Source organism: Bos grunniens, chromosome 9 (assembly GCF_055505025.1).
Source record: "Bos grunniens cultivar Pamir isolate PY7600 chromosome 9, Bosgru_T2T1.0, whole genome shotgun sequence".
Taxonomy (NCBI): domain Eukaryota; kingdom Metazoa; phylum Chordata; class Mammalia; order Artiodactyla; family Bovidae; genus Bos; species Bos grunniens.
Window position 1 is genome coordinate 56,166,460 of NC_141173.1, and position 72,089 is coordinate 56,238,548.

The following is a 72,089-nucleotide window of genomic DNA, read 5'->3' on the forward strand; positions in this document are numbered from 1 at the left end:
CCAACTTTTTCACCCTCCTCTTTCACTTTGATCAAAAAGCTTTTTAGTTCCTCTTCAATTTCTGCCATAAGGGTGGTGTCATCTGCATATCTGAAGTTATTGATATTTCTCCCGGAAATCTTGATTCCAGCTTGTGCTTCTTCCAGCCCAGCATTTCTCATGATGTACTCTGCATATAAGTTAAATAATCAGGGTGACAATATACAGCCTTGACCTACTCCTTTTCCTATTTGGAACCAGTCTGTTGTTCCATGTCCAGTTCTAACTGTTGCTTCCTGACCTGCATATAGGTTTCTCAAGAGGCAAGTCAGGCAGTCTGGTATTCCCATCTCTTTCAGAATTTTCCACAGTTTATTGTGATCCACACAGTCAAAGGCTTTGACATAGTCAATAAACATCCTAGGAATCAGCGAACTGAAATGGATTGGAATGGGTGAATTTAACTAAGATGACCATTATGTCTACTACTGTGGGTAGGAATCCCTCAGAAGACATGGAGTAGCCATCATGGTCAACAAAAGAGTCTGAAATGTAGTACTTGGATGCAATCTCAAAAATGATTGAATGATCTCTGTTCATTTTCAAGGCAAATGATTCAATATCACAGTAATCCAAGTCTATGCCCCAACCAGGAACGCTGAAGAAGCTGAAGTTGAACGGTTCTATGAAGATCTACAAGACCTTTTAGAAATAACAGCCAAAAAAGATGTCTTTTTCATTATAGGGGACTGGAATGCAATAATAGGAAGTCAAGAAACACCTGGAATAACAGGCAAATTTGGCCTTGGAATACGGAATGAAGCAGGGCAAAGGCTAATAGAGTTTTCCCAAGAGAATGCATTGGTCATGGCAAACACCATCTTCCAACAATACAAGAGAAGACTCTACACATGAACATCACCAGATGGTCAACACTGAAATCAGATTGATTATATTCTTCGCAGCCAAAGATGGAGAAGCTCTATACAGTCAGCAAAAACAAGACTGGGAGCTGACTGTGGCTCAGATCATGAACTCCTTATTGCCAAATTCAGACTTAAATTGAAGAAAGTAGGGAAAACCACTAGACCATTAAGCTATGACCTAAATCAAATCCCTTTTTATTATACAGTGGAAGTGAGACACAGTCTTTAGATGACTCTTTTTCTGGTCAGTTAAGTGGTCAGAAGTAAAATTCCACAATCTAGAGAGTGAAGAAAGCAGAGAAGGAAAATAAAAGGGAAAAATGACAAAACAGGAAGGAAAAATGAGAGATGAAGTAGTCCACTGAAAGCAGCAGCTGGATAAAAGTGAAAAACAAGCTGGACATTGTACACCCACCCCTTTTAGGGCTCTCTTTTCCTGTCTCACCTTTTGTAAGTAAGGAATGTTTTACTAATATCCTCCCTGAATGTAAATCCTTACTTTGTTTCCTCAAAAAATAAATTGTATAGAGGAGTTTTAATTCAGCTAGATGGTGAAGAGCAGGAAACCGGTAGCCAAGGAAGGGCTTTAGTGACCTTCTCTTTCCCTGACACAGGGTCTTATCTTCTGTTAACTCACACATCTCTATCAGCAACAACACAACTGCTGATGGTTCAAGACACAAAGGATCTACATACACCATCTTTGAAAGATTGACAATAAGTATTTGTGACTATAAATGAATTTTATGGAGAAGGGAATGGCAACCCACTTCAGGGTTCTTGCCTGGAAAATTCTTGGTGGGCTACAATCCATGGGATTGCAAATACTCGGACACGACAGACTGACTAATGCACGCACACACACACACATAGGTAAATTGGATGTACTAAATAAGATAGCACATGGAAAGAGAAGATCAGCAAAATAAAAATATGTAGGTGAAGAAAAACACATACTTTTAATCCTTCTGGTGATAAAAGGTTCTCAGTTCATCCACCTCATTAGAACTGACTCAAGGTGTTCCATTTTATGGCTGAGTAACATTTCATTGTGTATATGTACCACAACTTCTTTATCCATTCATCTGTTGACAGACATCTAGGTTGTTTCAATCTTCTAGCTATTGTAAATAGTGCTGCAATTAACAGTGGGATACATGTGTCTTTTTCAGTTTTGGTTTCCTCAGGTTTTATGCCTAGGAGTGGGATTACTGGGTAATATGGTGGTTTTATTCCTAGCTTTTATTTATTTATTATTATTATTATTATTTATTTTTTATTCCTAGCTTTTAAAGGAATCTCCTTGGTTGCTCTATTAATTTAGATTCCCATCAACAGTGCAAAGAGCATTCCCTTTTATCCATACCCTTTCCAGCATTTATTGCTTGTAGAATTTTTGCTGATGACAATTCTAACTGATGTGAAGTGGTATCTTACTGTATTTTGATTTGCATTTCTCTAATAATGAGCAATGTTAAGCATCTTTTCATGTGTTTGTTAATTATCTGTATGTCTTCTTTGGAGAAATGTCTGTTTAGGTCTTTTTCCCACTTCTTGATTGGGTTGTTTGTTTTTCTCATATCGAGTTGTATGAGCTGCTTATATATTTTAGAAATTAATCCTTTGTCACTTATTTCATTTTCTATTATTTTCTCCCATTCTGAGGGTTGCCCTTTTACATTGCTTATAGTTTCCTTTGCTATGCAAAAGCTTTTAAGTTTAATCAGGCCACACTTGTTTGTGTTTGTTTTTATTTATATTACTGTAGGAGGTGGGTCATAGAGGATTTTGCTTTGATTTATATCATCGAGTATTCTGCCTATGTTTTCCTCTAAGAGTTTTAGAGTTTCTGGTCTGACATTTAGGTCTTTAACCCATTTTGAGTTTATCTTTGTGTATGGTGTTAAGAAGTGTTCTAATTTCATTCTTTTATATGTAGCTGTCCAGTTTCCCAGCACCATTTATTGAAGAGGCTGTCTTTGCGCCATTGTATATTCTTGCCCCCTTTGTCAAATATAAGGCTTACTTCTGGGCTTTCTATCTTGTTCCACTGCTCTATATTTCCGTTTCTGTGCCAGTACCATACTGTCTTGATGACTGTAGCTTTGTAGTATAATCAGAAATCAGGAAGGTTGTTTCCTCCAGCTTCACTCTTCTTTCTCAAGACTACTTTGGCTATTCAGGAATTTTTAGTGTTTCCATATGAATTGTGAAATTCTTTGTTCTAGTATGAAAAAATTCCATTGGTAACTTGATAGGGGTCACATTGAATCTGTAGATTGCATTTGGTAGGATAGTCATTTTCACAATATTGATTCTTCCTACCTAGGAACATGGAATATCTCTCCATCTGTTTATGTCACCTTTGATTTCTTTCATTATTGTCTTATAATTTTCTGTATACAGTTCTTTTGTCTCCTTAGGTAAGTTTATTCCTAGATATTTAGCTATTTTTGTTGCAATGGTGAATGGGATTGATTCTTTACATTCTCTTTCTGATTTTTCATTGTTGGTATATAGAAATGCAAGTGACTTCTGTTTATTGATTTTGTATCCTGCAACTTTGTTAAATTCACTGATTAGCTCTAATAATTTTCTGATACTATCTTTAGGGTTTTCTATGTACAGTATCATGTCATCTGCAAACAGTGAGAGCTTTACTTCTTTTTTTTATGATCTGAATTCCTTTTATTTCTTTTTCTTCTCTGATTGCTGTATCTAGGACTTACAGAACTATGTTGAATAATAGTGGTGAAAGTGGAAACCCTTGTCTTGTTCCTGATCTTAGAGGCAATGCTTTCAGTTTTTCAGCATTGAGAATAGCTGCTGTAAGCTTATCATATATGGTCTTTACTATGTTGAGGTAGGTCTGTCTATGCCCATAAACAGGTGCTGAATTTTGTCATAGGCTTTTCCTGCATCTACTGAGATGATCATAAGGTTTTTATCTTTCAATTTGTTAATGTGATGCATCACACTGATTGATTTGCATATATTGAAGAATCCTTGCGTCCCTGGAATAAACCCAACTTGATTATGTTTTGAACTGTGGTATTGGAGAATATTCTTGGAAGTCCCTTGGACTGCAAGGAGATCCAACCAGTCCATCCTAAAGGAGATTAGTCCTGAATATTGATTGCAAGGACTGATGCTGAAGCTGAAACTCCAGTACTTTGGCCACCTTATGTGAAAAGTTGACTCACTGGAAGACTCTGATGCTGGGAGGGATTGGGGGCAGGAGGAGAAGGGGACGACAGAGGATGAGATGGCTGGATGGCATCACTGACTCGATGGACGTGAGTCTGAGTGAACTCTGGGAGTTGGTCATGGACAGGGAGGCCTGGCATGCTGTGATTCATGGGGTCGCAAAGAGTTGGACACGACTGAGCGACTGAACTGAACTGAACTGATCATGTTGTATGAGCTTTGTGATGTGTTGCTGAGTTCTGTCTGCTAAAATTTTGTTGAGGATTTTTGCATCTATGTTTGACTGTGATATTGGCCTATAGTTTTCTATTTTTGTATTGTCTTTTTCTGGTTTTGGTATCAGGGTGATGGTGGCCTCATAGAATCAGTTTGGAAGTGTTGCTTCCTCTGCAATTTTTTGAAAGAGTTTTAGAAGACTAGGCATTAGCTCTTCTCTAAATGTTTGATAGAATTCTCCTGTGAAGCCATCTGATTCTGAGCTTTTGTTTCAGGGGAGATTTTTTAATCACAGCTTCAATTTCAGTGCTTGTAATTGGGTTGTTCATAGTTTCTATTTCTTCCTGGTTCAAGCTTGAAAGATTGAAGTTTTCTAAGAATCTGTCCATTTCTTAGAGGAGTCCTTACAAATAGCCATGAAAAGAAAGGAAGGAAAAAGCAAGGAGAAAAGAAAAGATATACCCATTTGAATGCAGAGTTCCAAGGAGAGATAAGAAAGCCTTCCTCAGTGATCAATGCAAAGAAATAGAGGAAAACAATAGAATGGAAAAGACTAGACATTTCTTCAAGAAAATTAGAGATACCAAGGGAACATTTCATGCAAAGATGGACTCAATAAATGACAGAAATGGTAGGGACCTAACAGAAGCAGAAGATATTAAGAAGAGATGGCAAGAATACACAGAAGAACTGTACAAAAAAAATCTTCATGACTCAGATAATCACGATGGTGTGATCAGTCATCTAAAGCCAGACATCCTGGAATGTGAAATCAAGTGGGCCTTAGAAAGCATCACTACGAACAAAGCTACTGGAGGTGATGGAATTCCAGTTGAGCTATTTCAAATCCTGAAAGATGATGCTGTGAAAGTGCTGCACTCAATATGCCAGCAAATTTGGAAAACTCAGCAGTGGCCACAGGACTGGAAAAGGTCAGTTTTTATTCCAATCCCAAAGAAAGGCAATGCCAAAGAATACTTAGACTACCGCACAATTGCACTCATCTCACATGCTAGTAAAGTAATGCTCAAAATTCTCCAAGCCTGGCTTCAGCAATATGTGAACCATGAACTTCCTGATGTTCAAGCTGGTTTTAAAAAAGGCAGAGGAGCCAGAGATCAAATTGCCACCATCCACTGGATCATCAAAAAAGCAAGAGAGTTCCAGAAAAATATCTATTTCTGCTTTATTGACTATGCCAAAGCTTTTGACTGTGTGGATCACAATTAACTGTGGAAGATTCTTCAAGAGATGGGAATACCAGACCACCTGACCTGCCTCTTGAGAAACCTGTATGCAGGTAAGGAAGCAACAGTTAGAATGGGACATGGAACAACAGACTGGTTCCAAATAGGAAAAAGAGTACGTCAAGGCTGTATATTGTCACTCTGATTATTTAATTTATATGCAGAGTACATCATGAGAAATGCTTGGCTGGAGGAATCACAAGCTGGAATCAAGATTGCTGGGAGAAAAATCAATAGCCTCAGATATGCAGATGATACCACCCTTATGGCAGAAAGTGAATAAGAACTCAAAAGCCTCTTGATGAAAGTGAAAGAGGAGAGTGAAAAAGGTGGCATAAAACTCAACATTCAGATAATTAAGATCATGGTATTTGTTCCCATCACTTCATGGCAAATAGATGGGGAAACTGGAAATAGTGTCTGACTTTATTTTTCTGGGTTCCAAAACCACTGCAGATGGTGACTGCAGCCATGAAAGTAAAAGATGCTTACTCCTTGGAAGGAAAGTTATGACCAACCTAGATAGCATATTCAAAAGCAGAGACATTACTTTGCCAACAAAGGTCTGTCTAGTCAAAGCTATGGTTTTTCCTGTGGTCATGTATGGATGTGAGAGTTGGACTATTAAGAAAGCTGAGTGCCGAAGAATTGGTGCTTTTTAACTGTGGTGTTGAGAAGACTCTTGAGAGTCCCTTGGATTGCCTGGAGATCCAACCAGTCCATCCTAAAGGAGATCAGTCCTGGGCGTTCATTGGAAGGACTGATGTTGAAGCTGAAGCTCCAATACTTTGACCACCTGATGCGAAGAACCAACTCATCTGAAAAGACCCTGATGCTGAGAAAGATTGAAGGTAGGAGGAGAAGGGGACGACAGAGGATAAGATGATTGGATGACATCACCTACTCAATGGACATGGGTTTGGGTGAACTCCAGAATTGGTGATGGACAGGAATGCCTTTCATGCTGCATTCCATGGAGTTGAAAGAGTCACATACAACTGAGCGACTGAACTGAACTGATATATTTAATTGCCATACAGTAGTTCATATTAGTCTCTTATAATCCTTCATATTTCTGTGTTGTCTGTTGTAACATCTCCTTTTCCATTTCTAATTGTGTTGATTTGATTCTTCTCTTTTTCTCTTGATGAGTCTGGCTAAAGGTGTCAAGTTTTATTAATCTTTACTATTGTTTGTTTCATTTATTTTTCTTTTATTTCTGCTCAGATCTTTATGATTTTTTTTCCCTTCTATTAATTTTGGGGGGTTTTGTTCCTCTTTTTCCAATATTTTTGCATGTAAAGTTAGGTTGTCTATTTGATGTTTTTCTTGTTTTTAGAGTTAGGATTGTATTGCTATAAACTTCCCTCTTAGAACTGCTTTTTCTGCATCCCATAGATTTTGAGTTATATTTTCCTTGTCATTTCTTTCTAGAAATGTTTTGATTTTCCTTTTGATTTCTTCAGTAACCTGTTGGTTATTTAGAAATATATTGTTTAGTCTCCATGTGTTTGTGTTTCTTAAGAGTTTATTTCTTTTAATTGATATCTAGTTTCATAGTGTTGTGGTCAGAGAAGATGCTTGATACAATCTCAATTTTCTTCAATTTACTGAGCTCTGATTTGTGACTCAAGATGTGGTCTATTCTTGAGAATGTTCCATGTGCACTTAAGAAGAAAGTGTATTTTTCTGCATTTGGATGGAATACCCTGAAGATATCCATGAGATCCATCTTATTTAATGTATCATTAAAGACTTGTGTTTCCTTACTAGTTTTACTGCTATGAGTGGGGTGTTAAAGTCTCCAACTATTATAGTGTTTCTGTCAGTTTCTCCTTTTTCATCTGTTAGGGTTTGTTTTATGTATTGAGGTGCTTCTATGTCTGGTGCATAGATATTTGCAATTCTTATGTCTTCCCCTTGGATTGATTCCTTGATCATTATGTAGTGTCCTTCCTTATCTCTTTTAATCTTCTTTAAGATCTATTTTTTCTGATATGAGGATTGCTACTCCAGCTTTCTTTTGCTTCCCTTTTGCATGAAATATATTTTTCCATCCTCTCAGTTTCAGTCTATATGTGTCTTGAAGTCTGAAGTGAGTTTCTTGTAGACAACACATATATGGGTCTTGTTTTTGTATCCATTCAGCCAGTCTGTGTCTTTTGGTTGGAGCATTTAATCTGTTTACATTTAAAGTAATTATTGATATCTATGTTCCTATTGCCATTTTCATAATTGGGGTTGATTTTGTAGATCTTTTCCCTTTTCTTGTGTTTCTTGACTATATATGTCCCTTTATCATTTATTGTAAAGCTGGTTGGTGGTACTGAATTTTCTTAACTTTTGCTTGCCTAAAAAGCTTTGTATTTCTCCATCAGTTACGAATGAGATCCTTGCTGGGTACAGTATTCCTGGTTGTAGATTTCTCCCTTTTAATACTTTAAATATATCCTGTCGTTCCCTTCTGGTCTGCAGAGTTTCTGCTGAAAGATCAGCTGTTAAATGTATGGGCTTTCCTTGTATGTTACTTTTTGCTTTTCCCTTGCTGCTTTTCATATTCTCTCTTCGTGTTTAGTATTTGTTAATTTAACTAGTATGTGTCTTGTATTTCTTTTTTTGATTTATCCTATATTGGACTCCCTGTGCATCTTGGACTTGATTGACTATTTCCTTTTCCATGTTGGAGAAAATTTCAACTATAATCTCTTTAAAAAATTTCTCGTATTCTTTTTTTTTTTTGTCTTCTTCTGGGATCCATACAATTTGAATGTTGGTGCATTTGATATTATCCCAGAGGTCTCTGAGACTATCCTCTATTCTTTCATTCTTTTTTACTTTATTCTGCTCCTCAGAACTTATTTGCAGCATTTTATCTTCCAGCTTACTGATTCATTTTTATGCTTCAAATATTCTGTTATTGATTCCTTCCAGAATATTTTTAATTTCAGTAATGGTGTTGTTTGTGTCTGTGTGTTTATTCTTTAATTCTTTCAGGTCTTTGGTAATTGATTCTTGCATTTTCTCCATTTTGTTTTCAAGGTTTTGATCTTTACTATCATTATTCTAAACCCTTTTACAGGTAGTTTGTCTATTTCCCCTTCATTTATTTGGACTTCTGTTTCTAGTGTTTCTAGTTTGTTCTTTCATTTGTGTAGTGTTTCTCTGCTTTTTCTTTTTAATTCATTGTGTTTGAGGTCATTTTCCCAGGCTTCAAGGGTGAATTCTTTCTTCCTTTTAATTTCTGCCCTCCTAAGGTTGGACTTCCCTGGTGGCTCAGATGGTAAAGCGTCTGTCTATGATGCAGGAGACCCATGTTCGATCCCTGGGTTGGGAAGATCCCTTGGAGAAGGAAATGGCAATCCACTCCAGTACTATTGCCTGGAAAATCCCATGGACAGAGGAGCCTGGTAGGCTACAGTCCATGGGGTTGCAAAGAGTTGGACATGACTGAGCTACTTCACGTTCACGTTCATATTCAAGGTTAGTCTAGTGGTTTGTGTAAGCTTTGTATAGGGTGAGATTTTTGCTGATGTTTTTCTGTTGTTGCTGTGTTTGTTTGTTTTTCCTCTGATGGGCAAGGCTGAGTGAGGTGGTAATCCCATCTGATGATGATTTGGTTTGTATTTTTGTTTTGTCTGTTGTTTAGATGATGTGTCCTGCACAGGATGCTACTGGTGGTTGAATGATGCTGAGTCTTGTATTCAAGTGGTTTCCTTTGTGTGAGTTTTCACTATTTGATACTCTTTGGGGTTAGTTCTCTGGTAGTCTAGGGTCTTGGAGTCAATGCTCCCACTCCAAATGCTCAGGAATTGATCCCTAGTCAGGATTGAAGATTCCAAAAGTGGTTTGTTATGGCATTAAATGAGATGAAAACAAATACCACAAAATGAGAAACCAAAGAAGAACCCCAGACAAATGTCCATCGAGTCAGTGATGCCATCCAGCCATCTCATCCTCTGTCGTCCCCTTCTCCTCCTGCCCCCAATCCCTCCCAGCATCAGAGTCTTTTCCAATGAGTCAACTCTTCGCATGAGGTGACCAAAGTACTGGAGTTTCAGCTTTAGCATCATACACCCATAAGCAAAATCAAAACAATCCAACAAAATTCAAGTACAATACATTGACCCAGCAAACAAAGGAAACCAAAAATTATATCTACCTGTTAAGAAAAAAAAAAAAAAAATAACTAAAGCACAAACTTGAAAACAAAACTAAGGCAAGGTTCCAGGTAGGGAATAAAGCAATGAAAACAAAACTAACAAATATGTTGAGAGGAAAGGAAAGAAAAGAAAAGAAAGAATAGGTATGCAAAGTTAAATAGAGGTAGATAAGATTTATATAAATTAAAGATTAACTGCAAGGGGAAAATAACAGTAGGAAAAGCAAACAAAGGAATAAATGTAGAACATATAATAATAGATTTTAAAAATAAAAATTAAAAAAGAGAAAAAAGAAAACAAAAGAAAAAGTCCATAGAACTGCAAAAGCCCAATGTTGAGGCAGAGGTTTATAACAATAAAAAATGTGACTGAGTTAAAAAAAACGTTCCAAAGCCTAATCAGATTTCATAGTGTCAATAAAATAAAAAAACTACAATGTGGTGGTTGGGGGGGGTGGGGGGAAGGAAAAGAAAAAAATGTCCAATCCAAAAGAATCTACTGAACAAGTCAAAACATAAGAATAATAAATGCTTTGCTTGAGTCACTGCTATCAGACTCCTTTCCTCACTGGGACTCACAGTCCACCTCACCTCCATTAAATGCCCTCCAACGTTGTGCAGATCTCTGGACCTATTGTGGGGGCAGCTCAGATTCTAATCTGATCCTACTCCTGTGTGTTCTTCCCTCCAATGTCCACAGCTATCAGAACTAGTGTGTTTTCTTTTGTGGGAGCTCTCAATGCCCTTTTATATATTCCATAGACACAGAGTCTGACTAGTTGATCATGTAGATTTAATCTGCAAGTTGAACAGCTGGTGAGAAGGTTTTGGGTCTTCTTCCTTAGCCACACTGCCCCTGGGTTTCAATTATGGTTTTATTTCCACCTCTGCATGTAGGTTGTCCACTGGGGTTTGCTCCTAGGCTGCCTTGGAGGACTTGGGTTTGCCCACGTGAGGGCCAGGTGTGGAGGTGGTGCAGCTGTTTGAGTCGCAGGGGTTCTGGGAGTACCAGGTACTCAGCAGAGTTGGAAGCTAGGGCATCAGGAAACATAGTGCTCAAGAAGAGTACAGCAACCAGTATTGGCCAATATGCTCCAGTATTCTTGCCTGGAGAACCCCCCTCCCACCCTCAACAGAGAACTGGCAGGCCACACCGTACAGGGTCACAAAGAGTTGGACACAACCGAAGTGACCCTGTGTGTGTAGAAACAAGGCTTCTTTTTGCCTGTGGCAGCTCTGTTCCAGTGAAAGTTGAGCGTGAATGTGGCACAGCTGCTTGGCTTGCGGGGACCCTGCTGGCACAAAGTGTGCAGGGAGACAGACTGCCTCCACCCCAGGATTTATGGGCCTAACTAAATCTTTTTTTGAGCCTCTCATAGCTTGCGATCAGAAGGCCTGTTTGACCAATCTTTCTCCGTAACTCTGCCCATTCAAGCACTTGAAGGCTCCCTTGCATGGCGTCCTTCTCTGTTGTTCAATACATCAGGTACATATAGGGGCCCCCCAGCTGGGGTCCTACTGTGTAGATCAGCATATCAGGCACTTAAAGGGGTACTCTGGGAGGGGTATTACTCTGTAGTTTAGTGCGTCAGGTGTTTGATGGGCCAGCCTATTGTTCAGCTGCCAATGCTAGCATGTGGGGAGAGAGAGGCTATGGTGATGGCTCCAACCCTATGTGTGACTCAGCAGTATTGCCTTGCTTCCATGGCTGCCTGGCTTTCCTCCGCAGGTATTTCCCACCATAATATCCTCCCTCACATCCCCTCAATCTGTCTCTCCACAGTTAACAGCAGCCCTCACCCTGGGATTGTTCCACAATCCCTAAATTTCAGCTCCCAGCCTCTGTGTCTTCCAGGGGGCCTGCATCCCTGTCTTGACTATGTATGGCTACGGCAAGAACTGTCTGATTCTCATTCTATTTAGGCTGCCACAGATCAATTGTTTCACTCCCATCCTTAAATGTTTATCCTCTGACTCAGACAATTGCCCTGCTGTGGGGATTGGACCTCTAGGGCAGGTCTAGTCCTATTAAAAATACTGTTTTTTCCCCTAGTTCCTTCATCCTGCCGAGTTTTGCGGGGTTCTATATATTATTTTCCATGGTAAGGTACTCCTGTCTGCTCTCAGCTGTTGTTCTGCATGCACTTCTGTGTCTGAAGGTGTATTCCTGATGTATCCGTGGAGAGAGATGTACTCCACATTCACCTACTTCTCCACCATCTTGCTCTCTCCTGGGTTTGGACATTTTGATGTTAACATTTTCATGTTACCTGCTAGAATATTTTCCTACCATTCTTCTCCAAGTTAATATAGCAATATTAAATGAAAATGTAGAAAATACAACTAGATTTATTGATATATTTAAGCTTTAAAACCATAAATCTATCTACTCAATATGTTTTTGTTAAAAATAGTCACAAAATTAGGATAATCTGATAATTAATTGAAACATATACATACATGTGTGTATATTTCACCATTAGTTTTTAAATACCTGCAGGTTTTTTTGTTTGTTTGTTTGTTTATCTTTCACACTCTTCTCTTAGTAAGTATCCACTCCAGCAACTGCCTTCTCTGTGAGTTCTACATACATGAACGACCACTGAAAACTGCTTGTATTAGGCATAATGTTTTCTCAGCTGCAAGCAGGATTTTTAAATAACAAAGGTGCACTGGTGAAATCCTCAGCAATTAATAAATACAATACTAACAATATTTGCACTTGTGACATTTTTACTCCTAGCATACGAAAGCACTTTAAAAATAAACATGTATTATTAACCTAATCTTTTACAGATGGGGGAACACCCACTAGATTAGTTAAGGACATGCAAGTAACTTTGCCAAAGAATGCCCAGGAAATCAGATTCATGTACCTTGAATGGAACCCAAGGCCTCAAATGGTGTCTCAGCTTTGCTTTGTGAAAATCTCGCACCTAGTAGAATTTGAACTTTAAATAAGAACTACTTAATGAATTTTGTACATCATTGTATTTGTAATAATATTTGCCATAAAAACCACTGTGCCAGTTCTGTTTCACTAAAAAAGAAAACTTTAGAGAGTTTTTTTTCGAGATAAAAGCCTGTAATCAAACCATTCAGGCACTGAGTGATGCGTCTTCTCAGGAGTGCTATCAGTGAAACCCACGGGAGCAACAGGGGAAGAGTTGGTGGACGTAAAGGAAACGACGGTCAACCTCCAGATGGCTTTCAGAGGATGCAGGGCAGGAAGAGACTAATGGAAAGACAAAGATGTTTGTTTGTTCAACAGATATGTTTCTAGTCAGCAATTGTAGCTCATAAGCCCTTTTGCTTGTCAATGTAGGGAGATGAGGTATTTGTAGTATTATTCTGCAAGTTCTCAACCAATTCCCAAAGACAAAGTTGTCCATTAGTTAATAAAGCATGCCGCACTTTCAATTTGCCTATGAACACTGCATATACATGAATTTTGTGCTACATGGCTATAGCCTTACTTTTTGTTATTAAAGGCTGCAGAAGTCTTTATGAACATATATATGCCTTCTGGTTTGGACATGTCAATGCTAATACAGATGGTTATCTGCATTCTCCCACAAGACTTCAGTAAGTCAATATGACAATGATAAATGAAAATAAAGGAAATGAAGTCAGATTTGATATTGTTAAAATCATAAACCTATCTACTCATCATTATGGTATTTTAAAGCATTATTTTGATTCAGAACCGTACATGCAAAGACATAAAAATTAGAACTGTCTGATATTTAGCTAAAATATAGTTGTTTCCTATTAAGACTACGCAAAGAACATTCTTTTACTTTTTTTTTTCAAAAACAAATACATTAATTTTTAAGAGTAAAAGAGCAACTGTAGCACAAGTACAGTGATATGTTTCAATAAAAATTTCTCTGGCTATAAATACGTATTCAAAATAAGCTAGAGTTAAGCAATTATAAAAGAAAGAGCATAAATTTACACCACAGATGCATATATTACCGAAGCACACTATCTTATATGTGAACAACCATATGCATAAATGCTGTCCTGTGAGGATCACAAGAAAAACCTCTGTCCACAGAATTCTCCAGGCAAACATACTAGAGTGAGTTGCCATTTCCTACTCCAGGGGTTCTTCCTGACCCAGGGATCAAACCCAGGACCCCCGCATTGTAGGTAGATTCTTTACTGTTAAGTCACCAGAGAAGCCAACTTTTCAATAGGATGTGATAGATTACAAAGCTCTAATCATTCACATCATATTTTTATACTTTGAAATAGGATTTATTACTTTCTTTAAAAATTTTATTTTGCTTTATTCCATCACTGAATGTTTTTTTAATCTATGTAAATAAATCTGCTTAAAAATAAAATATATACACTCAAAAGTATAACATTTCTCCTCGCTTCTTCACAATCTTCCAGTTATACATCCTAGAGTTAAACTAATTAGCATAGAAATATATGTTTTATAAAGGCTATAAACATACTCACCTATGTATCATCTTACTACCACTATATGCATAAATGGAAATATTATTCATATCCTTCAAAAACTTGATTTACTGCATATAAAGTCCAATTAGATAGACCTCATTCTATTTTCAAGGTATGCTTAATGTCTAAACAATCCTCTACTGACACATTTCAACTTTTCAGGTTTATTATTTCAATTTCAAATTGGCAAATACTGCCATCTAAAAGTTTCAACTAACTTCTGATTACTCTAACAGATTATGAGAAGACTGGGACAAATGAATTTTTCTCTATTAAATAAGTAATACATTAAAAATAATATGGCTAGAAACTCACAATATTGTCTATACAAAACTTTCACTAAGATAACCATAGACTCATTGGTGTACTCTTCAAACTAGACTCAGACAATTGAATGCCTGATTTGTGGATCAACACTATTAACACTAGAGGCAGATGGGGCCAGATTTTTTAAAACCACATTTAAGCTTTAACTCTTTGAGTAAAATAACCATTTAAAAATATAATATAGAAAATACATTTAAAATGTTACAAGAATTAAGCAGTCCCTTACACCATCTGTTTTCTGTGTTACAAACTCAGAGCATATAACAATAAAAAAACTGGACAACTCTCAGCATCCTCTTAGGATTTTGTTCTGGTGGCCTCCATGAACCTTCACTACATCTTGGATATCATCTTTTAATATCATTTCAGAGTGAGAAATCACAGGATATATTCATGCATAAAGAGAGGAATAAAGAGGAAGTGCTAAAAATGAATTGGGGGAAACCATTGATTCTATTGTTGGAGAAATAGTCTATCAATTACACCACTAGAGAAAGAGTTGAAGACAAAAGCATGTTATTAATTATGCATTCTGGAAAACTTTGGTTTGCACATTATTTAAAATTATTAGTGAAAGGATAGTGGAGTACAAGGAAGTTTCTAGAGAACACCTATAAATATCTAAAACATGGTATGAAAAATGTATCAACTGACGTTAGCTTCACATATAAGAAAACGATTTTTTTTTATTTGGCAAAAATAATACTTCCAAGACGGTATAAGTTCATAATCATAAAACATAAGCCAAAGCCTCATTATTAAGTAAAAACAAACAAACAAAACCTGAAAATGTTTACACTAAAACTATAGCAGGAGGAAAAGGAAATACCAAAAGTGGCTAGATCTGAAATGAAGACAATTTAGGATTTTAACATTTCAAATTTCAGAAAAGTCTTTGCCACTGTGACAATCATGAAAAAGATATGTTTTTCATAAATTAAGAACACAAGAAAATATCATTAGTAAAAAAAAAAATTAAAAAGTAAAACTGAGAAAGATGAAATGGCAGTAGAATGAAACAGGAATAAGGTTGAAAGAAAAGAAAACATATGAGTGCATATAATAAATCACAATAGTACAATCAAATATTTAAATCCTGAAGTGAGAAGTTAAATTGATAAAGAAAATTAAATCAATGAGGTAAAACAGATTTGAAAACATCCAAAAATGAAATAAATTCAAGAGTTGAAAAAGTCAGTGGGGAAAGTTTACAAGTGCAGCTCAGGAAATGGATATACAATAAACTGTTTATTGGTATTCCTAAAGAATAAGCCAAGGCAAATAAAATAAATGTAACAAAGTAGAAAGATAAAACAGAAAATGCCAAGTGATATTTTAAAAAAGGCACACTCCCATGCATACTGTGATGGTATTATAAAGACAAATCTTATTAAATATATATGTAAAGAAATAAAATTCAGAAATGACCAAAACCAATTCTACAAATTTAAACAGAAATTTTTACAGTGACAACACAGAGTGAACAAATGTGTATCAGAGATATTCTTATACCAAGCTAAGCTATTTTCATCTACAAATATCACAGAAAGAACATCAGATGAATACGATTTCAAAAACATTTGACATATTTACTCCTCTAAAAATGATTTTAAAGTAGTTTCCTCTCAAATCATCCCACCCTCGCCTTCTCCCATAGAGTCCAAAAGTCTGTTCTTTACATCTGTGTCTCTTTTGCTGTCTCATATATAGGGTCATTGTTACCATCTTTGTAAATTCCATATATGTGCATTAATATACTGTATTGGTGTCTTTCTTTCTGACTTACTTCACTCTGTATAATAGGCTCCAGTTTTATCCACCTCACTAGAACTAATTCAAATTCATTCTTTTTAATAACTGAGTAATATTCCATTATGTATGTGTACCACAGCTTTCTAATCCATTCGTCTGCCAGTGGACATCTAGGTTGCTTCCATGTCCTGGCTGTTATAAAACAGTGCTGCGATGAACATTGGGGTACACGTGTCTCTTTCAATTCTGGTCAAGGCTGTATATTGTCACCCTGCTTATTTTGCTTATTTAACTTATATGCAGAGTACATCCAGAGAAACGCTGGGCTGGAGGAAGCACAAGCTGGAATCAAGATTGCCGAGAGAAATATCAATAACCTCAGATATGCAAATGACACCACCCTTATGGCAGAAAGTGAAGAGGAACTAAAAAGCCTCTTGATGAAAGTGAAAGAAGAGAGTGAAACAGTTGGCTTAAAGCTCAACATTCAGAAAATAAAGATCATGGCATCTGGTCCCATCACTTCATGGGAAATAGATGAGGAAACAGTGGAAACAGTGTCAGACTTTATTTTTTTGGCTTCCAAAATCACTGCAGATGGTGATTGCAGTCATGAAATTAAAGGCGCTTACTTCTTGGAAGGAAACTTATGACCAACCTAGTCAGTCAGTCAGTTTAGTCGCTCAGTTGTGTCCGACTCTTTGCGACCCCATGAATCTCAGCACGTCGTGTCTCCATGTCCATCACCAACTCCCGGAGTTTACGCAAACTCATGTCCATTGAGTTAGTGATGCCATCCAGCCATCTCATCCTCTGGTGTCCCCTTCTCCTCCTGCCACCAATCCCTTCCAGCATCAGAGTCTTTTCCAGTGAGTCAACTCTTTGCATGAGGTGGCCAAAGTACTGGAGTTTCAGCTTTAGCATCAGTCCTTCCAGTGAATACCCAGGACTGGTCTCTTTTAGGATGGATTGGTTGGATCTCCTTGCAGTCCAAGGGACTCTCAAGAGTCTTCTCCAACACCACAGTTCAAAAGCATCAATTCTTCGACACTCAGCCTTCTTCACAGTCCAACTCTCACATCCATACATGACCACAGGAAAAACCACAGCCTTGACTAGACAGACCTTTGTTGGCAAAGTAATGTCTCTGCTTTTGAACATGCTATCTAGGTTGGTCGTAACTTTCCTTCCAAGGAGTAAGCGTCTTTTAATTTCATGGCTGCAATCACTATCTGCAGTGATTTTGGAGCCCCAAAAAATAAAGTCTGACACTGTTTCCACTGTTTTCCCATATATTTCCCATGAAGTGATGGGACTGGATGCCATGATCTTCGTTTTCTGAATGTTGAGCTTTAAGCCAACTGTTTCACTCTCCACTTTCACTTTCATCAAGAGGCTTTTTAGTTCCTCTTCACTTTCTGCCATAAGGGTGGTGTCATCTGCATATCTGAGGTTATTGATATTTCTCCCGGCAATCTTGATTCTAGCTTGTGTTTCTTCCAGTCCAGCGTTTCTCATGATGTACCCAACAAACTCTTAGCCTTTGCTAGGCACAATGGTAGGCATGGATGATGCAGTGATGACTAAGACATATAAGTTAAATAAACAGGATGACAATATACAGCCTTGACGTACTCCTTTTCCTATTTGGAGACAGTCTGTTGTTCCACGTCCAGTTCTAACTGTTGCTTCCTGACCTGCATACAGATTTCTCAAGAGGCAGATCAGGTGGTCTGGTATTCCTATCTCTTTCAGAATTTTCCACAGTTTATTGTGATCCACACAGTCAAAGGCTTTGGCATAGTCAATAAAGCAGAAATAGATGTTTTTCTGGAACTCTCTTGCTTTTTCCATGATCCAGCAGATGTTGGCAATTTGATCTCTGGTTCCTCTGCCTTTTCTAAAACCTTACACTTCTGCATAAACTCCTCAGCATGTACACCCATGACAGACACAAACACACACACATACTTCAACACATCATGTAATTAAGCGAAGATAACCAATGTTCTTCATAGCATTATGTAACATAGCCATTAATATGCAAAGATACCCTTAGAGACTGTTTTTGTTTTTTCTTCCAATAATACATATTTAAGTGAAAATAATTAATGTTCTTATCTCTAAATAGTTTGATCATGCATGCTTACATTCTTCCTCTGGCTTATGTGTATTTTCTAATTGCTCTACAATAATGCACTGATAAAAAAATTATATTTTTTAAAAAAGGATTTAACAAAAATAAATTATGAGGGTTTTCTGAAATTTTATGGTGGCAAAACTTTCTATTGACATCAAACTAAAAGAAAAAAAAACTTTTTTTTTTCATTAGGTTAATTCCAAATGTACCCAGAAGAGAAAATATTAAAATGCACCCTCATGTAGCACTGCAGAAATTATCATTTGCTAATCTTATTTTCTTTATTTTGTCTAGCAACACCATTTCCTCATTTTTCGTTCAAATTCAAGGCAAGTAATATATCTATAAAAATTTTGTATATATTTCTAGAGATAAGTTTTACTAGCATAAGTTCAGCATTAATTTTAAGCAAACAAACTTACCAAAATTTTTAAGTTACCCTAAATATCTGTAACTTGAAATTTGTCACTTTTTACAAAAATAATTTTGGCTGATTTGTCAAATAAGCCAGGTTCATATCAATGTACTAGTCGTATTCAATAACATGATAGTAAACTACAATAATCACAGAATTATATATATATGTATTAACCACAATCACAGAAAACTAACCAAACTTATCACACAAATCACAGCCTTGTCTAACTCAATGAAACTGTAAGCCATGTCACGTAGAGCCATCCTAGATGGATGGGTCACAGTGGAGAGTTCTGACAAATTATGTTCCACTGGAGAAGGAAATAGCAAATCACCTCGGTATTCTTGCCTTGAGAACCCCATGAACAGTATGAAAAGGCAAAAAGATAGGACACTGAAAGATGAAATCCCCAGGTTGGTAAGAGCCCAATATGCTACTGGAGAAGAGTGGAGAAAATTCTAGAAGGAATTAAGAGGCTGAGCCAAAGTGAAAACAGTTGTAGATGTGTCTTAGAAGTAAAGTCTGATGCTGTAAAGAACAATATTGCAAAAGAACCAGGACTGTTAGGTGCATGAATCAAGGTAAATTGGAAGTGGCCAACCTGGAGTTTAGCCAAAAAAACCTGAGTGGCCACTCAGGCCAAAGAAGCAAGAGTGAACATCAAAATTTTAGGAATAAGTGAACTAAAATGGACAGGAATGAATGAATTTAATTCAGATGACCATTATATTGATAACTGTGGTTAAGAATCCCTTAGAAAATGGAGTAGCCCTCATAGTCAACAAAAGAGTACAAAATGCAGTACTTCAGTGCAATCTCAAAAACAACAGAATAATCTGTTTCCAGTGCAAATCATCATTATCACAGTAATGCAGGTCTATGCTCTAATCACTAATGCCAAAGAAGCTGAAGTTGAGAGGTTCTATGAAGACCTACAAGACCTTCTAAAAGTAACACCAAAAAAAAAAAAAAGATGTCTTTTTCATCATGGGGGACTGGAATCCAAAAGCAGGAAGAGATACCTGGAGTAGCAGGCAAGTTTGGCCTTGGAGCAGAAATAAAGCAGGGCAAAGGTTAATAGAGTTGTGCAAAGAGAACTCACTGGTTATAGCAAACACCCTCATCCAACAACATGAGATGACTCTACACATGGACATTACTAGATGGTCAATACCGAGATCAGATTGATTATATTCTTTGCAGCCAAAGATGGAGAAGCTCTATACAGCTAGCAAAAACAAGACCGGGAGCTGACTGTGGTTCAGATCATGAACTCCCTATTGCCAAATTCAGACTTAAATTGAAGAAAGTAAGGAAAAGCACTGGGCCATTCAGGTATGACCTAAATCAAATCCCTTATGATTATATAGTGGAAGTGACAATTGATTCAAGGGATTAGATCTGATACACAGAGTGTCTGATGAACTATGGAAGAGGTTCATGACGTTGTACAGGAGGCAGTGATCAAGACCATCACCAAGAAAAAGAACTGCAAAAAGGCAAAATGGTTGTCTGCAGATGCCTTACAAATAGCTGTGAAAAGAAGAGAAGCAAAAGGCAAAGGAGAAAAGGAAAGATATACCCATTTGAATGCAGAGTTCCAAAGAATAGCAAGGAGAGATAAGAAAGTCTTCCTCAGTGATCAATGCAAAGAAATAAAGGAAAACAATAGAATTGGAAGGACTAGAGATCTCTTCAAGAAAATCAGAGATACCAAGAGTCCATTTCATGCAAAGATGGGCTCAATAAAGGACAGAAATGGTATGGATCTAACAGAAGCATAAGATATTAAGAAGAGGTGGCAAAAATACACAGAAGAACTGTATAAAAAAGACCTTCATGACCCTGATAATCACCATGGTGTGATCACTCATCTAGAGCCAGACATCCTGGAATGCAACAAAGTGGGCCTTAGGAAGCATTACTACAAACAAAGCTAGTGGAGATGATGGAATTCCAGTTGAGCTTTTTCAAATCCTAAAAGATGATGCTGTGAAAGTGCTACTTTTGATATGCCAGCAAATTTGGAAAACTAAGCAGTGGCCACAGGACTAATAAATGTCTGTTTTGATTCCAATTTCAAAGAAAGGCAATGCCAAATAATACTCAAACTAGTGCACAATTGCATGCATCTCATATGCTAGCAAAGAAATGCTCAAAATTGTCAAAGCCAGGCTTCTACAGTATGTAAAACATGAACACCCAGATGTTTAAGCTAGATTTAGAAATGGCAGAGGAACCAGAGATCAAATTGCCAACATCTGTTGGATCACCGAAAAAGCAAGAGAGTTCCAGAAAGACATCTACTCCTTCTTTATTGATTACGCCAAAGCCTTTGACTATGTGGATGACAACAAACTGCGAAAAATTCTTCAAGAGATGGGACTACCTGACCTGCTGCCTGAGAAGTCTGTATGCAGGTCAAGAAACAACATTTAGAACTGGACATGAAACAATAGACTGGTTCCAAATTGGGAAAGGAATATGTCAAGGCTGTATATTGTTACCTTGCTTATTTCACTTATATGCAGAGTACATCATGAAAAATGCTGGACTGGATGAAGCATAAGCTGGAATCAACACTGCCGGGAGAAATATCAAAACCTCAAATATGCAGATGACACCACACTTATGGTAGAAAGCAAAGAAGAACTAAAGAGCCTCTTGATGAAAGTGAAAGAGGAGAGTGAAAAAGTTGGCTTAAAACTCAACATTCAGAAAATGAAGATCATGACATCTTGTCCCATCCCTTCATGGTAAATTGATGGGAAAAGAATGGAAACAGTAACAGACTTTATTTTTTTGGACTCCAAAATCACTGCAGATGGTGACGGTAGCCATGAAATTAAAAGATGCTTGCTCCTTGGAAGAAAAGTTATGACAAACCTAGACAGCATATCAAAAGCAGAGACATTGCTTTATTAAATAATGTCCATCTAGTAAAAGCTATGGTTTTTCCAGTATTCATGTATGGGATGTGAGAGTTGGACCATAAAGAAAGCTGAGTGCTGAACAATTGATGCTTTTAAACTGTGGTGCTGGAGAAGTCTCTTGAGAATCCCCTGGACAGCAGGGACATCCAGCTAGTCCATCCTAAAGGAAATCAATCCTGAATATTCATTAGAAGGACTGATGCTGAAGCTGAAACTCCAGTACTTTGGTCACCTGATATGAATGACTGATTCACATATAAAGACCCTAATTTTGGAAAAGATTGAAGGTGGGAGGAGAGGGAGATGAGAGAGGATGAAATGGTTGTATGGCATCACCGACTCAATGGACATGAATTTGAGTAAACTCTGGGAGTTGGTTTTAAATAGGGAGGCCTGGTGTGCGTCAGTCCATGGGGTCACAAAGAGTTGAATGTGATGAGCCACTGAACTGAAGTGAGGAACAAAATATCAAATTGCCAACATCCACTGGATCACAGAAAAAGAAAGAGAATTCCAGAAAAATATCTACTTCTGTTTCATTGACTATGCTAAAGCCATTGATTTTGTGGATCGCTAAAAACTGTGGAAAATTCTTCCAGAGATGGGAATACCAGACCACCTTACCTGCCTCCTGAGCAACCTGTATGCAGGTCAAGAAGCAACAGTTAGAACTGGACAAGAACAACAGATTGGCTGAAAATTGGGAAAGGAGTACATCAAGGCTGTATATTGTCACCCTGCTTATTTAATTCTTATGCAGTGTACATCATGAGAAGTGAAATGCCAGTCTGGATAAAGCAGAAGCTGGGATCAGGACTGCAGGGAGAAATATCTACAACCTCAGATATGCAAATGACACCACCCTTATTTGAGAAAGTGAAGAGGAGCTAAAGAATATTATGATGAAAATGAAAAAGGAGCGTGAAAAACCTCGCTTAAAACTCACATTCAAAAAACTAAGATCATAGCATCCGATCCCATCACTTCATGGCAAATGTATGGGGAAACAATGGGTACAGTGAGAGACTATTTTCTTGGGCTCCAAAATCACTGCAGCTGTTGACTGCAGCCATGAAATTAAAAGATGCTTGCTCCTTGGAAGAAAAGCTATGACCAAACTAGAGAGCATATTAAAAAGCAGAGACATTACTTTGTAAATAAAGGTCTGTCTAGTCAAAGCTATGCTTTTTCCAGTAGTCATGTATGATGTGAGAGTTGGACTCTAAATAAAGCTGATCACCAAAGAATTGATACTTTTGAACTGCGGTGTTGGAGAAAACTCTTGAGAGTCCCTGCGACTGCTAGGAGATCCAAACAGTCCATCCTAAATGCAGTCAGTCCTGAATATTCTTTGAAGAACTGATGCTGAAGCTGAAGCTCCAATACTTTGGCCACCTGATGTGAAAGACTGACTCATTGGAAAAGACCGTGATCCTGGGAAAGATTGAAAATGGGAGAAGGGGATAATAAAGGATGAGATGGTTGGATGGTGTCACCAACTCGATGGACATGAGTTTGAGCAAGCTCCAGGAGTTGGTGATAGACAGGGAAGCCTGCCATGCTGCACTCCATGGGGTCACAAAAACTCGGACGCGACGGAATGACTGAACTGAACACTTGAAACCAACATACTGTTGTATGTCAACTATACTCAAAAAAAGTTTGCTATTTAATTCTATGGTAGAAATTTAGTTATTTTTAGATTATTAATTGAATAGATATTTTAATCATGGAAAATTTGTCATGCAAAATCCCAGAATTGTTTCACTGTGTTTGTTACATAACATAAGTAGACCTCTTCTTCCTAAGAATATGTTTCAGTTTTTATGTAAATTTCTCTAGAAATTCTTAACCATTCACTTGTTCTAGGGTTTATTATCCTCATTGAGAAAATTTGAAGTGAAGTACCACAGCCACTTGAGTTGTAAAGCTGCCATAGCTTTTAACTTGGGAAACGGAATCTCTGTTCCAATACTTTACATCCTCATGTTCAGAGAAAGTTCAATATAACTGGTGTGAATTTGTGGGAAAACATTTGAAATGAATAAGTAGATGAGATATTTTTCTCCTCTAAACCATTGAACATTTATTTCTTAGTGAGAAAAGTAAATTATCACTCCTCTGTGAAGTATATTAGAGGCAAGGGCATTCAGCAGTGAGTAGGAAATGCAGTTCTCTGGTAGAAGGAGATATAAGAACCACTTTTAACTTATTGGGGGAAGAGAAAGTAGCTAATGTGATTTTCTTGCTGTGAATTTTACTCTCTATTATGAATTAACAGGGGAATTTTATGAAGCAGGCAGTTTTACTAGTGCTATATTGAATCAGGAAATATTTGAATTCTGTTAAGTAATTCATTTAGATATTGATTGATTGGTTGATTGATTTGTTTGGTTAATGGAATATTATCTATCTGCCAAGCATTAGAGCTACAATTCTGAATCTATATTTCAGTGAAGAAAATATCTTCTTTGCTTTCTGGGGATTTTTTTCTCTTAAAAATGATCCCTATTTATTCAGAACTGGAGGAGAAGTGAAAATTTTCAACTTGAATATAAGTAAAAGGGAAATTTTAAAATACTTCCTAGACTTAGTGTATACAGTGGGAGTCATGAAAATACTGGGAAATTTTGAATTAGAATCAAATTCTGTAAAAGCCTCCCATTATCATTCTAGGGTAAAAATACAAGTATATGAACAGTTATAAATTATGTTAATTGGTTCTCTACAAAGGATTACCATTTGTGTGCTTAATATTAGATGTATTTATTCTATTGTATGCATTAATTAACCTTAAAAATAATATGAGGCAAAATTTTTATAATCACTATAATCCAGAAATATTTATATTTTAGTATGTAAGTAATACACATAGCAAGGCACTGTTCTTAAGCATCAAGAAATATTTACACATTTAAAACTTATTACAACTCTATAGGTGCTAATATTTTCCTACTTTCTGCTGAGGCAAATTTGAAGAAATAACATTAGAGTCATACAACTATGACTGGGATTTGAATCAGCAAAGTTATACTCTAAGTTTCACATCTGTTTGGTTGTGAGAGATAACAGCATAATAAATCCTCATATACTCATCACCCAGTTTCAACTAGAAATATATGTCTGATTTTGTTTTAACTATGTCCTTTTCTTTTTTTTTTTACTCTTTTTTAATTTTTTAATTTTATATAAAATATGAATATATTGAAAAGGATATAGTTTTTTTTAATTTAAAAAAATAAAAAAAAACTATATCCTTTTCAATATATTCATATTTTAGCATTAGATGTAACTAAGTGGGTAAGGTCAACAAAAACCTTTGACTTTAATGTTGCATTTGAATCATTGCCAAAGAAAATTCCTTTTTAGGGGAAGATGATTTTACTTACTTGGAAGAACTTCTTCTCAAACTGATAGTAGAATGAACAAAAGAGATGTCTCAGAAGAACCCCTTTCTCTTGACTATGAGGAGCTGAGGTATGCTAAGTCACAAATAATCAGTTCTGCTACAGAAATGCAGGTACACACAACCTTGAAATTTAGGGGAACAGACTGCGATGCTGAACTGAGAGGGCGCTAGATTTAGAACCCCGTGAGAATCATGATATAATGCTAGAGGTGAACAAACAATTTGGTTTCCCAGAAAGCTAAGTGGAAAACACACTGAACATAATGAAGATAAAAAGTTAAACTCATTGAATATTGCCTTAAAAAGAACAAAGGACGGTCACAGATATCTGAAAACTTGCAGAAAATAGATTAAATGATGGTAAAGTTATTGAATTAGTGGGAAAGGCATCACCCTTAGCAGTTCTTTTCTAAAGGTGTGTGATCCCTCCCTCAACTGAGGACAATTAAGAGCTAGATAAAACCTGAGTGAAAGACAAAGTCTCTTTCACTGCAACTAGGTTCTTTAACAAAAGAAGATCTGAGTAAGTGTCTCTAGATTGCTTTTTGGTATTTACTCCAGATATCATCTCCAGAGGTGCACATGGATAATAAGTCTGAAATTCAATTATGGCTATTACAGATAAATCAGGTACCATGAAAATATGCTTCCTTCCAAAGAAAAGATTCCACCCATGTTTCTGTACATTAAAGAGGGAAAATCTATGAGAAAATTACTTGCTACTCACACTGCAGCTGTGATCTGGGAGTATGACAAAGGAAGGAAGCAACAGAGTACTGGTTTGTTGTTCCTCTGGAGAGAAGTTGTCAGAAAATTTAAGTCCACCGCGGATCCAGGAAAGCTGGCAGGTTCTTCTTACATGCTACTTCAGACATGCTCACATTCACTGAAGATAAACACATGCTGACACTAAATGCTGCTTGTCTCCACTACAGCTTGCAGAATCACACTCTTCTCTTGAATCAGCTAATTATGACAGTGGTGTGGCTGGGATATTTGCAGGTGTCCAGAACTTGATTATAAAACTTTTGGCTCTTGGGAGGCATTTCGCAGGCCTGCAAGCCTTGTAGTTGCCCAGCCTCAAAACTGAAGAAAGGGTCCTAAGATGGCTCCAGAGACATCATTAATATAATAGAAGAGAAATCTTACTCATGTACAGCAGAGTCCTAGATCAACACCGCACCATGTGCTGCAGACGGCAGACAAGACATGGCAGCCATCTTTGCTACTCAGAGGAGAAGGAGGCTACACTTTATAAGAGAAATTGACATCAGGTTAACTCGTCAACTACTAGGGAAACCAGCAGCTGGGCACATCCCTCACAGCCACTCAGGTTAAGGGTCATTAAGAGGGCAAATGTTTTCCTTAAATCAACTAGTATGTGGAGCCAATCTGGCTTAAGGGGCCGGGGCAGGCAGGTTTGTGTGAGTAGCTATAGATGAAGCAGGGCTAGTGGAGCAGGAGACATACAAAAGCAAGAGAAAAGCCATCATGAGTGTCCTTACCATACACTGGCATACCCAGATTTTTCCTACTCTTACTCTTGGCGCTCTTTTAAACATCACAACAGTGGATAATTCTACGTTATTTAATTGTCTAGTACAAGACTTATCAAACTTGGCACTAATGATATTTTGAACTACATAGTTCTTTGAGGGATGGCCTGTGCATTTTAGGATATTTATCAGCATTCCTAGCTCCTACCCATCTGATGCCAATAGTAACTCCCCAGTTGTGACAACCAGAAATGTCTCCAGACATTGCCAAGTGTTGTCTGAAGAATAAAATTGCTTCACATGGAAAACCACTGGTCAACTACTGGACCATTAGACCAGGCTGACCCACATTTTGAAAGTGGTTATGAGTCACTATAACCATAAAATTTAGGCATTTGACTACTTAAAACTTTGTACATGATTATATTCACAGCATATACTTTGTTTTCTTTACTAAACCTAAATTTTTCAAAGAATTTCATTAAAATTTTAACAACACAAAATGCCCCAAAATATCCTCTCATGTGTTAATACTTGGTTGTATTTCTAACATAACTTTTTTTTCATGTGCAACCTTAATTGAGTAACCCAATCAGCACAATTGATAATAATTCTTTGATCTTATTCAATAGAAAGCTGATATTTAATGTCACCATTTCAAAAATGTATTTCATTATTGATTCTACACAATAATATAAAAAAGATATATATATATATATTGCATTTGATTGATTTGTTTCTTATTCTAAGGCATCATCTATCCTTGTTCATTGTTTGGCCAGGCTATTTATTATTTGAATAAATGGGTTAATTTGTCCTGTAGAATTTCACATTGGTAAGGTGTGCCATGTGGAGGGGCTTCCCAGGAGGTGCCATTGGTAAAGAACCCTCCCGCCAGTGGAGGAAACATAAGAGATGGGGATTTGATTTCTGGGTGGGGAAGATCCCCTGGAGGAGGGCAAGGGCAATCCACTTCAGTATTCTTGCCTGGAGAATCCCATGGAAATAGGAGCCTGACAGGCTACAACCCATAGGATCGTAAAGAGTCAGCCATGACTGAGGTGACTTCAACTTGGCATGCACAAACACGTGCCATATGAAGTGGGTTGTGTTACAGGAAATTAAATCTGAGTTTAGGAAATTTTGGTTTGTATAATAGTCAATAATTATACTTACTCATTGCTCTGTAGGGAATTATAACCTTTATTGTGCTGCTGCTGCTGCTGCTGCTGCTAAGTCCCTTCAGTCGTGTCTGACTCTGTGCGACCCCATAGATGGCAGCCCACCAGGCTTCCCGTCCCTGGGATTCTCCAGGCAAGAACACTGAAGTGGGTTGCCATTTCCTTCTCCAATGCATGAAAGTGAAAAGTGAAAGTAAAGTCGCTGAGCCGTGTCTGACTCTAGCGACCCCATGGACTGCAGCCTACCAGGCTCCTCCGCCCATGGGATTTTCCAGGCAAAAGTACTGGAGTGGGGTACCATTGCCTTCTCCGAACCTTTATTGTATTGGACACTAAACATGTCTGCACTTTGATTTTGAGGGTGATACTATTTCTGTCTGCCAAAGAAATGCTCTGTGTGAATGTCATTGGAAAGAGCCATCAGTGCCTCACTCACAAAGCATGCAGAAACATGAGAGATTTGTGGAGTATTGACTCCCCCAAATTTTCATCCCTCATTTCTACATTGTCTTGAATTCCGAAGAACTTTCAAGTAAATATGATGCCAATCTGATTAATCTGATCTAGAGAGGTTAGTAAAAAAAAAAAATCAATTCAACTGTTTTATACAATATTTTATAAAGACTCAATAAAATTCCAAGGAGCCTAATGAAATCAACCTGAGCTGTTTGACTAAAATATGCTGTCCAAGGTAGCAGACACTGCTGAACAAGTCAGGTTTTAACTCAGAAAGCCTTGTGTCTTACTCTGTAAGTTTTAGCACTGACCTTTCCACTTGGCTTGAGGCATTAGTCCAGGCACAGCAGATGCATTAGTGATTGTACAGATTCTGCCTTGGTCTGTAAGGAACAAGATTCAAGCAATCATCCATAACTACTATGACCAGTGAGTCCAGGCTAAATGCCTTCCAGGACCATTGTAATGTAATTGATCACTTCAGTTAAAGTCAGGGATAAATTTTATACCATGATTTCTAATTTGTTGACACATTGTACAGATAAATGCCTCCAAGGAGCATATAAATAATGAATCAGTTAGTCCTCTGGGAAGCAGCTCCAAGCAACCAAGAGTTGCCTCATTTTGAAAAGATATCCACAGTTAAATGTAAGCTGCATGACCTACTGTTAGTGTTTCATAAAATAACTGAAGGTTTCATATGTCTACTCCTAACTATGTCTCTCTGATTTGGGGAAAAGGGTGAATTATTGCACTGTTTCCATATAAGAAGCACAAAGCCAGAGGCAGATTAATGTGCCTAAAAAGAAATTATTTGCAAAAATGTGGGGTCCTGCAAGATTGAGAATGCCTGCAATGTAATCTTCCTAAAAACTAATAAACTTTGTTTCCAAGTTCAATTTGAATAATTGATATAATTCTTGTTTCAAAAGGAATTGCAACAAAATGGCATCTGCCCCACAGAATAAGTGAGTGAAAGTTCTAGCATGCAGGTGAGCAAAACATCCAAAGACCTCTAGAAGTGTTTTGTGTTGGAGATGGAGTTGCTGGGTTACTTTCCTCTGTTCCAATATATGTATGAGTGAAAATTAAGAAAATTTCAGTAAAATCTTGGTTGGTATTTTCTGTCTGTGACTAGTAGTAAGTTTTTACTATGGATATTAATAAAAACCTTTTATTTAAAATTTTTCACACTGCACTTTACCACTAAAAGTATTTGCAACAGTTCAAGAGAGTCACATGGGAAGTGTCTCTTGTGAAGAAGGTTCTAGGAGTGACTCTAAAAAACAAACTTACCATACCTCCCTCCCAGTGTCTGGAGTGTTACCTTCTCAGATGATGAGATTATTACTGTTCTCCATTACAACACGTGTGTCTTACTGTATTAGTTATGTATGTTTAGTTACTCAGTTGTATCTGACCCTTTGTGACTCCATGGACTGTAACCCACCAGGGTCCTTTCTCCATGTGGATTCTCCAGGCAAGAATACTGGAGCGGGTTGTCATGCCCTACTCCAGGGGATCTTCCCAATCCAGTGATTAAACACAAGTCTCCTGCACTGCAGGAGGATTATTTACCATCTTAGCCACCAGGGAAGCCCTATTTTCCAATTACACTCAATACACAATCAAACTGAAATACAAGGAGAAAAAAATGAAAAATGTATAAAAGAGCATCCAAGATTTGGGGCAATATCAAACTAATGTTTGCATGACTGACATTTTGGAAAAAGGAGAGAGAAAAAGGACAGAATAAATACTCAAGAAATAATGGCAAGGACATCCCTAATGTTAATGAACTGACATCAAGCACAGAACTAAGAACCTCAGAGAAAACCAATAAGATAAATAGGGGAAAATAATGAAATAACAATAAAAAGTACATACAAAAGGATATGCTTCAAACTACTGAAAACTAAACACTTAATAGAGAAACATAACTAGAGAAAAAAATAGAGATTGCCTGAATAGAAATGAGGAAAATAAAGAAGCCATTTGTTGAAATTATGTGAGAAGACAAGAAAATGTATATTTAAAATGTGAAAAGAAAAATTTCAACCCATAATTTTATACCCAGCTTTCAGAAAAATGATAATGACATCTTCAAAAATTGTGGAGTAAGGGCTAGTGAATTTGTTGTTTCTAAGAGTAATGAATAAATTAACAAAACATATCAGATTCTTTTTTTTCAGAGTTCTGTATATCCGAAGGTCTGTGGCCACCTAAGGAATATTTATTTTAAAAAAATGAATGATCTCAGTAAGAACAGAAAATTGTGTGGGAATTTTATTTGGCCCTGTGCCATCCTTGTTCCCCTGCATCTACTTGATAGTCACTATTTTACCTATCTTATGGATCTATTGAAGACTCTCACTTGCAGAGGTTGTATATATTTGACCTGAATTCACTCATTGAATTCTCTCAGAATCCATTCAGTGTAGCCCTTTCTCAGAGTGTTTGTGAGAATTTGCAGAAACTGCTCAACATCTCAGCTGCCTAACATTGTGAGGCTGCGATAACATTGTGATGCTGCTGCTGCTGCTGCTAAGTCACTTCAGTCGTGTCCGACTCTGTGCGACCGCATAGACAGCAGCCCACTAGCCTCCTCTGTCCCTGGGATTCTTAAATATGTGCAAAAAACGTAAAAAGAAATATGTCCAAAACACTTAAGAAATCTAGTAAATGGTTTTCATAGAGAACTTTGAGGAGCTTTGATGTTCCCTTGAGAATTTAGAAGACTGCACTCATGCACAGAATGATAGGCATACTCAAAGAGTTTTTGCATGCTCAAGTGTGGCTAATCTTAAGGTCGGCACAAACAAAAAGTGAAGAATAATAGATGTTGTAAACTATTTTCTTGAAAATATACACCAGAACACATACAGAACACCTCAGCAAAGCCTGGAGGAGATCTCAAAAGAAGGCATTTAAAGAAGTCTCTGTTCAATCATCAGCTGACCTCTACGTTATCTCAGCAGAGATTTCAGAAAGTACATACACATGACAGTGAAGACAGAATTTACAGAATTAGTTTAGAAAAGTTATTAAGCAAACAAAGAACAACTGTACTAACTAGTAACAACAATGAACTATGGGGAGGGAAAGAATCTAATTAACACAGTTGCCACATTACTTGATTTGAAACATATATCATCAACAAAAATATTTAAAGACAAACAAAAAGTAGAAAATATGGCCAATACATGAGAACATAAGCAATTGAAAGAAACAGCCCATGAGGAAACACAGACACTGGATTAAGAGACAAAGATTTTAGATCAGCTTTTTAAAATATCTTCAGAAACTAAAACAAACAAACAAATGATGTCCAGATAATTATACAATGTATGGAAAACAGAAATGACCATCAAACAGACTGTCAATAAAGATATAGGAGAAGAATAGTATGATAACTGAAAGGAAAATTCACTGAAAGGCCTCAAGCCAGAGACAGAAAGAATCAGCATACTTGGAGCCCAGAAAATTGATATTTTCTGGAGTAATAGTAAGAAAAATTAATGAAAAAAAAAAAAGAGTGCATCTTCAGGATAAATCATATGTCAGGTTCTAAAATGAGCCTAAAAAAAGTTAAAAGTACTCATCATCAAAATTTGTTCTTCGACTTCAGTGGAAGGCAATTCCATAACAATACAAAAAGAAATTTGGGGGATTCAGAAGGAACAAACAACAGGAGGAAATATGTGCAAATTAAACAGCATTCCTAACATGACCTGAAGATTAAAACAAGAAATCATAAGCAAAATTTTAAAAATAGCTTGAGATGAATGAATATAAAAACATAGCACACTCACACTTTTGTAATGTAGCTAAAATGGTGTTTAAAAGAAAATTAATAAACAATGCTATATTAAAAATGAATATTTCAAATTACTAAACTACAGTAGAAGAGTAAACTAAGCTCAAAGCAAGCAGAAAGAAAAGAACAAAATTAGAGCAGATAAATAAAATAAGCAGTAGAAAAATAGAGAAAATTATTGAAATCAGTCTGTTGTTTTATAAGATCCACAAAATTAAAGAAAAAAAATTTTTTTCTAGATTTTACAAGAAAACCAAATTACTAAAATAAGGAATATAAAAGGGGCTATTAATTCTGATCTTACAGACATTTTAAAAAAATAATTATAAGAAAATTTTATGAACAATTGTACGTCAATAAATTAGATAACCTAGATGAAATGGACAAATGCCTAGAAAGATGCAGGCTACAGAAAGGATTCAAGGAGAAATAGAAATCTGAATGGATTTATAACAAGTAAGGTAATTGAGTTATTGGTCAAAAAACTTCAAAATACAATTCCTGATCATAATAATTCATTTTTTAATTCTAAGAAACATTTAAAGATTCAACACCAATACACAGATTCTTTCAAAAGGTAAAAGAGGGAGAAATATTTCCAAACTCATTCCAGAATTATGCTGATATTAAAACCAGGTTTAGTATCACAAGAAGTGAAAAACGCAAAATAATATTCCTTTTGAATATAGACACAAAATTTCCCTAAAAATACCACCAGACTTTGTTCAGCAATATGACCTGTGTAGATTTAGCTCAAGATGACAAAGTTGGTTTAACATATCAAAATTAATTAATGTAATATCCCACAGTGATAAAAAAATAACAAAACTTTATTATTATTTCAATGGCACAGTGAAAAAAAATTTTTTTGTACAAAATAAGCACATTTTTTAATGATGAAAACACTCAACAAACTAAAAATAGAAGAGAACTTGCTGAAGCAGATAAAAGACTTATACTTGAAAAACCCAAAGCTAACTTCAAACTGAATGGGTAAAGAAGAAAGATTTCATCCAACAGCATAACCAACAAAAGAAAGTCCACACTACCATTTTATTGAACATTAAAATGAAGGATATAGTCATTGTATGCTTTACTGCGGGCAATAAAAATTTTAAGAGTATCTAGATTAAAAAAAAAAGAAATTAAACTATCTCTATATATATATTACATGACATTTTATTTAGAGAAACAAGGAATAAACAAAATTGTATCAGATCTAATCAATAAGTTTATCAAATTGGTACGACATAAGCTCTTTATTTAAAAAATCATGTTTTAACAATTTAGCAATGAACAATTCCAAAATTAACAGTTTCATTTCCAATAAGATCACAAAGAATAGATACTTAAGAATACATGTAATAAGAAATGCAAGACTTGTACACTGTAAACTATAAAACATTGTTAAGTGAAGCTAAATAAGATGTAAACAAAACATCTCACCTGGAAGACCAATATTATTATTGTTATGACTCTCCAAATTGTTTATATTAAATTCATGAAATTACTAAAAAATTTTTTTAAATATCTTGATTGCATCTCATCTACATTAATAGTCTAATAATAACATAGTTAAGGGAAGTTAGCAATATGCACATCTCCCCAATAAATCAAATAGTGGGAACATTAATAGTTGTGAATTTATAAACTGTATTGGCCAAAACACTTTCCTTATATTTATGTTCTGAAAGAAAAGTTTTCTATAACTGAATTACAAAGAAAAAGTCTACAAGCCAAAATGAATATCATATTCCTGTAATAGATGGCAGTATGAAAGTATGAATTGTTCTCTAGAAATATGTAAGCATTTTGTTCCTGCTGAATAATTGGATTATTCTCCATTGTTTCCCTTCTAATTCATCAAGATACAAAGATGTCACAAATATGCTGATATCATTAGGGGTTACTTTAAACACATATTTTTTTTTAACACATATTTTTATAAAATTAATTTAAAAAATTTTTTATAAATTTGGGCCTGATAAGGGGTCTGGTTATTAATTAAAATCTCTATATCAGTTTTGAATATTTTGAACAACTTAGATATGATCCTGTCAAGATGAATACTGGAAGTAAGTTTTTATTTTTATAAGAATTACATAAGATTAGAGGCCTTTTCCCTAATTGCATAGAAGAAAAAAAAAATGTTAACTTTTCCTATTTAGGCAACACAAATAGGACTCTCTGAATCTGACAAACCTTTAAAACATGAGAAAAGGACAACTATTGTATTCAAAATTTATTTTGATTAAGCTGTTTCAAAACAGAAGGAATAACACCAGAAGCAGCTTCAGAATGTGTTATTTAAGTGGGGCTTAGGACAGAAATCTGGCTGGAATGAGATGGTAGGGTACTACTATTGAAGGTAACTTCTGAATAGCAAACACAGTGTATTTCAATATTGTATTTATGTGGGAAGACCTAGAAGAGCTGATGAAGATGGAAAAAGCTATCAATACACTAAATATCTTATCACTGCCAGGTAACAGTGTTCTGTATAAATAGTCCTGTGGAAATAGAACTTCTCTTTAGAGACTCATGAATGTTCTCTAGGAGCTGGTTTGCAATGCAGAGAATAGACTGTTTTCATTAAGAACTCATCTGCTGTGCTGGGATGTACCAAGTTAACTAGTCTCAGTTTTATTCAGATATCAAAGTTTTATTTCTATGTCTTGGAATTTGTATCCTGACTCTAGTATTAATGGAGGAAATAATCACAATGGTAAAAAAAAATATCCCTATACTGGGAAAAATAAATATGCATTCTCCTAGAACTGAGTTCAGAGAAGGCAATGGCAACGCACTCCAGTACTCTTGCCTGGAAAATCCCATGGATGGAGGACCCTGGTGGGCTGCAGTCCATCGGGTCGTGAAGAGTCGGACACGACTGAGCAACTTCACTTTCATTTTTCACTTTCATGTATTGGAGAAGGAAATGGCAACCCACTCCAGTGTTCTTGCCTGGAGAATCCCAGGGACGGGGGAGCCTGGTGGGCTGCCATCTATGGGGTCGCACAGAGTCGGACACGACTGAAACGACTTAGCAGCAGCAGCAGCAGAACTGAGTTACTCCTCATAGGACATGTTTTTCCTATATCATAACAATTATCATGGAAAATATCTTTTTTTTTTTTGGAAGCTATCAATATTTGAGAAAAAACTGGATGGCAGTTTTTAGATGAACTCTACCTGTTTAGCTTAGCTTATCTATAGGGAACTCAACAAAATAAACACATGCAGTATTATGAGTAAACTGTGGAGTGAATTTTCTTTAAATATTATTTTTAATTATAACAGGCCTTGTGAACTTAATACTAGAGGCAGCTGAAAAGTGGTATAATTGTTAGGTATAGCAATGTGAGTCTCAAGTATAAGTGACTGGCTACAGGTTTAATGATCTAAAAAGGCCACATATATAAACCAAATGTTTAATTTCAAACACTGAACATCAAAGCATTTTCTTTTTCTTCTGACAGTTAAACTACTTTTAACATAGTCTGGAAATTGGTTTACAGACTTTTCTTATGGCCAAAGACGTGAGAACAGAGATTCTGGCCATGTGGCTGCCTCGAGCTATAGGCCTTGGCCTGCCATAGATGATTAAAAAGGTTCTGTGGCGAAAGAGTCAAGACTTTTTTGGGCTATGATTTTAAATGAGTGTAGTTTGGAACAATTTAAATGGGGAGAGAACTACATTCTTGAAAACCTTGACTCTTTTTTACTTTTTCCTTCTTTCCAGCTGGCTGGAGCCTCTACTTTGTCCAAATCAGGTGTTTGTCCAGTTGGAAGCCAAATGTTTTTAGAATTAAATGGAAATAACACTTGTTATTTCATATTTTTAAATGTCAAGTCTCTGCATAAAGGCAAGGGCAATTGAAGCAAAAAAAAAAAAAAAATACATAACTTGGCTTGAAGTTGATAGGAGGAGTTAAAGGAACAGATATATTGTTGTAAATCATATGGCAGAAGTGCCACCCCTACCCAAGTCACATGTGGTTTTCTTTAAAATAAAGGACCTTCCTATTATGTAGAGAGTATTTCCATGCAGCTATTCATATACATTTACTGCTCAACTACTTGCAGAAATGAGGGTCTTTGAAGGCTTAAGTATATTCATACATTCATAAAAATGACATACTCATTAGCAGTTATTGAACCAAAGGTAACTCTGCATTAAAAAAAAAAAAAAGAACCTCATGAATAGAAACTGAAGTGTTTGTATTGTTTTTGAATCTAATCTTTATTGACTGTGTATTATATGCTGAGCACCAAAGAATTTATGCTTTTGAATTGTGGTGTTGGAGAAGACTCTTGAGAGTCCCTTGGACAGCAAGGAAATCCAACCAGTCCATCCTAAAGGAAATCAGTCCTGAATATTCTTTGGAAGGACTGATGCTGAAGTTGAAACTCCAATATTTTGAACACCTGATGTGAAGAACTGACTCATTGGAAAAGACCCTGATGCTGAGAAAGATTGAAGGCGGAAGGAGAAGGGGTCAACAGAGGATGAGATAGTTGGATGGCATCATTGACTCAATGGGCATGAGTTTGAGCAAGCTCCGGGAGTTGGTGATGGACAGGGAAGCCTGGCATACTGCGATCCATGGGGTTGCAAAGAGTCAGACATGACTGAGCGACTGTACTGAACTGAACTGATGATTTGCAAACCCTTTACATAGCACAAGGTCCTGGAATCAAATCACCTGGATTCTCAGTTCAGTTTCTGTTTGATCATGAGCAAGTTATTTAAACTCCATTTGTCTTTTTTCTCAATCTGTAAAATTGAGGTAGTGATACTTAATTTATGGAGTTGGTGAGGATTAAATAAAACAATTTATCTAAAATTTTTCTGAGAGAATTGGGCATACCATACCAAGGACCAATCTTGCTACATAGTAGGCACTTAACAAAATTACTCAGTAAAGATTACCTATTACTAGTATCATTACAAATGACCTTTGTGACAATCCTGTGAGTAGATGATCTTATTGACAATTTGAATATGACATATTAAGAATCTTTAATGCCAAGTTATAATATTTTCTCAAGTTTACTCAGAGACCTAAAGTGGTAGACCAAGTGAGCTGGTACACAAGACAGGTCTCTCCTAGCATCAAGTCTGCAACTTCATTTAACATAAATATATTAAGAATCGGTATGTGTTGGGTCCTGTGGTTGGATCCAGTCAGTCAAAGATAAAAAAGGCATGATCCATAATCTAAAGAGATTATATTCTTCATAGATAGTCATATGTGAAAATCAGCCATTTAAATAAAATACATTAAGGGCGTTAGAGAAAGAACAGAGTAAGCTGCTGCCTCACTGTAGCAGTATGGACTACTGTCTGTGAGAACTGGTAAAATACTCAAGCCTTCTCAAGCATGCTTGCATAAACAGATTTTATTTCTTCAATCAGGTACACTTAAAAAAAAAAAAAACTGATATCACTAATGCAAAATCCAGTAAAGCATATGATAGGTATTTTTATTAGAAATATTTGATATCCAAACCTATGATTTCGGATATATGTCAACATGTCATCTGTGCTCACTCCATTCTTTAAATATGTGATTAAACATTAAATAGATATCACAACTTTCAACAATATCTCAGAAATACCTTAAATCCAATTATTTACAAGGGAAATAGGTAAGGTACCATGCAGAGTTAGGTGTTTTAATTTTAATTGCTTTAAGATTTGCAAGGAAAATCAAGATATAGAAAAAATTGAGATTATTAAAATAATTGTGGGTTGCTTTATCCAGATAAAATTAGAGGTTTGCAGCAAATGCTTAGTAGACACGAATATAAGTAAGTTTTGTTACTTTTCTCTACATTTTATTCTTGCTATGTTATACTTTCATTAATTGCATTTTAAAACATTTCTAACTGTCTTCATTTAAACTTCTTCCAAACAACAAGGATTTATCTACCTGAATCTGAGCTATTGTGTAATCAGCTATTTGAGGCTATTTAGAATCCTGGCACTTGGCATATTTCTTCCTATATCCATTTTATATATATTACACTATCATCTCCCAATAGAGTAACAAATAATTAAAAATGACAACAAACACTTGGCCAGTCATTTTTCAAAAGCAGTACAGTGGATGGTTTAAAATAGCCCCAAATACTCTTAGGAAACTCTGTTGATTTTTTTTTTTTATGAAAAATATTTTGTTTTCAAGAAGATCTATACTACAGAATACCAAATTAAAATGGAATGTGACTACTGCAAAGAGTTAGACTTGGGTTTCAAAGAAGCAGTAAGTTGATTATTGCTGCTCACAAAAGTACTGTCCATAATTCATGATTTCCTTTTGTTTAATTTTTTAAATCCTTTACTTATTTATTATCTAACAAAGTTTGTATCAATAGCCCACAGGATGATTTTCAATGAGATTTATTAGGCAAGAGTGAACTAAATGCAAAACAGAAGTAACTCTCTTTAAGCCCCAGGAAAAAGAACCTTTGCTTCAACTTGATGAAACGAAGTTTATGTGTAAAATTTCAACATTAAAATGGTCTTGGCAGTTTTATAAATTAGAGAAGAGTATAACAAATTTAGAAGTGCTCAAAGGAGAATGGAGACCAATCTAGTAAATATGTAATTAATATTCTTTTGATAATGTTAGACCTTCTTTGAGATTTAGACTTTTTGTGTTTCAAATTGAAGGCATCATTTAAACAATGTTGTAAATTCTGATTTACTAGCCCAAGGACAATATGCATATTAAGGTAGAAAATTACATAGTATCAAAATCCTACTTTGCTATTCTAAAAATATTCTGGTTCAATTTCAGCTTATTATATTGAAAAATATGAATATTTAGAAAAATGACTGAATCTTTACCAAACACTAATGTACCATATTCATTATTAAGATTAAAAATTATCTTACATTTTGTCTTATTGATTTATCTATCAAAATTTGTTTATACATATTTTTTGAACTTGATTATTACACACTAATTATGCCTATAAATATGTGCAAATATATATATGTGTATATATATATATATAAATCAGCATGTATTGCTTAAACAGGAGATACTCTAATACAACCACAATACCTGTACCTTACCTAAAAAGAGTAGTATTTTTCTAATACCTTAACATTCAGTCCATATTCAAAATGCCCAAGTGCCTGCCAGTGTATCTTTCATAGCTATTTTATTTTCAACCATGATCCAAAATGTTCCACACATTATATTTGTGCTTATGTATTTTATTCTTTTTAAAATCTATTTTAAACCCACACTTTTTATTCTCTAATAATGTACTTTTTAAAGACAATCTGTTTTTTTTTTAGAATTTAACCTTTACCTCAAACTCCATATTACCTCTAAACCAGAAATTCAATACAAAGACTTAATATGGTTCAGATGAACTATTTTATTGTTAGCAATATGGTAATTCCAGTAATGCCATGCACTATAAGTTGTACCCCATTGGTTAGCACACAGTATCAGGTAGTCCTAAAACAAATGATGCTAACTTTCTTCTTTTTTCGAATATAACAGATCATGTTTCTCTATTGTAAAGATGTCTTCTATTTTAATTAGCAAGAAATCTGTGAGATACTTTTGACACTAAAAATATCTTATCTGCAATAATCCTTCACTCACAGTTTTCGCATGCACTAATGATCATTTACTAAACCATCAATCTGCTGCTGCTGCTGCTGCTAAGTCGCTTCAGTTGTGTCCGCCTCTGTGCGACCCCATAGATGGCAGCCCACCAGGCACCCTCATCCCTGGGATTCTCCAGGCAAGAACACTGGAGTGGGTTGCCATTTCCTTCTCCAATCATCAATCTAGTAAGAAGCAATTTTCTAATTATATTATTCTTTTTATACTTTTAGCTTATCTCCAATAGCATATTGGGCACCTACCAACCTGGGGAGTTCATCTTTCAGTGTCTTATCTTTTTTGTCTTTTCATACTATTCATGGGGTTCTCAAGGCAAGAATAATTAAGTGGTTTGCCATTCCCTTCTTCAGTGGACTACATTTTGTTGGAACTCTCCACCATGACGCTTCCATCTTGCTCGGACCTACATGGCATGGCTCATAGTTTCATTGAGTTAGACAAGGCTGTGGTCCATGTGATTATATTGGTTAGTTTTCTGTGATTGTGGTTTTCAGACTGTCTGCCCTCTGAGGGAGAAGGATAAGAGGCCAATGGAAGCTTCCTGATGGGATAGACTGACTCAGGGGGAAACTGGGTCTCCTTCTGATGGGCAGGGCCATCAGTAAATCTTTAATCCAATTTTCTGTTGATGGGTGGAGTTGTGTTCCCTCTCTGATATTTACCTGGGGCCAAACTATGGTGGAGGCCCTTAAACCCCTCATGGCTCAGATGGTAAAGTGTCTGTCTGCAATGCAGGAGACCCGGGTTCGATCCCTGGGTTGGGAAGATCTCCTGGAGAAGGAAATGGCAGCCAACTCCAGTGTTCTTGCCTGGAAAATCCCATGGACTGCGGAGCCTGGTAGGTTACGGTCCATGGGGTCGCAAAGAGTCGGACACGACTGAGCGACTTCACTTTCACTTTCAAACTATGGTAGAGATAATGAAGATAATGGTGACTCCCTCAAAAGATCCTGTTCATGTACTGTTACTCTCAGTGCCCCCAACCCTGTATCAAGACACCACCTACCCATGCCTCTTGAGAGTCCCTTGGACTGCAAGGAGATCCAACCAGTCCATCCTAAAGGAGATCAGTCCTGAATGTTCATTGGAAGGACTGATGTTGAAGCTGAAACTCCAATACTTTGGCCATCTGATGCAAAGAGCTGACTTATTGAAAAAGACCCTGATGCTGGGAAAGGTTGAAGGTGGGAGGAGAAAGGGATGACAGAGGATGAGATGGTCGGATGGAATCACCAACTCAGTGGACATGACTTTGGGTAAACTCTGGGAGTTGGTGATGGACAGGTAGGCCTGGCATGGTGCAGTCCATGGGGTCACAAAGAGTCTGACATGACTGAGTGACTGACCTGAACTGAACTGAACTGTACCTCTCTTGTGCTATATAAATATTTACTTTGCTTTCTTTTCTTATACAAATATGTTGATATTTTCTGTGATAAATTCCAAAATGGGTATCAATTGATGTTTTAGTTTTGGGTCATTTTATAAGTTTCCTGTCTTTTTAAAAAGCAATGATAGATCACCTAATCACTTTGAAGCACCTTTATATTTGAGTCCAGAAAATGGAACACCTTTTGCATTTAAACTTTCAATATATAAAAGCATCTCTATGAAATCCTAAAAAAAAAAAAAAAAAAAACTCAAAAATTCTTCACAGACTTGAATTTGCATTATTATTTAGTGTGGTACATTAAATACATGGTTATATATGTCAGCTTTACACCATTATTTTAATAACACATCATTTTAATTAGTTTAACTAAATCCTGTTCATTGAAAAATGTAAGAGATTATCTGGTGGCAGTTGTTTTTTCTGATTATATTTTTAATAATATTTTATTGATTTCATGGAATACAGTTTTATCTCTGTGATAACAGACCTCACAGAAATAAATCTTTCATAAATACAATGAAAATATTACTTTTGCTAGCTTTTTAAAATCAATATTCTGAGTTTGTTTTAAGGTTTTTAAAAAATTTACCAGTAGTGCAAAAATATTTTTATCCATACTGGGTGGTCAAAAAATATTAAAATTAGCAGGAGTGGCATGGCTGTCAAGATTTTGAGTAATTGAGTTTATCTCTTTTTAGAGTTTACTTTAATATCTTGAGCAATCAGGACTTAGAAATATGTTCAAGCCTCCAAATGGAATATGCCCTAAAAAACAGAGCTAGTTTTCCCTTTGTCAAATTTAGTTATCTCAGTAATGACTCAACTTGAAAGTATCTCTCATTTGAGTTCTGCTTCTCAAAGAGCCAGTTTTGGATTGATAGAATGATTGTCTTTGACAATGCAAAATCTTAAAATAATTATGTTAATTATATAATGTTTTACTATGTCTTCTCTGAATTATAATAATATTAATTAGTTGAATTCTTTCTTAAGATTATGGTATTGGATATTATTTATTGACGTTTGGTGTTTTCTCTCTCTCTCATTAGCATACCCCTTCTGTATTATATTTTCTGTCCTCTCAAATTTGGACAATTTTATCTTTAATGGTTATTGCACTGACATTTTAAACTGAGTAGCCAAAATGTGTAGTGGGACATAATTTTGCCTCTGGGGGCACATGGCATGGGTCCTATGAATAATTTCTAATATTTTTGTTTTTAGTTATTATTTTTGTCAGACAAGAATAATTATATCTCTGAAAATATGGTCTCTCAGCTTTCTCTATGTTCAGGCTCAACAATCAGTATGGACCATGGTCAAATCATATTCAGGTTCTAAAAATATTAAATAAATTTATTCCAAGTTATTTTATTAATTCTGTCACAATGATATGATTACTCACCATCTGGCTCTAAGGAGCCAGACATCCTGGAATGTGAAGTCAAGTGGGCCTTAGGAAGCATAACTATGAACAAAGCTAGTGGAGGTGATGGAATTTCAGTTGAGTTGTTTCAAACTCTGAAAGATGATGCTGTGAAAGTGCTGCACTCAATATGCCAGCAAATTTGGAAAACTCAGCAGTGGCCACAGGACTGGAAAAGGTCAGTTTTCATTCCAATCCCAAAGAAAGGCAATGCCAAAGAATGCTCAAGCTACTGCATAATTACACTCATCTCACACACTAGTAAAGTAACGCTCAAAATTCTCCAACCAGGCTTCAGCAATATGTGAACCGTGAACTTCCAGATGTTCAAGCTGGTTTTAGAAAAGGCAGAGGAACCACAGATCAAATTGCCAACATCTGCTGGATCATGGAAAAAGCAAGAGAGTTCCAGAAAAACATCTATTTCTGCTTTATTGACTATGCCAAAGCCTTTGATTGTGTGGATCACAATAAACTGTGGAAAATTCTGAAAGAGATGGGAATACCAGACCACCTGACATGGTCTTGAGAAGCCTGTATGCAGGTAAGGAAGCAACAGTTAGAACTGGACATGGAACAACAGACTGGTTCCGAATAGGAAAAGGAGTATGTCAAGGCTGTATATTGTCTCCCTGCTTATTTAACTTATATGCAGAGTACATCATGAAAAACGCTGGACTGGAAGAAGCACAAGCTGGAATCAAGATTGCTGGAAGAAGTATCAATAATCTCAGATATGCAGATGACACCACCCTTATGGGAGACAGTGAAGAAGAACTAAAGAGCCTCTTGATAAAAGTGAAAGAGGAGAGTGAAAAAGTTGGCTTAAAGCTCAATATTCAGAAGACTAAGATCATGGCATCTGGTCCAATCACTTCATGGGAAATAGATGGGGAAACAATGGAAACAGTGTCAGACTTTATTTTTTTGGGCTCCAAAATCACTGCAGATGGTGATTGCAGCCATGAAATTAAAAGACGCTTGCTCCTTGGAAGAAAAGTTATGACCAACCTAGATAGTATGTTAAAAAGCAGAGACATTACTTTGTCAATAAAGGTGCATCTAGTCAAAGCTATGGTTTTTCTAGTGGTCATGTATGGGTGTGAGAGTTGGACTATAAAGAAAGCTGAGCACTGAAGAATTGATGCTTTTGTACTGTTGTGTAGGAGGAGAGTCTTGAGAGTCCCTTGGACTGCAAGGAGATCCAACCAGTCCATCCTAAAGGAGATCGGTCCTGGGTGTTCATTGGAGGGACTGATGTTGAAGCTGAAACTCCAATACTTGGACCACCTGATGCGAAGAGCTAACTCATTTGAAAAGACCCTGATGCTGGGAAAGATTGAGGGTAGGAGGAGAAGGGGACGACAGAGGATGAGATGATTGGATGGCATCACGGACTCAATGGACATGGGTTTGGGTGGACTCCGGGAATTGGTGATGGATATGGAGGCCTGGCGTGCTGCGGTTCATGGGGTCGCAAAGAGTCAGACAAGACTGAGCGACTGACCTGAACTGATTTTATTAATTTGTTTGTTGCTTTCAATTTCTAGTAGACAATTGTATCATATACAACATCTTATGTTTATTATCTGCTCCTCTGTCATTAAAAAGAAAAATCATTCTGTGACGTATAAGTACAAAATGTTATTTGAGTTCTTTTTGTAGGCAAAACTCTTTATGTGCGGTCTCCAAATTAAAAACATAATAATAATTATCCTTTGATTTTCTATAAATGTTCTTTCACTTGACTTTTATCCCCACAATTAGAAAGATATTTCAATTCTTAAAATCTTTTTAATAGAAGATTCATGTTGCCTCATTCACTAACAGTTCTTAATTCTTATCAGTCACCAGGATTTAACCCAGATATTTATTCTTTTTTCAGAAACAAACTACCTAATCCCTACATTCCAGCTATCCCAGCTCCTCAGTCAGTTTTGCTGCTTTCTCTTCATCTTCCCAATCACTGTGTTTAGCACAACTGAGGTCTCTATCTCTGACATTTTTTGTTCTCTATATACTCTATCATCTTAAAGGATTTCATCAAGTGCCTTGCTTTTAAATAATGCTTCTTCACTGATGTCTTGAGAATTTAATTGCGAATCTGATGGTTTGTTTAAACATCCAATTATATAGCCAACTCCCTAACCCATTTATCTTACTACATTGAAAAAGCATTTCAAAATAATATGTCCAAGATCAAACATTTTTTCACCCTCATCATACCTGCTTCTACTGATTTTTTCCCATATTAGTAAATCACAATAATATTCTACCACTTGCTCAGGACAACAACCCAAGAACACATCATTACTTACCATCATTCATTCGTTGCTATTCAGTGGCTAAGTTATGTCTGACTCTTTGTGACCTCATGGACTGCAGCATGCCAGACTCCCTGTCTTCCACTATTTCCCAGAGTTTGCTCAAATGCAAGTCCATTGATATATCCCTTTCCTGGTACACTGCCTTGTGGAGGTGAAGGGGCTTGCATAATTCAATGAAGTCATGCCATACAGGACCACCCAAGAAAGACAGGTCATAATGAAGAATTCTGACAAAACATGGTCCACTGCAAGAGGAAATGGCAACCTACTCCAGTATTCTTGCCTGGATAATCCCATACACTACAAAAAGGCAAAAAAGATATGTCACGAGAAGATGTGCTCCCCAGATTGGAAGGTGTTCAATGTACTACTGGAGAAGAGTGGAAGGCAGTTCCTAACAGTGTCAGAAAATATGAAGTCTCTGAGTCAAAGAGGAAATGACAGTTGAGGATATATCTGGTGGTGAAATTAAAGACCAATGCTGTAGAGAACAATATTGCATAGCAACCTGGAATGTTAGGTCCATGAATCAGGGAAAATTGGATGTAGTCAAGCAGGAGATGGCAAGATTGAACATCCACATCTTAGAAATCAATAAACTAAAATGTATGTGGATAGGCAAATTTAATTCTGATGATTTAAGTCTTCTACTGTGGACAAGAATCCCTTATAATGAATGGAATAGCCCTCAGAGTCAGCAAAAGTCAGAAATGCAATACTTGGGTACAATCTCAAAAATGACAGAATGATCTTGGTTCATTTTCAAGACAAACCATTCAATATCACCAGTAACCCAAGTCTATGCCCCAACCACTAGGGCAGAAGAAGCTGAAGTTGAACATCTGTGAAGACCTAGAGACCTACTAGAACTAATTAAAAAAAAAAAAGATGTCCTTTTCATCATAGGAGACCAGAATGCAAAAGTAGGAAGTTGAGAGATATCTGGAGTAACAGGCAAGTTTGGCCTTGGAGTACAAAATGAAGCAGGGTGAAGGCTAGTAGATTTTTGTCAAGAGAACACACTGGTTATAGTAAACACCCTTTTCCAACAACCAAAGAGATGATTCTACATATGGATATGACCTAATGGTCAATACAGAAACCAAATATACAGTCAGCAGAAACAAGACCTGAAGATGACTGTGGCTTAGATCATGAGCTTTTACTGCAAAATGCAAGCTTAAATTGAAGAAAGTAGGAAAAACCACTATGTTATTCTGGTATAACCTAAGTCAAATCCCTTATGATTTTAAGGTAGAAGTTGTGAATAGATTTAAGGGATTGGATCTCTAGACAGAGTGCCTAAGTAACTACGGACAGAATTTCATAACATTGTACAGGAGGCAGTGACCAAAACCATCATTCTTTCATAAACCACACTTAATCTATCTGCAAAAGCTATCATGGCTTCATTCATTACACGCTTGAAATCAACCACTATTTACAGCTCCATAGGTTCAGTTCAATTCACTCAGTTTGGTTCGACTCTGCATCCCCATGGACTTCAGCACGCCAGGCTTCTCTGTCCATCACCAACTCCCGAAGCTTGCTCAAACTTATGTCCATCGAATCAGTGATGGCATCTGGCCATCTCGTCCTCTGGCGTCCCCTTCTCTTCCCACCTTCAATCTTTCCCAGCATCAGGGTCTTTTCCAATGAATCAGTTCTTTGAATCAGGTGGCCAAAGTATTAGAGTTTAAATTCAGCATCAGTCCTCCATCGAATATCCAGGACTGATTTCCTTGATGGACTGGTTGGATCTCCTTGCAGTCCAAGGAACTCTCAAGAGTCTTCTCCAACACCACAGTTCAAAAGCATCAATTCTTCAGTGCTCAGCTTTCTTTATAGCCCAACTCTCACATCCATACATGACTACTGGAAAAGCCATAGCTTTGACTAGATGGATCTTTGTTGACAAAGTAATGTCTCTGCTTTTTAATATGCTGTCTAGGTTGATCATAATTTTTCTTCCAAGGAGCAAGCGTCTTTTAATTTCATGGATGCAGTCACCATCTGCAATGATTTTGGAGCCCTCCAAAATAAAGTCTGTCACTGTTTCCATTGTTTTCCCATCTATTTGCATCCAAATACTAACTTGTTATATATTTCTTGAATCATTGCAAAAGCCTTACACTGGTATTTCTGCTTCCATCTTTAACTTATACATCTTTAGTTGACATTGAAAGCAATAATATACAAATATGTCAGATTAAGTCACTCCTCCATTGCATATCCTATAATTGCCTTCCATCTTATTCAAAAGCGAATGTGAAGGTGTTAGGTGCTCAGTTGTGTCTGACTTATTGTGACCCCATGGACTATAGCCCACCAGGCTCCAGAGTCCATGGAATTCTCCAGGCAAGAATACTGGAATGGGTTGCCATACCCCTCTCCAGGGGATCTTCCTGATCCACAGATCTAACCCAGGTCTCCTGAATTACAGGCAGATTCTTTACCATCTGAGCCACCAGGGTAAAAGCCTGAAATCTACCACCTTTAATATGGCCTAAAATGAGCTACATAATCTGGCCTATATTTCCCCTCTGTAATACCCTATTCTTCTACTTCAACCACATTGGACTTCTTGACCACATATGCTTGAAATGATATTCTTCCAGATGATTATCTTGTCCATACTCTTGTTTAATTCATTTATTTCAAAAATCATGTGAGGCTTCCCCTATACACTGTGTGTAAAAGAGGAAATGCCTCCAAGGTGTGACTATTTATCATTCCCTGCCTTCTTTCTGTTTTTTCCCCTACAGACCTATTAAATTAGCTAAAAATGGTACTGAGAGTTATTTCAAATTGGAATATTTTCTTTTTTCTACCAAAGTTTTCTTTGAGGGGCAATAGAACTACAGAGTGAGAATAGAGTTTATTTTATTACAAAGGTGAACAGTCCAGGAAACTTCTCGTAATGTCATGTGAATAGAACAGAGTTCCCAGGGGTGAAGGCCAATTTAACTTCTTTCTTTACTCTGAGACAATTGACATAAGGCACATTCTGAGAGAAGGCATTGAGCAAATATTGTATTGCTCTCTTGGGTAGCCCAAACCTATGGTCCTGCTAAAATCATAGTTTGTGCTATGAAATAACTTTTCAGAATACCAGTGTTCTTTATAAAATTCAAAATATGAGTTGCATTGTTGACATTCTTTGTGGTTCAATGTTTACCTTTATTAGACTAGTCTAAAAATAGTAATATAGCATGTTACATCTTACATATATGAAATGGAAGTTAATGCCTATATTTCAAAATTCAAGGCCTACAGAGAATAAGAACATGGAGGAAGAGAGAAAGAAGGGTCATATTAAGCTCATTTAACAGTATTCCATTCAAGCATGTTCCACTTCCCCTCAGGGCATGGTTATAAAGATAGTCCCTGCTGAGTTTAGGACTACACATCACTTGTAATATCTAGCGGGAGCGACAGTTAATGGTTTTACATACCCCTTGCTGTGCTCAGAATCATATGTCTTCTCAATCAAATGATACAGATAATTAGTAATTCTAATAAAGACTCAAGCTTGACATATTTTATAGAATGATTTTAATTTGTTTGCTGCATGTTTAAGATTCCCAAAGTTTTAAGGCAAACTTTATCAATATGTAGTCCAATGGAGAGCAGGCATGCTTTGCTGCTGTATACAGATCTTAACAAGTATATACAAGTTTAACTCTCATCTTTGAAATCAGATTCTAAACCATTAACAGAGTTTAATGTACTGTTTTAGTTCTTCTCACCTATGAAAGGAAGAATTTTATTAATAAAGGTTAGCAATCAATAGACAAAACTACCAAAAAAAAAAAAAAAAGGATGAGTTTCATAGCTGTTCTCTTAAATCTCTCCAAATTTATTGTTTTGTATTGTAAAATTAGATAAATGTCAATTGTGTAACACTGAGTTTAATTATATTGTATTACTGTATGTCTTTGGACAAACTATGGATACATTATCTAAGATAATCCTTAAGTCACTTAGAATAAATGATACCTTTTTAAGAAGAGATAGCATGCAATTTAAAATTTATTAGATTAACATCCTGATGTTTCAAGAAATAGAATTTTTTTCAATGTTTGATGGAAGAATTTGTGATCAATTAAAGTGCATAAAAATAAGGCATTGCCTTGGATAATTCTTGCCAATAAAAATTTTAAGCACCCAAGAATTTCTACAGTAAATGAGTTAACTTTTGTTTATATCAGAACTTCCAAAAATTATTTTATAATAGCATATATTCAGAGAACATCTATTTATGTTCTATATAACACCTTTTTAGCAGGACATACGAACATGACTGAGTGACTTCATTTTCACTTTTCACTTTCATGCATTGGAGAAGGAAATGGCAACCCACTCCAGTGTTCTTGCCTGGAGAATCCCGGGGACAGAGGAGCCTGGTAGGAGGCCGTCTACGGGGTCGCACGGAGTCGGACATGACTGAAGCGACTTAGCAGCAGCAGCAGAAGTTTGTAGACAAAGGTAAAACTGATTGTTTCTTTAATTACTTCTAAATATAATACTATGGTAATAATCATTGAAAACATTTGCTTCCTTTTATCGTGAGAGGAGAGAATGGAAACATAATCATTCAGGATATTTTATCATTTTTAGTAGGAAAAAAATGATGGTTTCATTATGTTTCTTGTATACTATATTTTCAATTCTTACTTCTATTGAGTTTTTCCTTTTAACTATGATTTTTGCAATACAACATGATACAAATTAGAAGAAAATAATAAAACAATTAACCATCCAAACCACTAAATTTATATGAATAATTTAAGGTCACTTTTAGTGACTAAAAAATAGTCATATATTTGGGCTAATTTTTAATGATTTTGTATTTATAAAAACAAACAGGATGAATAGTTGAAGCAAGCTATGAATAAATATATTTGTTTCAACTGACTCTATTTTCATATTATCCTGATAATTCTGGTTATTCAACATCTCTTATTATTTTACATTTTCTAATTAATTATAGCATCATATTTTTAGTTTTCAAATTGTGTTTTGTTTGATTGTTCTTTCTTTCTTTCTTTTTCCCATTGCTTCATTGTTGATATGATGTGAAAGAAATGTCCAAACAAATCTAGAGGAAGAAAAATGGATCATGAAAAAATAAAAACATATATCATTTCTTTAAAGGAAGTACATACAGGATATTTTTAAGTGCATACTAAATATGTTTGAGATGCTAAACTTTGGAGTTCTGTTCTAAGATCATTAGCTCTTTTAGTTATAAAGCAAAGAATGTTGCTCACCTCTCAGTTCTACAAGATTAAGATTAAGTCATTAGCAACTAAAGTTACTGACCAGCAGTGCCTTAAAAGGAATTCATGACAAAAACAAGAATGAAGCATTCTGTGCTTTGGCAAAACTAGCCCCTTAGTTACATAAAAATATCTCTGCACAAAAAAAATATGAATGCAGATTCTTGCATCTTCATTTTCCCAAACATAGAGAAGCTCTAAAATCACTTAGATACCTGTTCCTCATAACTATCAAGTAACCCTCTACCAAGATAAACTCTGATTGCATATGTTCCTTAGCCAAAAGCATATATAAATACTGAACTTTCCCCCTACCTCTTCAGATCAGTGCCCTTAGAGCTACTGAGAGACTGTTTCCCAGGCTATAATCCTCAATAAGGTCCTCAAATAAAACTAAAACTCACAGCTCTCATACTTTGATTTTTTAAAATTCAGTTTACATGACTATATGATCATTATACATGATTTAAAAAAAAATTAGATGTATACCTTTTGATTATAAGGGGTAGTGAAAATGTGAACAGTAATCAAACGTAAAAGTGGTTGAAAGTAGAGGATGACACTAGATCTAGGACTTTGCATTTTGGGTGAGGTCTCTTAGGAGTTTGGTGGTTTAGGGAAGATCAATGTACCAAGGAAAGAACACATGACATGATATTCTGCAAATTGAATATAATCATGAAGAGCTTTAGTATAATAACCTTCTTTATAACTTTAAAAATAATGGAACCATTGGTCAGCTTGCAGATCTTGCACCTAGACCTCTAGAGTACTACAGGATATTTCTATCATTGAAAATCTAGGAGAGAAACCTGTATCTCTAATTTGATGCCATCAGTTAGTTCAGTTCAGACGCTTAATCATGTCCGACTCTTTGCAACCCCATGAACCACAGCACCCCAGGCCTCCCTGTCCATCACCAACTCCCAGAATCCACCCAAACCCATGTCCATTGAGTTGGTGATGCCATCCAACCATCTTATCCTCTGCCGTCCCCTTATCCTCCTGCCCTCAGTCTTTCACATCATCAGGGTCTTTTCCAACGAGTCAGCTCTTCCCTTCAGGTGGCCAAAGTATTGCAGTTTCAGATTCAACATCAGTCCTTCCATGAACACCCAGGACTGATCTCCTTTAGGATGGACTGGTTGGATGTCCCTGCATCCAAGGGACTCTCAAGAGTTTTCTCCAACACCAGTTCAAAAGCATCAATTCTTTGGTGCTCAACTTTCTTTATAGTCCATCTCTCACATCCATACATGACCACTGGAAAAACCATAGCCTTGACTAGAGGGACTTTTGTTGACAAAGTAATATCTCTGCTTTTTAATATGCTATCTAGGTTGGTCATAACTTTCCTTCCAAGGAGTAAGTATCTTTCAATTTCATGGCTTCAATCACCATCTGCAGTGATTTTGGAGCCCAAAAAATAAAGGATGGCCTTTAGTAGCCCCCTAAATAATTTTATAATTATTTTATAAAAGTCATTAAAAATCATTTTATAAGTCATATTATAATCATTTTATAAAATGATTTTTATAATATTTTTATAATATAAGACACCCCTGCCCAGGAGGAAGTGAGGCCTCTCACAGACTTGCATCTGAGAATGGACCAGGAGTGAAGCAACCAGCCCAAAGAGAAATAGATAGTACAAATACAACTATATCAGACTATCAATCTCCCAATACTTCAGTTCTGAAGTTTAAGTTCAGTATAAATACAGAGTTGTCAGAATTCACCAGATATATTGGTGAAAATAGACCCATGGGAGCATGAAGTTTAAACACATACTCTTGCGTTTTAACAAAATGGGTGACCATTTAAACACTTTTCTAAATTTCCTGGCTAAATAAAATTGGTTTTGAGATAAAATGTGAGAAAGGAATGAGAACTAAGGGAAAATTTATGCAATGTCTTTAACAGAAAAGAAATGACAAAAGGGTGGTTTTGGTAAGAACTTGAAATGCAAATTAGCTTGAGAGGCAAACAGGAAGTAATGGGAAAGGGTGAGAAATAGCATATTGTACTGGAAAGGAAAAAAAACAAACAAACAGAGAACAGTATATGGTGGTGGCAATCACAAAATGACAAAGCAATTACACACCAAGGTATACTGAAAAGGACGAAATTGTCATAAAAAATTGTCATAAAAGTGAAGAAATAATTTTTTCTTTAAATATTTTTATTACTTTAAAAGTCTAAACTGATGCTTATTCCTCCAGAACTTTCTTCTTTCCTTGCATTTCCCTAAATTAGTCATAGTCTCTCTCATAATATCTTTATCATAAAAATTTTTTTTTTGAAATTTTTTGCTATCCAAGTAAACCTTTAATTAAAAATTTCCAAAATACATAAAGATAAAAATAAAAATTTATTTTTATGATACCATCCAGAGAAAATTGATTTTAGCATTCAAACTATATCTACTAATTTTTCTAATTATTTTCAATCTGCGTATATATGTATTTTTGTATAAAAAATATTTTAAATCTACATTTAAAATAGAGGTAATATGTGCTTGATCATATATTTTCATGTGAAATTTGCCTTATCTAGTTTTACTTGAATTAATCTGTGGCAATTTTGCATTTTATGGATATATATGTATTTAATCATTTTTGGGTTGTGTTAGGTCGTTAGAATAGGAAAAACGAATCTAGAATGGCAGCGGCTAAAAGACAAGTAAGGGAAAAGCCTGCAAAAATAGAACAAAGGAAGATCCGAGGACCAGTGTGAGGACCTCAGGTAAAACAAGCAGCACTCCTGGCTAGTTTTCATTGGACAGGCCTGAGGGGAGGAAAAAAAACAAAAACAAAAACACGTACAAAGAGGAGCCAAAGGGCCAGGGCTCTCTGTCTTTTCTCCGCGTCTTTTGGGTCTTCATGCCATCATGCCTCAAGGATGTATTTTCCTTTATTTTCTAAATAAAACTGAACTATAACACAGAGCTGGAACACTGGTCCAGGACTGTAACACTGATATGTCGCTTCAAATTTTTGTTGTGACAAGACAGAGCCAAGGAAATTACACACTCCTCAGACAGTTGTATTAAAATTTTCTGCCAATATTAACAATATTGCAATTAATATATGAATGTATCATATAGTTATTAAAGTTTTCCTTTGGAATTGATTCTCAGAAATAGAATTTCTGGGTCAATAGTTATATATTTTTTCCATAACTTTATACATATTTACTAATTCCCTTCCAGACATTTTATACCAGATTCCTTTCTTACAGTCTGTTAGATAATCTATTTCCTACCTTCCTGGACAATGGAAGTTTTCATATTTATATTTTAAATTTCTTATCTTTCATAATATTTTTTAAAGTTTTGTAAAAGAATTTTGTATATTCTTTTACAAAGAATACAAAATATACAAAGGGTTGGACACAAACCTTCTACCATATATATTATGAATATTTTTTCTTCATTTTTAAAATTTGTCTTTTATTTTATTTTAATTCTTTATCCTGTTGAGACGCTCTTTAATTTTTACATTATTAAATTATCAAGCAACTCTTTTTTACCACTAGCACCACTTGGGAAGCCCCAAGCAATTCTTTTTTGATAATTGCTTTGGTATTATGGTTAGGATGTCTTTCCTGCATTTCTAATTTAGACACATAATCAGAAACCATAAAGATTGACATTAAACAAAATAATCATTTATATAAAAGAAGATACCAGTAAAAAAAAAAATGTTGTAAGAAAAGTAGAAATCTTTATGTATGACAAATTATTAACTCTAATATAGCTCTAAAATGTTTGAGAAAGTTAATACAAATTTATTCTAAACATTCTAATGTTATTGCTGGATAAATTTTACAAAAACAAATGGTATATATATGTGTGTGTGTGTGTGTATGTGTGTGTGTGTGTTAGTTGCTCAGTTTTGTCTGAGTCTTTGACCCGCCATGGGCTGTAGCCTGCCAAGTGTCTCTGTCCATGGCACTCTCCAGACAAGAATCCTGGAGTGGGTTGCCATGCCCTACTTCAGATACACATACATACACACACACACACATGCATATTTATATTTTATAGATTGCACTATTAACTAATATGTCATTATTCATCCATCAGATTACTCAAAATATAAAATATTGGTAACAGTGTTGGGAAAGAAGCACCTGATAATAAATGTGTGCCTTATTTCATTAAAGTTTAAATTGAAAACTTTTGCACAGTAAAAGAAACCATGAACAAGGAAAAAGGACAACCTTTAGAGTGGGAGAAAGAATTCACAAATGAAGAAACTGACAAAAGATTAATCTCCAAAGTATACAAACAGCTCATGTACCTCAGTATCAATAAAACAAAGAGCAAAATTAAAAAAAAAAGGGGGGGCAGAAGACCTAAATAGACATTTCTCCAAGAAAACACATAGATGGCCAATAAACACATAAAAAGATGCTCAACATCACTAATTATTAGAGATGTGCAAATCAAAACCTCAATGAAGTATCACTTCACACCTGTCAGAATGGCCATCATTAAAAGTATCTACAAACAATAAATGTGGGAGAGGGTGTGGAGAAAAGAATGCTTTGCACTCTTGGTGGGAATGTAAACTGATACAGTCTCTATGAAGAGCAGGATCGAATTTCTTAAAAAAAACATAAACTATTAAAAATAGAACTACCATATGACCCTATAATCCTCACTCCTGAGCATATACTCAGAGAAAAACATGGTCTGAAAGGATACATGCACTCCAATGTTCATTGCATCACTATTTATAATAGCCAGGACAGGGACGCAATCTAAATGTCCATCAACAGAGGAATGGACAAAGAAGATGTGGTACATATATACAGTGCAGTATTACTCAGCCATAAAAAAGGATGAAATTGGGTCATTCGTAGAGATGTGCATAGACCTAAAGATAGTCATACAGAGTTAAGTAAGTCAGAGAAGAGCAAATATCATATATTAATGCATATATATGGAATCTAGAAAAATGGTACAGATGATCTGATTTGTGAAACAGAAGTAGCGAGCAAATGTGTGGACACCAAGAGGGAAAAGATGGGATGGGGTGAATTGGGATATTGAGATTGACACATATACACTACTGACTATGTATAAAATAGATAACTAATGAGAACTTACTGTATGGCACTGGGAACTCTACTCAATGCTCTGTGTTGACCTAAATGGGAAGAAAATCCAAAAATGAGGTGATATATATCACCTATAGCTGATTCTGGGGCTTCCCAGGTGTCTCAGTGGTAAAAGAATTTGCTTGTCAATGCGGGAGATGCAGTTTTGATCCTGGGGTTGGGAAGATCCCCTGGAGAATGAAATGGTAATCTACTTCAGTATTCTTGCCTGGGAAATCCCATGGACAGAGGGACCTGACAGGCTATAGTCCATGGGGTCGCAAAGAGTTAACACAACTGAGCAACTAAACAATAATAACAACAATAGATGAATGCACAGTCAGCACTCCCTATTCCTGGGATCTGCTTCTATGAAATCAACCAACAGCAGGTCAAAAATATAGATTAAAAAATTCAGGTGCTGAAAAGCAAAACTGGAATTCACCATGTTCCAATAACTTTTTACAAGACATTGATATGGCAATTACAACCGTTTTCATAGTATTTGCATTGTGTTAGGTATTATAAGTAATCTAGACATGATTTAAAGTCTGCAGGAGAATGTGCACTGGTTATATGTAAATACCTCAGCATTTTGCATAGAGGATCTGAGTCTCCAAGGATTTTGGTGTCTGAAGGGATGTGGTACTAATCCTCCTCAGATACAGAGGGACATTTATATTTGTTTCAGCACTACTGTGATAATTAAAACTAGACAGAAAAAGAGGGAGAGAGTTTGACATATTTATTAATTTTGGTTGCAAATGACAGAACCTAACTCAAACAAAATTAAGGAAAAAGAAATGCATTCTACATGCAATGGAAATATTCAGAGATAGCTCCGGTTTTAGTCAGGGGTTCCAGCAGTATATTCAAATCATACCATCTCTTTCTTTCTTTCTGCTGCCAACTCGCTTCAGTCATGTCCGACTCTGTGCGACCCCATAGACGGCAGCCCACCAGGCTTCTCCGTCCCTGGGATTCTCCAGGCAAGAACACTGGAGTGGGTTGCCATTTCCTTCTCCAATGCATGAAAGTGGAAAGTGAAAGTGAAGTCGCTCAGTCGTGTCTGACTCTTAGCGACCCCATGGACTGCAGGCTACCAGGCTCCTCCACCCATGGGACTTTCTGGGCAAAAGTACTGGAGTGGGGTGCCATTGCCTTCTCCCTTCTTTCTTTTTAATACTTCATTATTTGCATTGGTTCTAAGGTGATTCTTACTAGTTAGTGGCAACATTGCTGCCACTTACTTGAGGCTCAGGTTTTGCATCCAGCAGAAGTATAAATGTTTTTACTTTTTGTTGTACTTTTGTACAGTGTTACACTATGCAAATAATATCATTTGTCCATCCCTAAATAAGACATTGTTCCTAGGAAGATTCCATAACCTATTTAGCCAGGCTCAAGTCAGGTGACCATATTTGCAGTCAGGGATGGAGTTGGCATATCCAATCCACTTGGACTGAGGTGATGGCTCAAAATACGGTTATGTTAAAAGGTTAGGAAGAATGCATGATGGAAGCCCAATGATATACCAAAATGAACTAAATTGTTAGGTAAGAACAATATGATTCACAGAATGATATAAATTATATATCTTTCCATAAAAAGTTAAAAAGAAGATTATCTTAAAATATTCATGTATCAAAACAGATATAAAAAGTATTTAACAGTACACCAACTGTCAGAATTCCTTACCTATGAAGAAGGGCTGGGATCTGAATAAGATCCGTTTTATTACTCAATATATTTCTGAATGTACAATCTTTTATGTCCTTGCTCAGTTGCTTCAGTTGCATTTGACTCTTTGTGACTCAAAGGACCTTAGCCTGACAGGTCCCTATGTCCATGGGATTTTCCAGGTAAGAATACTGCAGTAGGTTGCCATGCCCTCCTCCAGGGGATCTTTCTGACTCAGGGATTGAACTGTTGACTCAAGAGTCTCCTGCAACTGCTAGAGGAGTCTTTACTGCTGAGCCACTGGAGAATGCCTCAATCTTTTATACAATTAACAGGTTACATTTACTAAAATTTTACTACATTTTATACAATGTTACAGAGAAGACAATGGCAACCCACTCCAGTATTTTTCCTGGAAAATCCCACAGATGGAGGAGGCTGGTGGGCTGCAGTCCATGGGGTCACTAAGAGTCAGACACTGTTGAGGTCCTTTAATGAACCTGGTGGTCTGGAGTCGACGATAAGAAAGTAAAGGAGAAGGAGGCTGATATTCCTTGGTTTACGCGGAAAACCAATAAAGTTCCTGACACGGGGCTTGCTCTGTTCATGAAGGCCTCAGGTGCCCTCTCAATGGGGTGAAGGTGCAGAGCACCTTCTCGAGAGGGTTTTAGAAGCCCAGGCAGGAAAGTGAACCTGTGCAGAGGGCTCTGCACACCAGAGAATTAGCCTGAAAAAGAGATAGTGAGAGAGGGAGAGAGAGAGAAGACATGGGGACCAAAGCTCTGATGGAGCAAAGGTGTTTTAATTAACAGGTGTGGGCATATATACTGTCTTACAAGGTAGTTATTCTCAGCAAAGATAAAGATTAAAATTCCAGGCTTACAAAACATAGGCGATCCATATTAAAGAGAGAGAGAGTTGTAAACAATCACTTTTACCGTATGGTTCATAAGAAGGAAGAGCTTACTTATCACTGTATTGAAAAGCTAACGAAGGAAATGCCTGGATTCCTCAGCCCTGGGAGAGGCTTGCCTCTCCTCTTAATTCCTGAATATTCAAGAATTAATAAGGAACAGAGGATTCCTGACAGATACAAAACAGCACACAGGAAGCCTCCTGTTAAATGCTTCCTGACAAGACAAGACTGAGCGACTTCACTTTCACTTTTCACTTTTCACTTTTATGCATTGGAGAAGGAAATGGCAACCCAATCCAGTGTGCTTGCCTGGAGAACAGCGGGGACAGCGGAGCCTAATGGGCTGCTGTCTATGGGGTCGCACAGAGTCAGACACGACTGAAGTGACTTAGTGGCAGCAGCAGCATACAATGTTAACTTATGTTGCATGTATAATTTCATTTAATTATGGTAAATATTTCAAGAGGTAAATGCTATTTTTATAATTATTTTCAGATGAGAAAAGTTTGGTAACAGAGACTGTAACTGGTCAAAATGCCACTCAAGAACCTTTTTTATATTATAAGGCTACATGGATAGATAGATAGATGGACATAAATATAGTGTATATATACACTAATATATAACTAATACTAATATACTATATAATCATATATTAATAGATCTGTATATATAAAGTCAATGAACTATTTTTTAATTGTATTATTGTATATCACATTATATTACCCTGTTGGCTCAAACGGTAAAGAATCTGCCTGCAGAGACATGCAGCGGTTGTGAATTTGATCCCTCGGTTGGATAGATCCCATGGAGAAGAGAATGGCTACCCACTCCAGAAATATTGCCTGAAGAATTCCATGGACAGAGGAGCCTGCTGGGCTACAGTCCATGAGGTCACAAAGAGTCGAACATGACTGAACGACTAACACACATGTCACACTATATTATGATATATATACACACACACACACACAAATTATAAACTATGCTTGTGTTCATAATTTAATTTGGTATTAAAAATATTGTCTTTTCTATATTCATTCTGTAAAGTAATGACCTAAGTCATTTCTAAAGTACTTCTAAAATTTGCAGTGTTTTATTTAAATTTTAATTCATATAGAAATGAGGTATAAGACAATAAATACAGCCTTATTATTTTCTAAATTGTTAGTATCTTGTCCCAAGAAAGTTTATTTTCCACTAAATATAATGGCTACTTTATTATTACAATAAATAACTTTAAAATGATAATAGTTATGCCTCACTGGTCCATCTAATTTGATCCCAGAACTATTTTAATTTTTGAAAAGCTCTTGCTGGTCTCAAAATTATATAAATTGACAGTACCTTTAGAAAAATTGTAAAGCCCAAGCCTTCCCAAACTCATCAGTATTCTATTCTGATAAAATCATATTTATGCTTCATTTTAAGAAAATCGATTTCTTTGTAATATTGACACTATAACTATGACAATGGACTTTCCCTTTTTAAAATAACTCCTTTTATGACCCTTAATTAGCTTCATAATTTTCTTCACATGGTATTTCTCATTATGGTATTAATATCCCAGGACATTTTAGATTATTTAAAGTTATTATAAATGCAGCAATATTTTTCACTACCATACCACTGAAATATAGGATAGCTAATGATATTCTTATTTTCCTTGCAATATTAATTTACTGTTTGTATGTCACATTGTAAAAACATTAAAGAAATATATGTCACTTATCATAAGTTCATCAACCTAAGTTGTTTTTTTAGTATATTCACATGTTATACAAATATTGCTACTATCTAATTACATGTGCCTGATTTCTTTCACTTAGCAAATATTTCCAAGATTCCTCTATGTTTTAGGATTGCTGCTTCATTATTTTTATTGCTGAATAATGTTTCATTGTATAATATATGGACTTTTGTTTATCCATTCATCAGGTGATGGCTATTTGGATTGTTTTCACCTTTGGGCTATTAAGAAATGAGAGGAGGCTATTGTTAGGTGTTGTTTTAACAATGTCTTATTTTCTGTATCCTGATGCTTGAACAACTGGGGTCTTGTTGACCCTCCAGAGACTTCACGTCCCAGGATTTGAGCCACTACCTAGGGATAGTAAACACCTGGCATAAGACCATGCTTTTCAAATTCAAGGCAATCAGTCAAGAGCTACCCTTCAACCACCTTCTTTTTCAGGCTGTTACACTCCAGGCCACTTAAGAACCTGCTCTAGGAAGAAGCTTTATGTCCCAGAGCCCACTGAAATTGCTCAAGCTAGCCTGCTTACCCTGCCTGGCCCCTCCTTTCCATGAAAGCTACAGTTAAGGCTCCTGTCCAAAGTTGCTCTATTTCCCCTTAGCTGCCTGTTTGACTTGCTGCTTCTCCATGTGAACCCACGTGTCAAGGTGTGCTCCCTCTACTTGGAAATCGTTAAGTAACAAACTATTTTTAAGGCAATCATCTCCTCTTCTGCTGGCCTTAATATAACTCAAACTTTCCATTAACGTGCCAGTTTAACTCAGATATTTTCTTTCCCCAGGTCAGTTGCTGCTGCTGCTGCTGCTAAGTCGCTTCAGTCATGTCTGATCTGTGCAACCCCATAGTTAGGCTTTTGTAAAACCTCGATCTATTAGGCTCTAGTAAAATAGTTTCCATTGATGGCAAATCCTGTTAAGGAAAAAGCTTCCATAAAAAACTAAACTAAACACTACCGTGTGCATGTTTAGTTGCTAAATCATGTCTGCCACTTTTCCAACCCCATGGACTGAAGTCCGTCAAGCTCCTCTGTCCATGGGATTTCTGAGGCAAGAGTACTAGAGTGGGTTGTCATTTCCTTCTGCAGGGGATCTTTTCCAACCAGGAATCAAACCCACATCTCTTGTATTGCCTGTATTGACAGTCAGATTCTTTACCACTGAATTCGCCTGTATTGACAATCAGATTCTGTACCACTGGGAAGCCATGACCCAGCAATGCCACTACTGGCCATATACACAGAGAAAATTATAATTCAAAAAATATATGCATCTCAATGTTCATTACAGCACTATTTACAAGAGCCAGGACATGAAAGCAACCTAAATAGCCATTAACACAGGAATGTATAAAAAAGATATGGTACACGTAAACAATGGAATATTACTCAGCCATAAAAAATGAAATTGTGCATTTGCATAGACATGGATGGACCTAGAGATTGTCTTACAGAGTGAAGTAAATCACAAAGAGAAGAAAAAATATTGTATTATATATTAATGCATATATGTGGAATCTAAAAAAATGGTAAAGATCTTATTTTCAAAACAGAAAGAGAGACACAGATGTAGAGAACAGAAACTATGAATACCAAGGAAGAAGAGGTGGGATGAATCATGAAATTGGGATTGACATATATACACTGCTGCTGCTGCTGCTGCTAAGTCACTTCAGTCGTGTCCGACTCTGTGTGACCCCATAGATGACAGCCCACCAGGTTCCCCTGTCCCTGGGATTCTCCAGGCAAGAACACTGGAGTGGGTTGCTGCCTCCTTCTCCAATGCATGAAAGTGAAAAGTCAAAGTGAAGTCGCTCAGTCATGTCCGACTGCCAGCGACTTCATGGACTGCAGCCTACCAGGCTCCTCCATCCATGGGATTTTCCAGGCAAGAGTACTGGAGTGGGGTGCCATTGCCTTCTCCTACTATATATGAAATAGATAACTAATGAGAACCTACTGTGTAGCCCAGAGACCTCTACTTGGTACTTTGTGGTGACCTAAATGGGAAAGATATCTGAAAAGAGATATATATACACACACATATGGCTGATTCACTTTGCAGTACAGCATAAACTGACACAGCAGTTTAAAGTAACTATAGTTAAAAAAAAAATTGCTCTGAGAGTTTTTTTTTTTTAATAGATACTTTTCCCCTTCTCTTGCTGGAATATGATTTTTCTTCATTCTTTAGTATAAGTAGAACCTGGCAGGGCTCCTGATAGAAAAACTCATGAAAGTTTGGGGGCCACAATATGACCTGTCCTTCTGGCATTTTTAACTCTCAAATTTGCCCACACTGAGCCTCTAGCAATTCATCAGTTGCAGGATAAGTTGTCCCCAGCATAGGTTTCTGCTCTGGTGCTTATGCCAAATAAGCTATTAGTTTTATGTGTCTGATTATTTCTCACATTTGGAGGGCAGAGGTTTGCCTTGTGATCTCAGTTCTCAGTTCTCTAATAATTTTTAATTTTCAGTTTGTTCAATATTTTACGTATACTGCAGTGAAGAGTGATGACTTCCAAGCTTCTTTCATGCTTGGAAGGAAACTGGAAGTGCAATGTTTTAATTTATATTCTTTTTCAAAAATATTATTTAACTCAATTTTCTTTCCAAATTTTGTGTCAGATTGTATTGTCGTGTTTTGTTATTAAGAACGAATTAATAGAATCCCATATAGTCCTTTGCTATGCAACAGTTAATTTTAAAAATGGCACTAAAGTTTATGGTTTGTATGAAAAATATGATACACTAAAATGACCATAAATTTGCAGTAAACTTGTATAGGTATATAATGATGTATAAAAACAAAACCGAATTTAAAAATTATCATCAATGATATTTGTTTTACCAATACCTTGAGAAAAATATCATTATTATATCATAAATTTTTATACTATTTTATTTCTTATGTTCATAGATTTTTTTTTGGTAAAAATTGTGTGATATGTTTATGCAGATTGTACTCCCAATAATCAGCTATGCCCCTGCATGAACATATCATTTGAGTAGGCAAAATTTTACCCGGTGCTCAGATTATAGTGAGGTAAATTACTAGTATTTGACATCAGTTTATGGCAATAAAATTTTATCATGTGCAAGAGAAACTTCCCAGTGTCCCTAGCAGGGATAGTATTAGATATAAACAGCTGAGAGTCTGGACTGAGAACATAGAATTCATCTTTCACCCTGTACATTTATAGCTATGTTCATTGAGCAAGTTATTAGCCTCTCTGTTCCTCAGTTTCTTCATTTACAAAAGTACTCATAACAGTGCTTCCTTCTTCTGACTGTCATGAGAATTAGTGATGTCAGTATGTACTGTGCTTTGAGTATTGCCTGACACATAGTAAGCAATCTGAAATATACTATAAAACTTATTTTAATATATTCCTTTACATAGAACATTCATTGTATTAAATCTTTATATCTTGTAGCTTTGTATCAAGTATATAACCTAAGGAGTCTCTGAGCATTTGCTTTAAGTGTTCTTTATTTTTATTTCTACAATGGTACGCTATTCATAAATCGAGTATTTATTATTGAGCCCAAATCCAAAAGGGCATCACTAAGTAATACATAAAGATCATTAGGTCACATAACTGTGAAATTTATCTGAAGAACTGTCTTAAGACAAGCTGTATGTTAGTACTAAAAAAATGTCATCTGAGTCCTTACTTTTCTTTCTCTATTTCCTAGTCCAGTCTTTCCTTTCTCTCTGCATCCTGGTCTCATTCTTTTTTATGCAAGTTGGCCCTTACAAAATTATGTAAGATATGACACCTCCTAGTCACATATTGGAGAAGGCAATGGCACCCCATTCCAGTACTTTTGCCTAGAAACTCCCATGGATGGAGGGGCCTGGTAGGCTGCAGTCCATGGGGTCACTAGAGTCAGACACGACTGAGCGACTTCACTTTCACTTTTCACTTTCATGCATTGGAGAAGGAAATGGCAACCCACTCCAGTATTCTTGCCTGGAGAATCCCAGGGACAGGGAAGCCTGGTGGGCTGCCATCTATGGGGTCGCATACAGTCGGACACACCTGAAGCGACTTAGCAGCAGCAGCAGCAGCAGTCCCATATTACATTGTCTACTTAACAATGAACCAAAAGAATCGAGAATATCTGTTTTTCAATTCAAAGAGGGAAATCAAGATGTTTCTTTCTTCTCGTCTTCATAGAAAACACCAAGAGATGGTATCTGATTGGTCAAATTGGCTCATTTGCCTCTCTATGTGTTGGGAGGGTATGATGGACTCTCAGTCCCCTCACAGCAAAATGGACATGCAGAGATAGCTCCTAAACGAGACAGTGCTGTGTAGGCCATAGCACATATATCTTCTAAAAGGAATGTGGAAGATTGTAAAATTATTTTCAGTAAATGATCCTCAATACACCATTGCTATTTTTAAGGCCAATTTGATTTATTACCTGAGAAGATTAATATATTTCAAAAAAAAAATACTACCATAAATAATAAACAGATAAACTGTACGGAAAACAAAAAGACATGCATATTCCCTTATACATTGGGTTGGCCAAAGAGTTTGTTTTTTTTCTGTAAAATGTTACAGAACATTTGGGCCAACCCAATAGATCCTCAACAAATACATTTTCATGTTTGAAAATTTAATAATAGTTACCATGGAAGAACTTTTTTAGATTATTTAAGCTAATTTCTCTCTTGACCTTAGTTTTAGAAAGAAAAAAAAATCAAGTTAGAGTTTCAGTGATTTGCTTCTGTTCAAATAATTTTGATAAACTTGTGGGCAAAGAGGTGAACTTTAAATTTTTTGTAAATAATGTTTGGATAACTAAATTCTAGAGCTAGACAGGTCATAAATATAACTGAGTTTCTCTTCTTCCTAAAACGGTTCTATGAATAATGATATTGGTATTTGTGTTTCCCTCATGGTCAAAGGGTTATAAAAATGGGCCATAGTTAATCAGAATGATTTAATCTTTTGACCATGCTCAATTATGAGTATGAATACACACATATGCATATGTTCAATGTTAGAAGTTACTGACATTCTTATGACTTAGTGTGGTGTCTACCCATTAACATGATAGCGATAATAAGATATTTAAAACACCCAGTGAACTTTCATTTAGTCTGATTGAAACTGAGATTATAGTTAAGATCTGCTGACTTGTTTTCAGTACATGACTTAATTCAGTGATTCCTCTTAAAATATTAAAGCACAATCTTAGTGTAATTCTTATGTAATAAAGAATTTGGCTGGTCTTTGTATCCAGTTCCTGGGATGAAGCCTCCAAATTCTGGATATTTCCTCATCTGTGGAGAGGGTTTTTATCCATGGTGAGACTCTCAGATCACACTTGAGTCTATGCTAATGAGGTGACTTATGTGGATCCAAAGATTGTTTTAGGAAGGGACTGGGCATACCAGAGAGGCCAGCCATGTGGGATTAGATAGAATTTTGAGTCACATGGCATCAGTTCAACCTACAAGGAAGAAATGAGGGCTGAAATCCAGTTTAAACACATGACCAATAATTCAATCAGTCATGCCCACATAATAAAATCCAATAAAAACTAAGAACATCCAAGGCTCAGGTATGCTTCCTGATGGGTGATATATATTGATATGCCAGAGGATGACTCATCCTGACTCCCTGGGGAAATGACATGAAGGCTCTGGATTGGAACCCTCTCAGACCCAACACCATGTGTCTCTTATGTTGGTGTGTTCTGGCTTTTGTACTTTATAATAAAACTATAATCATAAGTATAGTCTTTTACTGACTACTGTGAGTCATTTTAGTTAATTATCAAATCTGAGGAGGAACCCCAAACTTAGCAATGATCAGGAGTGTGTGTGTGGCCTGGGAGTTTCCAAATTTGCAGTTGTCTGATTTGAGACAAGTGGTGTAGAAGACTGTGCCCTTAACCTCTGAAATTTGTCCAAACTTCTGATAGTCAGCAATCAGAATTTCATTGCAGTAATATAAAATTTATTTTAATTAAAATATGAAGTGCTTACTAATAACAAACTTAAGGATTCTGTAGCTGTAAGCACAGAATACTGAATAATTTATAATAAGATGATTTATTCTTTAGAATAGAGTAGCTTTGTCAAAGGGCATTATGAACAATACGTTGTCTCAAACTGAGTAGCATTTTGAATGAATCAATTAAATATTAAGATGTCATATTTAAAACAGGTATAAAGATTATTTCAAGCATCATATAATTTCCACATGCAATGCAGTGCAGTGCTTAGTAGCTTCAGTTGTATCCTGACTTCTCTGTCCATGGAATTCTCCAGGGGAGAATACAGGTTGGGTTGCCATGCCCTTTTCTAGGGTATCTTTCTAGCCCAGGGATCAGACCAGCATCTTCTGCATCTCCTGCATTGCAGGTGGATTCTTTACTGCTAAGCCACTGGGGAAGTCAAATTTCCACATAAAATTAGGCAAAATAAGAACATGTAATGAAAATCTTTCATAGAAATGAAGAAAAAAGAGATGTGGCAACAAAGCTATTTCTGAAGAGTATTAGTAAAATACTCAACAATCTACTGGGGTCATGGTGTTTGACATCTTATTCTATACAGGTAAATAAGGGCTTCCCTGGTGGCTCAGAGGTTAAAGCGTCTGCCTGCAATGCGAGAGACCTGGGTTTGATCCCTGGGTCAGGAAGATCCCCTGAAGAAGGAAAATAGCAACCCACTCCAGTATTCTTGCCTGGAGAATCCCATGGACAGAGGAGCCTGGTGGGCTACAGTCCATGAGGTCGCAAAGAGTCGGACACGACTGAGCAACTTAACTAATTAACTTAACTAATAGATTTTGCAGTGTCTGTGTATGTGTGTGTTGCATTAACCACATGAAATATTAAATATATATTAATAGACAGAAATGGAAATTATAGTAATCAAAGCAGGAAGAATTACTCAAGTCCATGTTAGATCTCAATTTATTACCAGGGTCTGAGTTACCTCAGTGTCTACTATCTTTTCTTTTTTTTTTTAAATTATTTTGTATTGGGGTTTAGTCAATTAACAATGTTCTGACAGTTTTAGGTGAACAGCAAAGGGGCTCAACAAGACATATACATGTACCCATTCTCCCCCAAACGCCCCTCCCATCCAGCTGCCACATAACATTGAGCAGAGTTCCATGTGTTATATTTAAGTCCTTGCTGGTTATCCATTTTACATATAGCAGCCACTATCTTTGCTTCATACCAGCAGTGGTGGCCAGGAACCATCACTTAGGGTCACTGGTAAGTGAGATTTAGGAAAGTCTAGCCTATCAATCCAAAATTACCTATTGCCCTGGTGTTAAAAGGGTAAAACTCAAAAGCAGATTAGTGTTGGTAATGGTATTCTGCTATCTATCTTGTAAGTTCTCCTTTGGCCTTATTATTGGCAATATAAGATATAGTTCCAAGAATATAAGTAAAACTGAAACCTTTCCCAGCCTAGTGTAGTCTAATGCATTATATCTTCAAGGGCATATTGGATTCTGCTGGTCACTTTGAAAAACACCAGCTTGCCTCTGCATTGGGAAGTACATTTTTGCTGCCTTTTTCTCATTCATGTATAATGGTCCACTGCTGCTGCTGCTAAGTCTCTTCAGTCGTGTCCGACTCTGTGCGACCCCATAGACGGCAGCCCACCAGGCTCCCCCGTCCCTGGGATTCTCCAGGCAAGAACACTGGAGTGGGTTCCCATTTCCTTCTCCAATGCATGAAAGTGAAAAGTGAAAGTGAAGTCGCTCAGTTGTGTCCGACTCTTAGCGACCCCATGGACTGCAGCCCACCAGGCTCCTCTGTCCATGGGATTTTCCAGGCAAGAGTACTGGAGTGGGGTGCCTTTGCCTTCTCCAATAATGGTCCACAGGAATAGACAAATATTTCTATTTTAGGAAGAAAAGATTGGTAATGGATGAAAGCATATCTGATAACTTTTTCAATGTATTTTTTTCAATGAAACTTTTTGGGCATTATGTTTGAAGAGCTGTGTAAAAGGTCAGAAGTACAAAAATACCTTCAAGGAACTGTTTAATCAGGGCTAGATACTGTAGTATAAAGAATAAAGGCAACTGGCAAGAGCTATAATTGAGATAGGCTGACATACAGGAGAGAAGCTGTACTTTAGTTTCAAACAAATATTTGTGTCAGTTTTTACTAAATGTGAGAAAATAAATTACTCAAGATTAAATTAACTACTATGCCCTTATTTTTGAATGTATATAAAAAGACACAGATTTGCCAGGCTTTTTATATTTGAAAAACTGCATATTAATTATGCAGCTCAGGTTTTAAAATAAATTTTAGCTATTATTTTTTGCTCTGAATTTCTCTAGAAATACATATCAGAGCATGTTCAGAAAGTACACATGGGAAATTATAGAGAGATAGTAATGTTTAGTTTGAGTATTAGTGATTAGCAAGTTTCTTTTTGGATAATGTGTGGATGGTATTTAAAATAGAGCAAAGGTAATGATGATATTTAAGACATAGGTAAAGATGAAACAGTGTGGTTTGGGCAATGAAATTGTTCACTGTGTTCAGAGAATAATATAGTTAAAGCATAGTATACATGAAAGACTGCTTGGATATGAGTTTCAGGACAAGAATAACATCTTTTCTAGGGTCCTCATAGATAGTAGACTTTAATAACTTCAGTCTTCACACGATTTTGTAAGAATAAATTCACTGATCATTCTTCTATTCCTTGAAGAAGACTGTGTCCCTTTATCTTAGCAAAGCCCTAAGTGCTCAGCTAGCTGTGTCTGACTCGTTGCTGCCCCATAAACTGAAGCCCACTAGGCTCCTTGGTCCATAGAATCTTCCAGGCAAGAATACTGGAGCAGGTCGCCATTTCCTACTCCAGGGGATCTTTCCAAGCTAGGGTTTGAACCTGTGGTTCTTTTGTCTCATGCACTGGCAGTCAGATTCTTTACCATTAGCGCCACCTGGGAATCAGTTCAGTTCAGTTCAGTTGCTCAGTGGTGTCCGACTTTTTTTTTTTTTTTTAACTTTTATTTTATTTTTAAACTTCACAATATTGTATTAGTTTTGCCAAATATCAAAATGAATCCGCCACAGGTATACCCGCGTTCCCCATCCTGAACCCTCCTCCCTCCTCCCTCCCCTACCCTTCCTCTGGGTCGTCCCAGTGCACCAGCCCCAAGCATCCAGTACCGTGCATCGAACCTGGACTGGCAACTCGTTTCTTACATGATATTCTACATGTTTCAATGCTATTCTCCCAAATCTCCCCACCCTCTCCCTCTCCCACAGAGTCCATAAGGTGTCCGACTTTTTGCGACCCCATGAATCGCAGCAGGCCAGGCCTCCCTATCTATCACCAACTCCTGGAGCTCACTGAGACTCACGTCCATCTAGTCAGTGATACCATCCAGCCATCTCATCCTCTGTCGTCCCCTTCTCCTCCTGCTGCCCTCAATCCCTCCCAGCATCAGAGTCTTTTCCTTTTTTTTTTTTTTTTCTGAGTCTTTTCCAATGAGTCAACTCTGCACATAAGGTGGCCAAAGTACTGGAATTTTAGCATAGTCATTTTAATAAATGTGTGTTCTAAAATGTGGGCTGACAATTCATAGCCTTTGAACCATATCTAATTCACTGACTGTTTTTATAAAAAAGTTTTATTAGAACAAATATAATTTATTTCCATTGCCTACAAAACTTTCTTCCTTATAAAAGCAGAATTGAGTGTTTGAACAGACTCCTTATTACTCACAAAGCTGAAAATATTTACTAACTTGCCATTGCTTTTTTCACTTTTTTTCCACCACCAAGTGAATGGGAAAGAATTCCAATAACATTAAAGAATTCCAATAAACAAACTAATTTTTCACTTAGATAATGAAACAAATGTTACTTCCTTTGATAATGACAGGGCTTCTTTCCCCATGAAAATCTAGAGAGTAAATGCAACTTTTCACTCTACTTAGGGTTTCAGTTCAGTTCAGTTCAGTAGCTCAGTCATGTCCGACTCTGCGATCCCATGAATCGCAGCACGCCAGGCCTCCCTGTCCATCACCAACTCCTGGAGTTCACTCAGACTCACGTCCATTGAGTTGGTGATGCCATCCAGCCATCTCATCTGCCGTCGTACCCTTCTCCTCCTGCCCCCAATCCCTCCCAGCATCAGAGTCTTTTCCAATGAGTCAACTCTTCTCATGAGGTGGCCAAAGTACTGGAGTTTCAGCTTTAGCATCACTCCTTCCAAAGAACACCCAGGACTGATCTTTAAAATGAACTGGTTGGATCTCCTTGCAGTCCAAGGGACTCCCAAGAGTCTTCTCCAACACCACAGTTCAAAAGCATCAATTCTTCGGCACTCAGCTTTCTTCACAGTCCAACTCTCACATCCATACAAGACTACTGGAAAAACCATAGCCTTGACTAGAGGGACTTCTGTTGACAAAGTAATGTCTCTGTTTTGAATATGCTATCTAGGTTGGTCATAACTTTCCTTCCAAGGAGTAAGAGTCTTTTAATTTCATGGCTGCAGTCACCATCTGCAGTGATTTTGGAGCCCAGAAAAATAAAGCCTGACACTGTTTCCCCATCTATTTCTCATGAAGTGATGGGACCAGATGCCATGATCTTAGTGTTCTGAATGTTGAGCTTTAAGCCAACTTTTTCACTCTCCTCTTTCACCTTCATCAAGAGGCTTTTTAGTTCCTCTTCACTTTCTGCCATAAGGGTGGTGTCATCTGTATATCTGAGGTTATCGATATTTCTCCCGGCAATCTTGATTCCAGCTTATGCTTCTTCTAGCCCAGTGTTTCTCATGATGTACTCTGCATATAAGTTAAATAAGCAGGGTGACAATATACAGCCTTGACGTACTCCTTTACCTATTTGGAACCAATCTGTTTTATTTGGCCTATAATTCAATACCCTTCACATTTAGTCACGTTTCCTTCACAAGAGAATTTTGTAATTGGCTATTTCTCCTCCTCTACTACATTCTTCAGCTTTTCTTGCTGTTTTGCCCTCTCTCTATAACTATCCAAATTTCCACAGTTTTTTATATTTTATTTTATTTGGAGGCTAATTACTTTGCAATATTGTGGTGGTTTTTGCCATACATTCTTCTCAATAAAGATCACTAGATTACTTCAACTCAGAAGCTTCTCTTCCACTGAAATCCTGTGTTCTTATTTTATCACCTATTAATTTTAATCACACTTTACAAGTCGATGCTTCTTGTATTTCACTATGAATTGTCTGGTACCACTTGCAATGTATTTTGCATTCTATGCTTATTTCTTCTTTCTCCAAGCACATTGCAATGTCCTTTATACAGAATACTATATTGAATAGTTGATATGTATCTCTCTCATCTTTATTTGTGTCAGTCTTTTGTTTTTTATATTTTATATTTTCCTTTGTATTTTAAATTACTACACTGCTGTGGGGTCTTTTGGTGGAGTCTTTGCATCTCTGAACAGTTTTTTATTCTTCAGAAAAAAAATAAGTAAAGAAGAAATGGATAAATTTGCCCAGAGTGAAGGGCCATAATACAACCAGCATCATATTTATTTATCTCAGCATTTGAGGAAATGGAAAGTGATTTATCTTTTAGGTATTTGCTGGCATAAACTCCCATATTCTAGGATTTGGTGAGGACTAAAAGTGAGAATACAGTAGAAAATGTCCAGTAGAAAATCTGGCACGTACTGTGTTCAACAAATGCTGGCTCCACTGCTTTCTGATTTTCCTTCTGAACAAAATTCTCGTTCTTATTTTGAAAATGTTCAATTTTGAGATATGACACTCCATGCTATGCATGACACAGATACAAAAATATTATTTAATAGAAGTATTATTTCTTTTTGCTCCCACAAGCTTTTTGCCTTTTATCTCTACTTATGATTGTTATATGTATTTTAATTTAAAAATACAATGAAGACCCAAAAGAGAAAATATGAGGAGAAAAGTTTTTGGCCAAATAAAGATAGGAGTACTGAACAAATTTGGAAACATCAGAGTTGACAAAAAAGGCAAGGTTTACTGAAGGAAAAAAATCATATCCTTGGGATATCATCAATGTAAAAAATATATGTGTTAATTCTCCAAACATTAGAATAAGTAAATTATGAAAAATGTCTACTGTAAAAGTTAGTCATTCATCAAAACTTCTTATCTATTCATTCTAGTACTTTTTCTTGAATTTCTTTTATTTACTTCTTCTATCAACTATATTTGCCTAGCAAATATAGTATATTTGTAATTTGTTTATCTATTCCCAGACTTTACTTCCTCTATATTCTTATACTTACACAGACATAAAATTACATCAAATTGCATAGTTAGTGGAAAATTTACTATTTTCTGTGCCAGATCTATTGAATTTGCTATTTTCTGTGCCAGATCTATTGAAACTTACTATTTATATATACA

The 72,089-nt window shown here is 36.3% G+C and overlaps 1 long non-coding RNA gene across 1 annotated transcript; it reads right to left on the reverse strand.

The window, feature by feature from the left end:
• Positions 1-12,707: 12,707 nt before the first annotated feature.
• Positions 12,708-26,526, reverse strand: LOC147365985 (uncharacterized). The gene is made up of 2 exons (XR_015133111.1): positions 25,917-26,526; positions 12,708-12,969 (listed from the first exon to the last, which is right to left on the reverse strand). It is a non-coding gene; the product is annotated as an uncharacterized LOC147365985 (long non-coding RNA).
• Between the last annotated feature and the right edge of the window lie 45,563 nt (positions 26,527-72,089).